A 72,089-nucleotide genomic window follows, 5' to 3' on the forward strand; every position below is an offset into this window, starting at 1 on the left:
CCAAATATTTAATGTATAGGTTTAATTTTCTTGTTTTTTGAAAATTAACATTTACTCACTAATAAAGTAATTGCATATCCTAATTGATGGGCAATCTTCTCAGCAGGCAGACTTTGCATGATGGGCTGAGAGTTTAGCTGGAGCTCTGACTGAATTTATGTTGAAGCGTTCGCTGAGAAACATTGAATCCTATATGTAGTTTGTGTCAAGGACTTCATGATAAAGAGAGGTTTGTCTTACAGTCCTCAAAATTTACAAAGTTCAAGACCGTGATCTACACAGGAAGTTTCCAACCTACTCAGTCTGCCAAATATCTTGTTTCCTTTTTGTATTTTTTTTGGTTAAGATATTAAACTATCTACCTCCTGTGTCTACAGAATTTAAAAAAATGACAGAATTGTCTTGAGTCTTCTTATCTACTAGAGGATCTCATTGTCTCCTTAGATGCTAAAATGATATCCATTTTGATTCTGCAGGTATCAAGGCTATGTTTGAATATTTGGTTACAGCTTCAAGGTTATACTACTAACATGCTTGTGTATATTTACATGGCTGAAAACATCCTGATGGTTTCACTTACCATTGTGCTGAGTATTTCTCATATCATTGAAATTATTCTTTAGTTGTTTTGAATATCTACATAAATTTCTACCTATTATCAGTTACACTCAGATTTTCTTGATTTTCAAAAATTATATATAATACCTTGATGAAATAAAATTACTAGGTCCAGTGATATGACTATGTTTAAAGATTTTTATAACCTCATGACAAATTGCTTTTCAAAATCCTGGCTCCCTAGAATTACTGCTGTTTATATTTTTTTCAGGTCTTTTTAAATAATCACATATTTTCTAACACAATTTGCTTCATAATGTATCTTTTGTTAGATATGCTGCTTCTACATTGAACATTTAATCTTGAGGACTTTTATGTTATTAATTCTCTTGAACAACATGATTTTTAATGGCTGTGTAATATTCCATTATAGGTTACATCATAAATTAATTAGCTTTTCCCTTATTATAATTGTATTTGTTTCTACAATAAGTGATGCTTTCATATACATTCATATAAATATGTGATTTCTAACATTTAATTTTTTAAATTTATTTTTAATTAACAATATGAACTCAGTGAAAAGATAATTCTACTTCTAGATATTATTCTAGAACCTACCCTACATAGTAGTCTTGAGGATCTACATATAAATACTAGAATTATTATTCAGTTTGTATTAGTACAATCCAACATAATGCCTGACATATAGTAAACTTTTTTTATGTGAGTGAATAAATGAACTAATTGCTATAATTGGGATAACATATTTAACATCTAGTAAACTGGTTGATCATTTAATGTATGAGACATTTTTTAAATGAATGTAAGGTGGAGGGTTCTGTTTTGTTTATTTTACCATCAGTTTAATTCAAAAAGGCAATAAAACTTCAGGTATATTTTTCAAGAATGAATGGTCATTGAGGGCTAATAACTAGCAACTTCCTCCTGTGCTTGCAATTATCTTCCTCAGATCACTAATCGTGCAGAGATTCTTTATGCCTTCATCATTATCACATGATGAAAGAAGCAAGTATTACAGAAGGAAGCATAAAAAATAAAAGATCACCTGACTTCAACATCTGAGATCCAAACCTCCACAAGACTCCATACTAACCAACTCTTGAGAGCAACATCTAAACTCAATGATGAGCAAAGGGGGAATGGTTGACTGATTAATTGAAACAATACTGTTTTGATAACCCCTTGATATTGATTTGACTTGTGCTCCTATCATCATAAAGCCCCCTATTATGTGAACTAATTGAAACCTTACAAAATGGTGTCACTTGAATAGCATTACTCCTGCCTGATTGCAAGCAACCCTAATTCCCAATGTCAAGATCACATTTTGCTTCACAGTTATATGGGTCACAACATGAAAAGAATTAATTTCTGGTTGATTACCCTCTGCTGCTATAACATGAAATGCACTTCATAGCAAGTGGGCTCTTTGCATGTTTGCTAATCTGCCACATTGACGATTGTTTTGAGGGTCCTCTGAGGCATTCTAATGAACATTCTAAAGAAATATTCATTTATGAAATATTAGTCAATGATGCAAATGATGTTAAAAGCCATATCTTTTGAGATAATGTATAGTTTGTGTGTGTGTCTGTGTGTGTGTGTGCAAGATTAATTCAGTCATTTCCTTTGCAGATTGCTTAACACAATGTTCAGTGATTAGTACATTCACAATAATTTTTGGGGGAGATGTAAACATTTAAGAAACAAAATTGTAGAGTCATATCCTAGTGTAATTAATAAGACATTGTACGACAAACTTCTTGAAAATATCCAAGGATCCCTGTAATAAGAGTTTACAGGGATTCCTGGATATCTTAGGGAGTGGATGCCATTTCTAGAACCTAATTACATTAAATAATTATGTTAAATAAAACCTAATAAATGTTAAAAACATGTGAAATAATAGTGTAAAAACTTACCAAGTTTGGATATTTGAAAGAACTTACAGGACTCTACTAAGCATATATATACAAAGCTTTAATTTAAAGGCAAAGGATATGTATAGTAAGAGAAGATAGTTCAGGTGAACATTATTGGTAGAGACACATCCAAGTTTAAGCTTCCAAGGATCCAGAATTCACACATGGAAACCCTTTGTCTCCAGACTGAACCACCAAAAACTGTGATGTGAACCTTGACTTCAAGAAAATTCAAGGAGAAATTTCCAGTGGGGTCTTTTTACCCCTCTGGTCACATAGCCAAGCCAGATTATCTAATCAATTTGCTAAGTGAAGCCATCAGTAAAGAAACTGACCCTGCTGGTCCCCAGGGGGGTTTCAAACTCTAACAAGCACATGATCAATCTCACTGCCCTTTATTTAGCCAATAGTCAAAACCAGACATGAGGAAGCAGAACAAAGACATCTCCAGAGATAATCATTTCATTTTCCCAGTCCAGCTGCAAAATAAGTGTTCTCTGCAGATAGTATCAGTAATGATGATAATAAGTAGCTGTATTAATATCCTATTGCTACTGTAACAAATTGCAATAAATTTAGTTGCTTAAACAACACACGTGTTATCTTATAATTCCAGAGATCAGATGTCCAAAGATGTTCCTAAGCAGTATATGTAAAAGACCCAGCAGAGTGTTTGTTCTATATTATAAAATAAACAAATGAGAATTTTTCATATCATTTTAGGGATCATCAACTATATAATATTCAACTATTTAAAACAATATTGTATCATGTTATATTACAAGGGGAAATACCATTTGCCAACAGATAAATTCTTTTTAAAAGATTTTTTTAGGATGTACTTAATGTGGATCTGTTTAGTCCTCCTCTCTGTTTTAACTATTTGAAAAGTCAACTATTCATATAAACTCATATATCACACAGCACATACACACACACACACACAACATATCTTTCCTCTTGGTTGATCCATTTCTATACAACACCAACACAGCTTCCTTAGCACTGAATGATTCAATAAGACAACTAGAGTTTTGGAGTCTAGAAAACATTCACACACCATATTGACTTAAGAATTGTTTTGATATTCACTGACTCTTTCTTAAGGAAACTCAATGCTAAGTCCTTCCAAGTAATTCCTCCCAGAATATAGTAGATATTCTGTTTCTCATTGAAGAGGATTTTTTCAAAGGTGAAAGGCACTGAACCAATGTTTTAGAAAAACTATGAAAATTTCCATAATTGTATAAATAGGGAAGGGAATATATTTTCTTTTTGGAGGTCCACACTGTTAATTTCCTCTTGTTCTAATGCCTTTATGATCCTAGAGACATTGTAATTAACATGCCTATACAAGCATTTCATCAGCTTTTTATGAATATGCCAATTTGTGCTTCTAATAAAACTATAGTAAGTATTTATGCAGCTATCTACTGCTATGTTGTGTCAATCACCAGATTCTTTATATTTTTTTTAAACTCATAAGAAATCTTGTTTATCATTTGCTTCAAAAATTTTAAAGGGCTCAGCAGGCAATTTGCATATGTCACTAGTTTAACTGAGCAAGGATTAGCAAATTAAATCTTAATTAGCTAATTTTTGCATAATTTTAGGGAAATTATATGCTTTGTGCAGATGGCAGGTGGGAGGTAAGGCATTTAACTAGTACTGAATTGAAGTTTTCCTGGACTTTATGAATTTTAATAGAAAAATAACATTTAACAGTTAAGATGTGTGTCAAACTGAATAGATCCTACCTGGAACCACTAAAATAAGAAATTATTTTATGAAAGAGAACCAGTGACAGACATTGAAGTATTTCTAATAATACGTACATAAGAATTACTGTGAAATTAAAAGAGAATTTTTTTCACACAGGTTTTATAATTCCTAGTCTATGTTCTGGTTTGTAATATAATGATAAATTAATGGAATGTGAATGTTAATTTGCAGTTCACACATATATTTACAATAAAAGTTGATATTAAGTATGGGAGGCTTGGTAATACTGTGCAACAGTAATTATAATTGTACTAACTCACAAGCCGGGGGAGGTAGCATGCAACAGCATAGATCCTTCAGCCTAATGCCCTCAGGCTGTTTCTCACCTTTGTTCTGCTTCCTCATTCTGGACTGTCTTGCTTCTACTACTTTTCACAGTTCATCTTGTTATGAAATCATCCTTCAAAACTTTGGTTATACATCTGTATAGGGGAGGTCTTTATTTGTCCTGCTCTATCTCACTTATGATTTACTTCTCCTCTTTATTCCCATATTTCCATGTGCATTAACTTTTATCATTTCACTAATCACACTGTACTATAATTGCTAATTTTCTTCTATACTCTCCTTATTGGCCCCTTAAAAGCAAGAACTATATTTTATCCATCTTTATATCCTTTCAGTAGAAGTTTGTTGAATAAATTAAGAAAGAAACCCTTACTATCATATTTTAGCCCCCTAAAAAGGATTTAGTTCAGTACAATTGAACTCAAAACACTTCTCAAAATTATTTGTGAATGAAAGCTATGGGTTTGATATTTTATTATTGAAGATAAGTTTTTGCTACTTAACACCGCATTTGTTTCCACTGGCTCACTCACATAAGCCATCAAATGTGCGATCTACTCAACATATAGTGAAGGCCACCATTATATTAGCGTTTAATGCCACATTTTTTCAGAACACATGAGGTCCTCAGAAATCAGACAAGAACAGTTATTATCACTAAGTCAAGCTGGAAAATTCTTCCTTATTTGGTCAACAAACTTTGCTTCTCCCTCAGGCAACTCCTTGACTGACCTATACACTGAATCTCACCTCCTCTTACCTCTTCTTATACTTTAGTTTCCTCTCTCTTCTGTATCATTAGTATTTCTGTCTTTATTGATCATTTATATCACAAACATGTGTTATCCTGTTTCCCATCTTTAAAAAATTCTCCTCAGATCTAAATTCTCTCTCCTATGACCTCACTTCTTTGCCCCACTTTACATATTCCTCAAAATAGCTGACTCCTGTTTTTCCCTATTGTCTCCCCGCCAGTTTCTCTTGAACCTATTCTAGTGAGACTTTCATACACATGACTCTACTGAAGTATCTTTGATTAACATTATCAATGACCTCTTTGATGTTAAATACAACGGACAGTTTTTGGTCCTTATCTTACTTTGCTTTTAGGTTTCATATAATTAACCAACTCTTCCTCATTAGATTCCTTCTTCACTTGGCTCTAAGTTACCATTTTCTATTGTTCCACATCCTGCCTTACTTGTAACTCCTTACAGTATACTTTGTGGGTTCCTCTTCATTGATTCCATATCTGAATGTTAGAAAACCATAGGAATTCATCCTGAATATGCCATCTTTTCCATCTACATCATTCCCCCAGGAATGACCCCCAGAAAGTCTTCATCTAACACCATGTTTGTTTTTGTAGCGGGTTTAAGTATTGTTATATGGTAATGATTTCCCATTTATCTCTACAGCCCAACCTCACCCTGCATTTCAGTATCCTATATCTAATGGATTACTCAGATATCTCTCTGTGAACATTTGCTAGGGATCTCCAACTGAAACTATCCAAAGCTCATCCCTTGATTCCCAACATAAGCCGCCTCTTCCCACAATATTCTCCGCTCAGAAAATGTCATCTTTTCTTGACCACACTTTCACTTTAGTTTTTTCAATTTGTTTGCAATTTTATTCTGATAGCTAATTCTGTAAAGGGTGCTATACATTCTATTTATGTAACAGATATTTGCATTGTATATGTTACTCAGTTTATTTATGTTTGTTAAACATTGCTTGCTCCTGTCATGTTTGTAGGTTTGCAGTTATTTCCACCACGTGCTTGCCTCTAACTGTGCATAAATACTTTTGTCTTTTTTTCCCCCAATAGAAGAAAACAAACCTTATTGCTTCTGGTATGGAGTATGAATTTAATTTAAATTATATGAGGAAATAGCCCCAATATGTTGGTTTTAAAATGAATGTTAACATTTGGCATTTGGATATTCTATGTAAATGCAAGCTTTTACCAGAATTCCAATTGAACAAATTATAGTTTTGACTATAATTTATGGGAACTATGTAAGTATCTACAAGTTTATAGCCAGCATTTCCTAAATTACTTATGAATTACTAATTGACTTTTTCAGCTAGCGGATATGCAAATATATTTTCACAGAGAGGAAATACTAAAATCTCCAAGGTCCATTTGGTTAAAAATAAATAAATAGTGACACTGAATACTTTACCAAGAGGAGAGGGCACTCTTTTTTTTTTTTTTTTTTTTACCTGCTACCTTGTTCCAAATCCATCTTAATTTGATGAAAACTGAAAATTCCAAGGAAATATCCTTGAACACAAACTTTAAACATAGGTAGAGTACATGCCACCTTTATGGAAAGCATCTCAACAGAAAGAACTTGAGTTTGAAGTTAAGCAGATCTGGATTTGACTTCTGCTTCTGCCCCAACCAATCCTAGGACCTTGGACAAGTTGCTAAAATTTTCTCAGCATCAGTTTCCTCATCTGTAAAAGCAATCTGATAATACCAATGTTGACAAGTTTAATGAAATCATGTTAAAATATTAATTCAAAGTCTGATGTATAATGCTTTGTTTCTATGATGATAATGATGATGATGATGTAATTTAGCCTTAGTAAGAAGATCAAATGGCCAAGCATATCTCTTTCCCTGGTGCCATAGCATGAAATGTCATCACTTAGAGATGTCTTTAGATTTCACATTATCACAACAATTTTGTGAGACAATGCTAATTTCTCTAAAGGTAGAAAGACATAAAATTGAAAAACCATAACATTTTAGCATGTAACTTTCATGTTAAATAGCATAGGGTATGGAAGAATATAGGATTTAAATCAGAGGGTCTTCATCTAAGAATAGGCTTCACTTAATAGCTTGGTAATTTTAGGATTATCCAAGTCACAAATCTCTAAATCTTACCTTAGAAAACTATTACATGGGAATAATGAGAAAGTCTACTTCATAGTTTTCTTCATTCCAACAGATACATATTGAGTTCCTCATATGAAATCCATGACTCCTTCTCGAATGGAAATTACTGTCAGAAAGGGATATAGTCATAAAAAGGAATAATTTGATCATAGCATGATACTTACAATGATAGAACATGCGGTAACATATAGATGAGATGAGAAAATGGAGAAATAACTATGTTGAGATTCAGTTGTATATTCTCAGAGGAACAATTGATGCTTGATGAAGAATTTGAAAAATACATAAAACAAATGGAAAGATATATCATGTTTTTAAATATAATGATTCAACAGAAATAGAAAAATTCTCCCAATGTTTATTTATAAATTTAATATAAAATGCTCCCTGAGTAACTTAATTTATCAATCAACCTATCCATCTATCTACAAATAGATTGCTTTCCCAAGGCAAGACTAATTCTACAGTTGATCTGAAAAAAATAACCAATCAAGAATATTGAGGAAAAGTCTAGAAAAGAAAAAAATAAAGGAGAATTGACCCTACCAGATATTAAAACATACTATATAAAATCTCAATTATATTAAATATCATATTGTATATATATGTATGCATATATATAAGAATTTAATATAAAAGTTATTAATTATAGGATTTTTTTAACCAGTGACTGGTGACATAATCACTCTATGAAATATTTTGCTAAATACAGAATAAGAAAGCTCTCTTTGAACTTATATGAAAAAAATGCATCAGAATTTATTATTAAACCAAGAATGAAGGAGAAAAAAAGAGGGAGAATGAAGGGGGGGAAGAGAGAGGAGGAATGAAGGAAGCACACAACAAAACTACTTGTTATGTTGTCTTTTATATAAGAAAGGGGAAAATAAGAATATTTATTCATATGTACTTGTATCTACATTAAAGTTTTTTCAAGTGATATGCAAGAAACTAATAAAAATAGTTATCTATGGAAGCAAATGGAATCAGGTCAACAGAGACTGGGATGGGAGTATATATCAATTATTATATCATTATGTTTTTCCTCCACTCTTTATTTTTGTTACATTTTAAATCTTCAGAATAGGTGAAAGAAAAGTAAAGTGAACACCTGCGTACCCATTATTTAAATTCACCAGTTCCTTTGTATCACATTTGCTTTACCTCTCACTCATGGAAGAGCTTGCCACTGTGACCATCCATGTAGCTGAGAGAAATTTTTCTTGAGGATTCTTCCTCATCCATTCATTTCGTTCTTTCAGCGAATATTTCTGGAACACCTACAAAGGGTGAGGAACTGTTCTAAGCATTGGGACACATTAATGAACAAAACCAATAAAAACCCATGCACTTGACATACTTTCTCTTTATACATATTTTAAGATGACAAGGCCTAGAATCACAGAAGATTCCATTTCCCCCCCATATATTTTGATACTTGAATTCCTCCCCGAACCAAACATCCCAAATGAAAAAAAAAATGTGAAAGGGAAACTTGCCTACTTTCCTTTTTCTTATTTATACCCATTCCCAAAAGATCCTTTAAATGGTTCTAATAAATGTCTCCAGCAAGAAATTCAATAGCCTTCTGAAAACCAATATGCAAATAGAGCCATTTTCTTCAAGGAAAATATAGAAGATTCCTTTGTAGAAACTTTCCGTGTGGATAAATTCAACTGTTGTTTCCTGCCTTTCAAACCTCCATAAGTCATAGGATCACTTAGATGTATGCAAATGAGGACTGTTCTAATAGTAAACTTTATGGAAGGCATCTCTCAAGGTGAGACCCAAATGTTAAATCTTAATAGGAATTTCCAGATAAGTCACAAGGAGGAGACCTGCCAGCCCAGGGAGTAAAACTATATTGAACTGGCCTGTCTTAGCTCAGGCTGCCATAACAAAATATCAGGCTGGGGGGCTTAAATAACAGGAATTCATTTCTTGTAGTTCTAGAAGCTAGGAAGTCGAAGATCAAGATGGAAGCAATGTAGGTTTCATTGTGAGTCTTCTTTTCTTGGCTTGAAGATAGTCACTAAGTTTTCCTGTGATCTTTTGGTGCACTCAATGGGAAAAAGAGGAAAAGGATGCTCTCTGGTGTTTCTTTCTTTCTTTTTTTTTTTTTTTTTTTTTTCTTTTTTTTTTTTTTTTTTTTTTAAAGATTTTATTTATTTATTCATAAGAGACAGAGAGAGAGAGAGGCAGAGGGAGAAGCAGGCTCCCAAGGAGCAGGGAGCCCGATGTGGGACTCGATCCCAGGACCCTGAGATCATGACCTGAGCCGAAGGCAGACGCTTAACCATCTGAGCCACCCAGGCGCCCCTCTTTTTTTTTTTTTTTTTAACATATAATGTATCATTTGTTTCAGGGGTAGAGGTCTGTGATTCATCAGTCTTACACAATACACAGTGCTTACCACAACACATACCCTCCCTAATGTCCATCACCCAGCCACCCCATCCCCCCAACCACCTCCCCTCCAGCAACCCTGTTTGTTTCCTGAGATTAAGAGTCTCTTATGGTTTGTCTCCCTCTCTGGTTTTGTCTTGTTTTATTTTTTCCTCTCTTCCCTTATGATTCTCTGCCTTGTTTCTTAAATTCTGCATATGAGTGAGATAATATAATTGTCTTTCTCTGATTGACTTATTTCACTTAGCATAATACCCTCTAGTTCCAACCACATTATTGCAAATGGCAAGATTTCATTTTATGATGGCTGAGTAATATTCCATATATATATATATATATATATATATATATATATATATATATATATATATATATACACACACCACATCTTCTTTATTCATTCATCTGTTGATGGACATCTGGGCTCTTTCTGTAGCTTGGCTATTGTGGACATTGCTACTATAAACATTGGGGTGCAGATGCCCCTTCTGGTCACTACATTTGTATCTTTGGGGTAAATACTCAGTAGTGCAATTGCTGGGTCATAGGGTAGCTCTATTTTCAACTTTTTAAGGAACCTCCATACTGTTTTCCAGAGTGGTTGCACCAGCTTGCATTCCCACCAACAGTGTAAGAGAGTTCCCCTTTCTCCACATCCTTTTCAACATTTGCCGTTTCCTTACATGTTAATTTTAGCCATGCTGACTGGTGTCAGATGGTATCTCATTGTGGTTTTGAATTGTATTTCCCTGATGCTGGAGTGATGTTGAGCATTTTTTCATGTGTCTGTTGGCCATTTGGATATCTTCTTTGCAGAAATATCTGTTCATGTCTTGTGCCCATTCCTTGATTTCTTGATTGGATTATTTGTTCTTTGGGTGTTGAGTTTGATAAGTTTTTTACAGATTTTGGATACTAGCCCTTTATTGGATACGTCATTTGCAAATATCTTCTCCCATTCTGTCAGTTGTCTTTTGGTTTTGTTGACTGTTTCTTTTGCTGTGCAAAAGCATTTTATCTTCATGAAGTCCCAATAGTTCATTTTTGCCCTTGCTTCCCTTACCTTCTTGGTAATGTTTCTAGGAAGAAGTTGATGTGGCTGAGGTCGAAGAGGATGCTACCTGTGTTCTCCTCTAGGATTTTGATGGACTCCTGTCTCACATTTAGGTCTTTCATACATTTTGAGGTCTATTTTTGTGTGTGGTGTAAGGAAATGGTCCAGTTTCAGTCCTCTGCATGTAGCTGTTCAATTTTCCCAACACCATTTGTTGAAGAGACTGTCCTTTTTCCATTCGATATTCTTCCTTGCTTTGTTGAAGATTAGTTGACCATAGAGTTGAGGGTCCATTTCTGGGTTCTCTATTCTCTTCCATTGATCTATCTGTCTGTTTTTGTGCCAGTACCATACTGTCTTGATGATTACAGCTTTGTAATAGAGCTTGAAGTCCAGAATTATGATGCCACCAGCTTTGGTTTTCTTTAACACTCCTCTGGCTATTTGGGGTCTTTTCTGGTTCCATACAAATTTCAGGATTATTTGTTCCAGTTCTGTGAAAAAAGTTGATGGTATTTTGATAGGGATTGCTTTGAATGTGTAGATTGCTCTAGGTAGCATAGACATTTTAACAATATTTGTTCTTCCAATCCATGAGCATGGAATATTTTTCCATTTCTTTGTGTCTTCTTCAATTTCTTTCATGAATATTCTATAGTTTTCTGAGTACAGGTCCTTTGCCTCTTTGGTAAGATTTATTCCTAAGTTATCTTATTCTTTGGTGTGCAATTGTAAATGGGATCAACTCCTTAATTTCTCTTTCTTCTGTCTCGTTCTTGGTGTATAGAAATGCAACTGATTTCTGTGCATTGATTTTATATCCTGCCATTTTACTGAATTCCTGTATGAGTTCAAGCAGTTTTGGGGTGGAGTCTTTTGGGTTTTCCACATAAAGTATCATATCATCTGCAAAGAGTGAGAGTTTGTCAGGTGTTTCTTTTTATACTGGCAGAATGCCATCAAGAGGGCCACACCCTCATGACCTCATCTAACCCTACTTATCTCCCAAAGGCTCCATCTCCAAATACTAAACCATTAGGGGTTAGAGTGTCAACTAATATGAATTTGGGGGGTGCAAACATTCAGTCCAGAATGTTAACTAAAAATAAAAGTATCTCCTTGGGAGTTTTTAACATACTAATTCTTAGGCTTCTCTTCAGCAAATTCTGGTTCAGTTGGTCTGGCAGTGGAGAAGCAATGGGATGGGCCTTTCAGAGTCACTGAAAAGGGAAGAGTTGACAGTAAGAAACTGTATCATCATTAGGATATAGGAAGATATATATGGGATATAGGAAGATAGAGCCTTGAGAAAGTTTAGTGGTCAGCTATGAGGAAGGAAACACAACGTTTAATAAAAGTCTGAGAAAGAAATAATCCTTATTCTATCCTACTTCTTCCCAGATGTCTCAGGATTACTTGAGGTGGCCTTGACCACTGTATACTCTGTGGATTAATAGTTAAAAACTTTAGGCTTTATTACCGGGTGGTGTGTCTTCCTCTGTTTCTCCCCCTATTTTTCTGTAACTTATTTTTCTTTCCTTTCCTCTGGTACTATCACAGAAATGTAGATATCATTTTTACCTGTACTATTCCATCACAAGGATTCAATTATCAAAAAAAAAAAAAAAAAAAAAGAAGGCTTCACAATTATCAGCAGGAAACAGTGGGTATTGAGGACATCTTTATAACCACATCTTGTATCACTGTGGGTGTGGAAAGGCAAAGTCTAGGCTTTGTGACATGATGCTCTGTTTTACCCTAGATTAGAAAGAAAGCTCTTGCAGACATCATAGTTGCTAGAGTAGAGCAGAGTTCTTCATTCTTTTGAAATTCTAGGAATAATAGTACTGGCCTCTGCTTGTAGCTGGACATCTTTCTTGTCTACACCAAGCATTTTCAAACTGATCTTTCCAATTTAATATTGTGATTGAACTATAAAAAGTGCATCACCTAACATCAGTGTTTTCTTGATCTTGTAAGTATTGAGTGAAATTCCCCTTAACTTAATCACAACATGTATTTAGAAATTTTCTGTACATGTTCTACTAGTGGTGTATGGCAACTGAGTTTGTAGATGAATGAATTAGTGAGTGTTGTTATTAGTCTGGGGATTGTGACCAAACTATTATGGAATGAATGTATTTCTTGAATTATTTTTAATCATTTATTTCCAAGCCAGTTCTTTATTTAACTGTAAAAGTTGTTTTTCTCCCCCCATTATTATGTAAACTAAAACCATTAACCAGTATTTGTATACTTACCATATATTCATCATGATCTACGAAGATGAAGAGACTCCCATTTATCTCTACTACAGAATTTGCCACACTGGAGTAGAGAGAGAGAGAGAGATGAGATGAGATCCTAACTTGTCAAGGGCAGAGATTTATTTTATTCATCTTCATATGCCTGGTGCCTAATACACTACCTGGCTTAAATAGCAGGTTCATTAAATATTTGGTGAAATGATTAATTTGTTTTCATCTCAATATATCTGAGGAGTTAATAACCTGAAGTGGTTAATAAGTAACTATAAATGATTTTCATTCTTGTTTCACTTGTTTCTCTATGGTTGACTGTGTATCCCATATTGCCCTGTGAGTTCAAATGCAGTCATACTTCCATTGTTTACCCCAATTTTCAATATGATACCATACTCATGTCTCATAGGCCATCTAACTCGTACAAACTTCCCTATTGCCATTTATTTCTGGAAGATTCTAGTAGTTTTCTCATCAGATACTACTGTATATTGTAGCCTTTTTGTGCTATATGTCTGCTATGCATTTGCCATTTTCACTCTTTCTCTTTGTTCTGGAGGTGGCTCAGGGGACAAACTCCATTCCCTTCATCTTTATTTTTAGATAGATAGATAGGTAGATGATAGGTAGATGATAGATAGATGATAGATAGATAGATAGATGATAGATAGATAGATAGAAGATAGATAGATGAGAGATAGATAGATGATAGATAGATAGATGATAGATAGATGATGATAGATAGATGATAGATAGATAGATAGATGATAGATAAATAGATGATAGATAGATGATAGATAGATAGATAGATAGATGATGATAGATAGATAGATGATAGATAGATGATGATAGATAGATGATAGATAGATGATAGATAGATGATAAATAGATGATAGATAGATAGATGATAGATGATAGATAGATGATAGATAGATGATGATATATAGATGATAGATAAATAGATGATAGATAGATAGATGATAGATAGATGATAGATAGATGATAGATGATAGATAGATGATAGATAGATAGATAGATGATAGATAGATGATAGATAGATGATAGATAGATGATGATAGATAGATAGATAGATAGATAGATAGATAGATAGATAGATGATAGATAGATAGATAGATAGATAGCTGATAGATGATAGATAGATGATAAATGATAGATAGATAGATGATAGATAGATAGATAGATAGATAGATAGATAGATAGATAGATGATAGATAGATAGATAGAAGATAGATGCAGTTTGACCCTCTGTCCTTCTGAGTTCACATTTTAAGATCTCAGTGCCCTGAGACTATAGTACTCTTCCACCTCTCTGAGACTCAGATTTCATTCATCTGCTGGAAAGGGCATCCAGATGCCATGCTCTCCCCTCTACCCTTACTCTTTCAAGTTTCTTCCAAGCACTGGGCTTCAAAAACCCCCTTCTTATAATTTCCCCAGCTTGTAAGGCGATTTTTGCCAATAATTACCCATGGATTGGAGGCATGTCTAGTACTATAACCTAAGTTTGGTAGGGTCCACATCATTCTTTTCACGTATTCAATTCAGTCAACAATTATTTATAGGCTGTTTACTATGTGCCAGACACTCTGATTCTTATGAGCAAAACAATGTCAAAAACCTTCTCTTGTGGAACTTGTATTCTCATGAAGGGAGGTAGATATTAGATGATAGATAATTATAGATAAGAAATCATAGCTAAAATAAATAGAAAAGAAATAATAGATAAGTAAAATATGTGATATATTTGTGGTGATAAGGGCTTTGATTAAAATAAATCAGAAAAGAGTGATATAGTGTATGGGAGTAAAAGTAATCAAGGACATTATCTTTCATCAGGGGATGTTTGAGTAGTTGACACCACTAAGGATGTGAGGATGGGAGCCAAAGGAGTATCTGAAGGGCAAACTTGACCAGGCAGTGACACAGGAACAAAGGCCTGACCATGTTTAGATTAATCCAACAAGATGTGGTTAGGACTATTTGATGTCCTTGAGCAGCCACTGCCCAACTGTATAGTTGACTATACATCTTTATTTATTTTTTTAATTTTATTTTATTATGTTATATTAATCACCATACATTGCATCATTAGTTTTTGATGTAGTGATCCACGATTCATTGTTTGCATATAACAACCAGTGCTCCATTCAATACGTGCCCTCCTTAATACATCTTTAAGTCTTAGTATCACAGACCCTCAGTTTAATTATAAAACTTCTCAACATGTTAAGTAATACTTTTATCTTTTTTTATTTTTTTATTTTTTAAAAGATTTTATTTATTTATTTAAGAAAGAGCACATGAGAGGGGGGAGGGTCAGAGGGAGAAGGAGACTCCCTGCCGAGCAGGGAGCCCGATGTGGGACTCGATCCCGGGACTCCAGGATCATGACCTGAGCCAAAGGCAGTCGCTTAACCAACTGAGCCACCCAGGCGCCCCGACTTTTATCTTTTTTTAAAGATTTTATTTATTTATTTGAGAGAGACAGAGTGAGAGAGAGAGAGAGCACGAGCGGGCAGAGCGGGAGAGGGAGAAACAGGCTCCCCAATGAGCAAGGAGCCTGATGCGGGGTTCAATCCCAGAACCCTGGGATCATGACCTGAGCCAAAGGCAGACACTTAAGGGACTGAGCCACCCCAGTGCCCCTTACCTCTTATCTTAACCATTAGGATTCACTTTCATATGACTAAGCTTGAAGGGATTCTTGCTAGATAGTAAAGAGAGGCCTCCATTCAGATTATAGGATCAAAATATTCTATGTCTACTTAGATGTAGGATAAGAATAATAGAATAGAAATAAATTTTGGACAAAGTTTCATATTCTCATTTTTGTTGAGATTTTTATGTATAATAAAAGATAAAACATTTTCTTAATATGAGATAATTCTTTCAAAAAAGAGTGTAAGAGGTCTTGGAAGTATAGCACATACTGAAGAAAAAGATATGATGACATTTTATAAAATTCTCAGAGCCCTGAAAGATAGTTAATATGAAAATGTATGTCTATTTTGAATCAGGCCACAGAGTGTTACTATGTGACTTTAACAAAGCATTTACATTATCTACTTCTCAGTTTAGAATGAGGAACATGGGTGAGGATTGGGAGGGTAATGTCACCAAATTCACTTGGTGGTAGAAAGAATTTAAGAGCATAATGACATGATAGATGCTTATGAAAGATATAAATGATTTTTACTTAGAAAATATAAAATAATTTATAAAGAAAGGAACTCATAGAGCCTGGCACATGGACATTTCTTTCTTATATCTAAAATTTAAAGAGGTTAAAAATTAACTTGATACATACTATCAAAATTCAAGTGGCATTTTGGCAATTTGTGAAGTCATTTTCTATTGTTTGTTGTCATTTCCCATACAGATCAAAATCCAAAGTAGGTTGCTTGTCTGAATTATCTAATGTAAATGTCCATAATTCTGTTACTGTGCCATAATTGATTCAATCATTCCAGGGAATTTTTACAAATGCATTTTCTTAACTTTATATTTTTTTTAGACAAACACTGAATAAGAAAGCAAGGGACTGATGCTGTTCATTCTTATTATTTCAGTTATTTAGCAACATAATCTATATATCAGTACAAACAAAACCAAACCATTAAGTATCCACCATCTAACCAGAGAGGTGGACACCAGCAGATAAAAGTAAGTTGCAGCCTGAGGTGTGGTATACCGGCTCTTCCTCCAGCTGGAGCCAACCTCCCAAGCAATGGAGAAGAGAGAGTCATGCAAACACTCCTTGTAGGCTAAATTAGGACAAAATCAGAACTTTTAAGTGAGAAAAAACTTTTAAAAATGCACATACATTCATATTAGGCCTCTGAGTAAAATATATCAATGTTTCCACACCACACACAAGCTGAAGACCAAACTCCTTAGCCCATAGGCTTCATTTCCTGCCCCACCCCAATACATTCACTCAGCTTGGGCCATACTCACATAACTGCCTTCCTCTGCACACATATTCCACACGTCAGCAAACAGCAGATCGTTCACTCAGATTAAAAGTCAAAAATAACAGAAAACAAAACAAAAACCCCATGAGATTATGCACAGTAAATTCTATTGTCCAAAAGTGTTTATTTAGAGGCCACTACTGCTTTAAATATTTTAAACATTTTTTGATGGAAATGTTTAAATAAAATAACTTGGGGAACTTCCAAATTATTTTATTTACATGAACTCCAATAAACTCCAAATGAATTTATTTATATATGTGTAAGTTTGCGTACCTACACCTATCGGACATTTATTCTCATGTTTCATAGCAAAACACTCTACTGCACATACCATTTAAAAATTAAGGTAATAATACAGAATAATTTAGAAAAGAAAGAAATGCCGAAAATAAAATATGCCTATATCACCATCTCAATTCAACCAATATTGTCTTTTAGAATCTTACTTTCCAATAGCTAGTTGATGCATATTTAATATAGTTGCAGAGTTTATGCTCTTTCTGCATTCTGACTTCCTTAACTTGGTATCATAGCTATTTTTTTTTTTTACTTTAGAATTTTTTTATTATGATTATGTTATGTTAATTACCATACATTGCATCATTAGTTTTTGATGTAGTGTTCCATGATTCATTGTTTGCATATAACACCCAGTGCTCCATGCAGAACGTGCCCTCTTCAATACCCATCACCAGGCTAACCCATCTCCCCAACCCCCTCCCCTCTAGAACCCTCAGTTTGTTTTTCAGAGTCCATCATCTCTCATGGTTCGTCTCCCCCTCCGATTTCCCCCCTTCATTCTTCCCCTCCTGCTATCTTCTTCTTTTTTTTTTTTAACATATACTGTATTATTTTTATGAAGTGGCATAGAACAATACTTTTAATGCATTCATTATATTCCACAAAGAGGATATACTATAATTTATTTAACTGTTGCCATATTGCTAAGCATTTAGGTAACATTACCATGTCAAACACTGTGATAAATAAGTCTATGATAATCATATATGTATATTCATATATATTTCTTCATATCTGAATTTCTTGGGCTTACTGTATAAAAAGGTTTAAAAAATTCTGCAGCTTATAATGAATGATGATACATTATTTCTCTCAAATAATGTTCACTGTACTTTACCACCAACATTACAAGGAAGTTTTAGTGTTTTCCTGTCCTGGCTGACATTTTAATTAAAAATTATATTTGTTTATTTAAATACTTTAATTAAATAGGTTAAGCACCTGATTTCTTAAGCAAAGGATATTGTACATAATATAACATTTTCATTATTACCTGAGTCATCATTTGGAATTTCAATATGATAGCAAGCTATAAAATAGCAATGCCTTCCAAAGGGTATATGGATGGGATCACCAATGTTGCATATTTCACATTTTGTCAGTTTTGCATAGTTATTCTGTCTTTTCCCAACGATCTGCTCTCACTTTTATATTGCTGTCACCTTTGATTTCACCTTCTATCTTCCAATCTACTACAGAGTGAAACCAGATCACTAAACTCCTTAAAATACCCAACATGTGCAATGTATACCAACTATATGCCAGACACTAGTAGTCTTTTCTCTATGTTTCTCAATTTAATCTTTATATGAGGAAAGTATTGTAATACTATATTTAAAGATGGTTTCAGTGAGAGGTGCCTGGGTGGCCTAGTCAGTTGAGCATCTAACATTTTGGCTCAGGTCATGATCTCATCGGTCATGAGATCAAGCCTTGCGTGGGCACCGCACTCAGCAGGGAATCTGCTTGAAGATTCTCTCCCTCTGCCCCTCCCCCTGCTTATGCTGTCTCTTTCTCTCTCTCTTAAATAAATAAATATTTTTAAAAAATGGTTTCAGTGAGACTATAAAGTATCATTTGTGGGAAGTATGAAGTACAGCATATGAGATTTAATAAATGAATTGTGTGATTTATTTTACATCTTTACATATTTCTTTTTTTTTCACCCTTTACTTTTCTTTGTTTCTCTCCCTTGCCTTTCCAGCTTTCCTTTCTTTCTTTTTCTTCTCTTCATCCATTTCCTACTCTTTACCTTGTTTTGGGTATTGCCTTGTTCTTAGACTGTGTACATTGTTGTGCTTTCTGGAGGGTCACTATATGGATGTAAAGCAGTATCACATCTGCTTGCTATGAATGACACTGTGCGTGACCCAGGACCCACAGCTCTGACCTCTGGCTTCCAGGAAATGTCCCATCATTCTTTGAAAAATTCTATCTAATTTATATTTGTTTTTTCTTCTTCTTTGCTTATTTGGTTTAATATAATGATTTTATTTTTTGCCAAAATGATATATGCTTATAGGAAAAAATGAAATTAGAGATAAGCTAAACAAGGGAATGACGAATGTCATCCATAACTTCATTCAAATTACTACCTTAAAAATACACATTTTCCACACATTTTTTTCTTGCTTGCTTGCTTTCTTGCACTTTTTTTTCATGGAATGATGATCAGTTAGCTTTCTAATTCGTGTCCTCACGAAATGATTTTTGATCACTTTTCTTTAACACTAATATCCACTGATGGATATTGATGCTAAAATACTCTAGTTTGTTAAAAAAAAAAAAAAAAAGTAGTATCTGGGTAGGCCTTAATTACCCACCTACACTGGGATTTGTAAAACCAATAGTAGCAGAGAGTGTGTTTGTGTGTGTATGTGTGTGTGTGTGTGTGTGTGGTTTCCCTTGACCCGCTCACACTAAGCTAGATTGGGAGGAATGCCTGTGCACTGTTCTTTCCTACTGTAAGCCCTTGCAGACATTATACTAGGAGATTCAGACACTCCTTTTCTCTTCACCCACTTTATGTTTCTAGACAATGGTCTTTCCAATTTTTTAAAAATTGATTTGAGGACTGATTCTTAAGCATGTTAATTTAACAAGTCCCTAAGCTGGGACAAATATTTTAGTTCTACTCAGTACATAGTTTTCTCATTTCCCTTTCAGGTCAGTAGATAAATCCTTCTCTTAATATTTCATAAATGCCAGGAGTTAGTTAACAGTGCTGAGATAGCATTAAACTAATCTCTTTGGTTCTTGACACAGCCTTTATTTTATCCTTTACCCCAGAAGATGTCATATTTGCAGACCATATTTATATTTCACCAGGAACACTGCAAATTGTGATTTCTTTAAAAATACAGTGTTCTGCAAAGAAGTCTTAACAGTGACTATAGGGCAACCTTCAGAAAGCCAAATCTTTCAAACTCATAAGATTCTCACTTAATAAATAGAGATGAGTACCAGGAAAGAAGCCAGTGAGCTAAGCTATGTATTTTTTGGCATTTGGGTCTATGTTTTGTTTTTTTTGTTTGTTTTTTTGTTTTTTGTTTTTTCTTGTATTGAAGGTTAGTACTCGGATCTCCTTCCTAATTAGGCAGCTGGCAGAGCAAAGCAACTTTTGGGAACTTTATTCTTAGCTGATTGTGCCAATTTTGAATGATGCATCAGGTGACCTGATTTTTGACATAGCAGATACTTGTTATTTGTTTGTTTTCATTTTGAGTTTAATAGTTGCTTTCTGGGGTATCCTATAAACCCAGCTGTGGCTTTAAGGGTCCCCCTTGCTTATTCTCTTCTTTATTCCACATCTGCCATGCTTTGTTTTTTGTCCCTTACCCTCTTTTAAAGCATGGTGCTAGGCACTCTCACCTTGGTTGTATCACTTCCATCATGGCAACCAGGATGACACAACTGAATTTACATAAATTCATTAAAGGAGAATGGGGCTAGTCATGATTTTTACTTTTGCACACTCTTGGGACAAATTTTTGATTCAGAGGATATGACTACATATTATCATGGAGGCATTTAAGGAAATGGTTCCTAGTTCTTTCTTTGCATTAGCTTTCACTTCTGGAAGGATAATTTTTCTCAGACAACTGGATACATTTGATACCTTAGTCTTGGGAAATAGTACATTAGCTTGACTTGCTCCTGTTTAGAAATAATGACCAGAAAACATAGTTCATGTTTTAAGATCATCCTAGACTTCAATTCAAATGAGGTGAATTCATTAATTTCTTAATTCCAAGATCTAAAAAGGGACAGAATGAATGGAGCTTTTGTTCTATATTTTTACCCAGGTGACAGATCCCGAACCACATAATAAGGAAATCAATTTTCACCCCAGTCTCTCTTGTTTTTGAGAAGGGGGGTTCCTAGTTCTCTAAATTTTTTAGAGATTGTTCTTTTTACCAATGGAAGGCTAGAAGGGCTACCAAAGCAGAATAGCAACTTGGAGGCTGGAAGCAACATGGGGAGCTGGGGTAGATAATCTCTAAAGCCCTTTCTCAGTTTGTTGGATCAGAGTGTTTATGATGTTCCTAGCATAACAAAAGTGAATAAGAAATATTTTCTTTCTTTACCTTCCATTTCAAAATGCTTTCCATTTCCCCACGACCAGAAAAAAATAGGAGTTGCATGAATTTTTGATTCAATTTTAGTAAACCAAACTTAATTTTGAAAGATAACTAAAGAATGCTTGTGTATTCTCAAGGTGGAGAACATATACTCTACCTCTTTTTGCATTCTATCCTGGCCAACTGAATGCTATGCATAGCAATTCTTTGTTAATGGAAAAGTCTGATTCAAAGTCTAATAAAAGGAGGCCTCCATTTATATTCTGTGAAAATACGTGATAACCAGCTTTCTAATACATGGATGAAAGGTCTGTCAAGCCCCTTATCTTGCATCGTTTGTTGCTGTACTACTATGTGCTGTTTACGCTGAACCTTCTTCTAAAAATTACTTCTGAAATGGAATGTGGTTTCATGACTTAAATTCAGTATAAAATTAGATAATATGGGAGAAGATGTCTTGGGTGACTTCTCTCAAATTAATATGTTTAAAAAAACAATTAAAATGATAATATTCTTCAAGTTAATTGTCCCTGACACCCATTAATAATAGTAGCCTACATTATTGCTATACCCATTCATTAACTGTGGGAATTTTAAAGCACTTAAATACCAAAACTGAACCATACTGTGACTATAAATTAATGCTAACTTAATATAGTATCTATACCTGGCTTTAATAAAACTAAAATTGATCACTTTCCTTCTGTCATCAAAAGTCAGTTTCTCTAAAATATGTGATATGTAAAAAAAAAAAAAAAAAAAAAAAGACCAAATCTAAAATCAGGAATCTTGGGTTTTGGTCCTAGCTGCACCACTCACTGATTGAGTGGCTTTAAACAAGTCAATTCGCTTCCCTAAAACTTCCAACTGCTTACCTCTGAAAACAGAAGTTTGGAGTAGATTGATATATATGCTTATTTTTAGCTTGAAAAATCTGTAATGTATAAACATACACTCTTGATTTCAAATTTCAGACACAAGGTGGCACTATTAGTAGTAATTTTAATTTAATTAACAGATAAAACCAGGAGAATTTCAAGATCTGTATATCCAAAGAAAATATTTAAATATGTAAGATACTGCAAAACACACACATGCACGCACATGCACGTGCACGCACACACATATATTCTGTGTTTGGTTGATTACTATACCTTAACATCTGGATGAAACCTGAATAGTTCAGTCAACCAACTGTTTGCTTGACCCCAAGATGATTAATTGATTTTTTTTCATTTTCATGAGAATATTTCAGTGTTGGGTAGGCAATCAAGACATATTTGCAAAAATGTGTGCAAGATAAAGATTGATAATGGTATGATTTCAATATAAATAGAAACTCTTGAACAAGATATATCAATTTTATAGGATGAGAGGAAAGGTGTTGAAACATGGGCAACTTGTATAAATAAGAGTTTGCCATTAAATTAAAAAGAATGCATGCTGGTGCACAATTTCCAAATAATAGGAAAGGCACAAATTTTAGAAAACTGAAAAGGGGTAATCTAATCTTTAGAACATTTTTGCTGAGATCTTCCAACTTCTTCCTGCTGCTTCCCCAAACACTCTCCATAGATGCTGAGGACTAAAGGATGTTTTGTGGTTAAACCAATGTCATGATTTAATAGAATATTCTAGTAGTAAACATGTTTTCCCTAAAAGCTGACTTATTCCCCCTTTGTCTGTTATGATGGTTTTCAAATTAAATCATTCATAATAGGTTCAGATGCATTTCCTCCTTTTTGATGTTTTTCCAAATCCAGGTAGAATTAGGCTCTCCTAAATAATTTATAAAATCCTTATACTCAAAAAATACTGGAGATTTTAGCAATCTCCTAGACTACTACTTTCTTTTACTGAAGAGAAAACTGAGCTCCAGAGAGGAAACATAAAGATGCAGTGGAGGAAAAGTTTTCCTTTCTTCCCTTCTAGTTTCTTTGGTTGCTCTAATAATTAAATTGACATTAAAAAGATTAACAAGAGAAAAACAAATTTTAAGTTCATATATATGGAAGCTCACAGAAATATGAGACTCCCCGAAGTGCCCAAAGAAGGCAGTTTTTTATGCCTTTGAGACAACGAAAGTATTTGTGAAGAATTGATGAAGGGGTTTGGGCTTAGGGCAGCAAATGAGTGGAAAAAGTAACAGAGTCTGCTTATACGGCCTCCTCAGCCCTGAATTACCTACCTATGAGTATTAGGATGCCTCCACCCTCCAGGGGCAGTCAGGGGAGCTATCACAGGGAAATTTATCTCCTGCTTTCAGAGGGACAGAAGAAGGTCAGAGTGTTCTTGCATTGGCTGTTTCCTAAGTAACTTTAATTCAAAATAATCAAAAATTGGTTAAGCATCTGACTCTTGATTTCGGGTCAGGTTATGTTCTCAGGGTACTGGGATCAAGCCCAGTGTTGGGTTCCGTGCTCAGTGGGGAACCTCCTTGAGGATTCTCTTTCCCTCTCCCTCCCCCGACTCCAGTTTTCTCTCTCCCTCAAATAAATAAATAAATCTTAAAAAAAATAATCTATCTGCCAAAATAGCTTATTTTGAGGCGGCCTACTCTGAACCCCATCAACAGCATGAAGATCCACATCTAATCTGTGATAGGGGCAGAAATTCACTTCTAGTGTTCTTTCTACTGTGTACTATTGTTTCAGATGACAGACAATCCTTTCTATCTGGAATACAAATCTCATCTACCTTCCTAAACTATAAATTCCTTTTAGAAAAAAAGTCCATATTTTTTCTCTCATACTGTCTAGCACAGTAGCCGGTAATGTGGAGATGTTCAAAGCATACATCCAAATAAATAAATGACTAAATCTAATGAACAATTATAATAAAACTAATACTTCTTCCCTATTTGTGCCCACTGCAATGCTTCACTTCAGAAAATTACATATTATAATGTCTTTTCCTACCTCTACAAAACTATCTGTGGTGAAAAGTGAAATTTTTAAAAAAATATTTTGTTATAAGTTACTCTAAAACAGGGAGTAATTACAAGTTCTTTTCTATCATTCAGTGGATATCACTCAATCAATCTCAATTTAAATTGTTGCAACTGAACAAGTCATAAAGCTGTGGCTCACACCACCCTTAGCTTAACAGAGGCTGACTGAGCAATTCTTAGGAATGACTTTACCTATGATCGTGATATGACTTCAGTCAGTGATTCAATCTTCTTCAGCCTATTTCTTACCCTGTAGCAGGGGTGATGATAATTACTACACACAGTTGTTCTACTCCAAAATACAGTGCTATCTATGTACGCAAGACCCAGAAATGTGGAAATCTGACACATATGCTTTTGGATACATTTGAAATCCTCTTGTTATATTGGAGAACACACTGGATAAGTCAGTGTACAATAGAAAAAAAGATGATGTCCCATCCTTTTCCTAATAGTTGGTCTAGTGTCAATAATAAGCAAATGTATCTGTAATAGCTTTGCCAGTCTTTGGAAACAATGCAGGGACACCAATTGTAATAGCCTCCATAATTCTAGATCTTGCTGCAACCTACGAATGTAGAACCCTCACAAATCCCACCAAGTTTTCACCCAAGTATTTGTGGAGGTTCTGGAAAGAAATTTAATGTGTTCTCATGTTTTTCTCTGTCCCTCTTTCCTATGGCCTTCTACTTCTGCAATCCCTTGGGGTGAAAGTGGCCTCAGATCCCCATGCTAACCTTCCACTGCCTTCAGCTACCAATATCCAGTATGACAGAGCAGTCGTCTATGCTGAGGATTCAGTCTACGATGTAGTCAACATTGTCCCTTGCTGCTTTTCCAGGATTGTGCACAGTACTTGGTGAAACGGGTGCTTAAGAACATTCATATAAAGGATAAATGAGAGGTACCAAAGCCTTTCCTGGAATTCTGAATGTTTTGAAGTCACATTATGGTCAATGTAGAAGCACAGAGATAGTTGTGTTCTCCCTTCACTGTCTTACTATCCAACTGGGTTTCAAAAGCTGGCTTGCTTTTGTTGTTATGTCTGGGAGAGAGCCCCTTGTGAAAACAGTGCCTTACGCTTCTTCAGGCAGATCTTTCTTCAAGAAAACTGAAGGCAAATATCTTATTCCTTTCACTGGGCTTTAGCCCAAGCTCTTAGGAAAACACTCATTCTTCCCTCCTACCTTCCTCTCTGGAACTGCTACTTCCCCTAACAACCCTGCTGAAATTCTTCACAGGTACAGGATAAAGAGAATGTAGTCATATAGCTCTTTCTAGCTTAGTAGATATGCCTAGATGTGTCTAATTTCCTAACTGAATTCAAATGTTCACAGCTGCTTCAAATAGATATTCCAAAAGGGAAATCAAAATGTTGAATATAAACTATTTGGAAAATTAACAGAAATGACAATTTGGTTTATAAAGTTACGGAATGCAATTGTAACTGAACTCAGAACAAAATTTATAATTTTATATGCCTTGATAAAGTTATTACAAATAAATAAACTAAAATCCAGCTTCAGAAACTAGGAAACGAAACAAAATGAACCAAGATAGGGAAGTAGAAGTGTTAGTAAAGATAAAAAAAATAATATTTTATAAAACTAAAATAAAAAGGATAATAAAAGTAAAATTTATTTTGGTAAAAAAATCTACAGAAAATAAGCACTTAGTAAGCCTGACTCGGAAAATCTTAAAAAGCAAAAATATACAGTATCAGGGGGAAAAAGTATGAGTTATAACTATAGGATACAAGTGAGATTAAACAAAACTATAAGAGAATTTTATTTCTATACATATGCAAGTAAATTTGAAGTATATAAAATGGATGATTTTCTAGCAAAAACATAAGTTATTGAAATTGGCCCAATTACATAAAAATAAACATCAAGAATATTACATTTAAAAATACATTGCTTTAAAAGTTTTTTGTTTTTTTTTTTAATCCACAAGGCTGCTTTTTAACTTTAAAGTGGAGAAGCATGTTTTAGTGTGGCCAAACACTGTGGTCATCAACAAATAGCAACATATTTAAGTGCATGTCTAATAATAAGCAAATTTAAATATAAGATACTTCTGTGGCTAAACATGAAACATGTTAAAAGACAGTGACTTGCTAAGGAAAGAATGGAGTACGTAGAATAGACACAGAAACTTTATCACGTGTTCTTTCTATAAATGAATTTTTAAAAAAGGTAAAGAGCCAAATAGAAAAATGGGCAGCATAGGTGAACTAGTAATTCAGGGAAGGGAAAAAAAATGAAATACACATGGCATGAAAAGATGCTTAAACTCACTGCAAAACTCAGGGAAAGACAAAAATAATAATGAGACAAGCATATTTTGTTCTTAAAATTTAACAAAAATTTTAAATGTTCATAATATCAGTGTTGACAAAGATCTGGGAAATGAGCACTCTCAGATATTAGTGAAAGCATAGATTGGTAAAAATATTTTGGAGGGTAATTTGAAGCCTCAATTAAAAATTGACACACCAATCTTAATTTTAAGGAATTTACCACAAAAATATCTTGGGCTTATAAATATATATGGGTAAGAGAGTCATTGTAGCACATAGTAATATTGAGAACAATGCAGAAATTAAATGTCATTCAATAGGTAAGTATCAGTTGAGTACATGTATATGTACTACACTCAAAAGATATATATTAGGTTTTGTTTTGAAAACTCAATTGGGAACTATATATGACAAAATTCCATTTAAAAGGACATATGTATATGTATGAAATTATCTCTATATAACATGCATAGGCTAATATATGCTTGAATAATCAAAGTTACAAGTTTATGTATCAAACTGTTAATAATTGTTTCTGAAAATTATAATGAGAAGGAAGGATGGGGGAAGGAAGCTTCACTTTAGAGTTTATGTACTTAAAAAATTAATAAGTGACAGTATAGCAGGTGATTTTTAAAATATTTCTTTTGTGAATTTCCAGTTTTCAAATAAAAAAATAGGCAAGTCATGGTGCTTAAGTGTTATAATAAAGAGATGAAAGCCAATATCTGAGGGTCACTTGGAGGAGATGTAGTGAATGCAGTCTCATCAAGGGAGAACTATATCTTCAAGTAGAGCCTTGGATATTATGATTCTTATGAGGAAAAATAAGTAAGATCCTTTAAATGGTGACCTCATAGGCTCTAAACTTCATTTGAGGGATGTAGTATGTCTCTTTTAAGCTTGATTTCCTATTGTCCAACTCACATCTGTGTCATTCCCATATATAAAGTTGTTGCCCTTGTATGAAGCATGAAGCATGAAAGGACATTGTCTAACGCATAGTCTTTCAAACTTTGTGACATATTCCTGGGCTGTAGAATCTTTTCAGTGGATCTTAACCAGCACATCTTAGAAAATAAAATTAGATTGGAACAGTGAGTGTAATATGTAATAAGATACCCTATTATTTCATGGATGTGTATACTAGGTTGGTATGTAACATGTATTTCTTATTTTGAGTCATGACAAAATACCTGAAAGTCATTGGTCTAAAGACAAATAGAAACAGAAATAACCAACGGTGTCATGTGCAGATGCCTCTGCAGCTCATATGATCTACAGATTTCTTTGAGAGGTGTCCAGGTCAGGACTTCATGTCAGCAAATAGCAGTTTCATTATTTGGATTTCCACTATTAAAACTAAACGCTTTTATATGTTGAAGGCTTTGTTTCTTTTTTTCCATCTTGTGATGACTACTTTCAAACTGCATACAATTTTTGAAAGGACTTACACTTTAATGTTCTGCCTTTCAAAATAATGTACATGGTACATTGTGAGGGGGTCCTCAAAACCATGAAATAAACAGTTTTTATAGTAAAACAAGCATGGTCATATCATGAAAGAATGACAAATGACAAAAGTCATTTGGATTTGTAAGATAATGTGCAAGACTGCAAAGTTCTTTTTCTCCTGCAGTGATTACTGCAGGTGCTGTGCCTTGAAATCCCAAGGGCACCCATTCAACTCTCCTGCCCCCAGCACACTTCAGTGGAGAAACCCTTCTATAAGCCATCTTAAACCAGACCTACAATTAGTAAGTAACACTTTCTTAGTAATTCATTGACATCTAATTGAGAGTGGAAAGAGGTCATTAAATGGGAATTGTGAAGGTAATAACTGCCTGCTATACTGGGAAATTTTGTTTGCAAGGAACAGAGATTCAGGCAGATAAACTCAAATACTGGCAATTTAGTATAAACACAGAGATTACAACAATAGTAACAACAGAAATAGGAATATCACGAGGAAACAAACAAACAAAAAAATAGCCCCATAGCTTGAAACTGACCCTTACTGACAAACTGTCATTTTAAATCCAAGGAAGCAAGTGATCAAGATATTTATTGTGGCCTCTAAAGCAAAGGTGACATCATTCTGTTTCTCTGCTTCTCCAAGCTACCAACCACCTGTCTGATCTCTAGTTATATTTTTGGGATTTTGATTGGTTGTGTCTTCTGTACAAAATGTCTCTCATAGTCTCTGCTGTTTCATGTCTCTGTTGCCTGCCTATTTCTCATAATGACTGGCTCTCTGTATCTCCTCAGTTCACTTTCCCAGAGAATGTTTCTGAGTGGTCTGGCTAATAAGGGTGTTTCCTGCCACCAGCCGAGCATAGCAGTTACAGTAGAGATCCTGGAGCTAGATCCTCGTTCAAAGTCCAGCTCTAAGTACTGGGATGAGACCTTAGGCAACTTATTTATTTACTCTTGTGTGCCTCGCTTTCTTCATCTATAAAACAGTATCTATCTTACAGAATGGTTGAGGAGTCGATGCATGCTAAGTACTTAGAAAAATGTCTCTAACTCATACTTAGCTCTTAGTAAATGTTACGTACTCAAGTAAAGTTTTTGCAGCATTTCCTCTCAGTTCACTAGATAACTTATGACTATGGCCAGCATGGTGGGCCACAATATCCAAAACATTATTTCCTAAATTTGTATGATTGAGTATCGGCAATATGCCAAATGCTATAAAAAAGCTTTCATACTTGTAGGGTAATAAAGAAAAAAAGCAAATGAATTTATAAATGAACAAAGTATTTTCAGAGTGGTAAGTACAATGAAGAAAAGAGGGAGGGAGATTGGTAATTGAGTTAGTAGATAGGATCTATTGAGGATGTAACATTTGAGCTTAGATCTAAATGACAGAAGGACTTGTTACCAGACTAATGGTGTGTGGGAGGAGACCATTTTAAGCAGGAGGAATAGTCTCTAAAATAGGAATAGAAAGAAAGTCATGTGCCCAAAGGAGGATTACTGAGAGTGAGAAATAGAGTTAAGGTTTCAACAATGTAGAGTTGTTTTAAGGAATTTGCTTTTGTTACAAATACAAATTGGATCCTATTGGAGGATGTTATGTCAAGGTCATGGGTGAGGAGATTGTATGATTCATGTTCTATTTTTAAAAGATCTAGTTGCTAGATTGTAGGTGGGTAGGAATGGAGTCAAGACACTATTGGACAGGTTTTACAGTAGTCTGGGAGAAAGATGATGGTGGCTTTGGGTAAGGTAGATGGAGAAAAGGAAAATTAAGAGAAGTGGTTGAATTTTCAATATATTTTGGACTGGGCAGGATTTGCTACTAGAGTAGGTAAAAATGTAAGGTAAAGAGAGAAAAGGGTAGGAGTTAAAGACAATTCCTAGATATTTGGCTTAAGTAACTGAGTATATGGTTGTGCCATTTAATTGAATGGAAACATCAGAGGAGAAAAGAATGGGGGTGGGTATTCCAGTGGGTAGAGATACAAAAATAATTTTTATTCGTGTTAAGTTTGAAATGGCTATTAGATACATAAGTGGAGATGTCAGAAAGGCTGTTGAACATGTGGGACTCGAGCTTAGCTGTAAAACCAGAACTAAATATATTATATTAATTATATTATACTATATTATACCTCCATTGGCTTTACATATGGCATCGGTAGTCACTGGAAGAAATAGCTTAGAGAGATGGTGGAATTGGGGTAAGAATGACACTTTCTTTTATGTGTATAATACACTCCCAAGGACCTCCACGGTTGTTATTTTGTTTGTTTTGTTTTGTTTTTAATGCGTTATGGTACAGGCAAGATTGATTGCTAGATTTTCATGAAACCTGCCAGTTAGTAGGAACTTCACCTTTTCTTTCCCATTGATAACAGCTATTTATAACCACTATTTTAAACAGCTCAATGAGTGAGCCTAACTAAGAAATTAATAAATATATCTGTTTCCAATCTCTACAATTAAGACTCCCAAAACTGACTTGGCAGATAAGGGAGGTTTCTGTTTTACCACTTATTAATCCTTTCAGTCATAAGCTGGTACAAATCAATTCTGTATATTATTACCTATGAAGGAGGTGAAGCCTTATAGCATAGAACATAAGAAGATGAGAACAAAGAGAGGACTAATGCTGAGGGCCTCAATATAAATTTTTTTATAAGCATTATCAGCTCTAATTCTCAAAACTACCTGAGAAATATGTGGTGTTATCCCTAATTTTACAGAGGAGGATAGAGCTATTTATAAATGGAGGCATAAAACTACAAGATGGTTAAATATCTTTTCCTTCCCATACTGAAGTAGGGACAAGTCTTGCTAATTGGAGAACCAGGCACATTTTAACTCTTTTCAAGGCAAACAAGAGTCTATTCTTAATAGTGTAGAGGGAGGTATACTCTTTTGTATGTTTGTCTTTTCCCTTTCATCTTTTAATTTAATTTTTTTAAACCAAACCTTCAACTTGGAAAGGAAAGAAAGTTTTCTTCCTGTTGAAATAAATAACATATCTGGGGTTTTAGCCACCTGATGTTCTTTGAAATGTCAATTTCAAGGGAGAAAATTAGCGTTGGAGAGCCTGGGACTAAATTTCAACTGTGCCTTTCTAAATTGTGCATGCAAATGGGCAATTAGACCTGCGATGGGTAATTGCATGCCTAAGTGAACCCTTCCACGAGTAGTTTAGAAACTGATTTTGAAGGTTGAATTTGTAGAAGTCCTTATAAATTTCCTCTTCTGCTGAAACAGCCTATGGGAAGCTCATCCTTAACTTCAATAAGACAACACCACTCTATTCCAGCTACTTCCTAGCAAAACTAAAATCATTTGAGGAGGTGAGAAAGGAACATATAAGAAAACAGAGTGCTAGATATTAACTAAAATTTGTTTTACATATATGATGTGATGACATTTAATCATTGTAGAAAAATTTAAAAATCATATAAGTATATAAAAAAAGAATATAAATATAAAATAGAATCATTAGTAAGCCATTTATCCATCTAGAAATAATAATGTTAGTATTTTGTCCTTATCTTTTTAAACTTATTAACGTATTCATGAGTATTCATTTGTATAATACTATAATATACTTTTCCATATTTATTTATTTATTTATTTATTTATTTATTTATTTATTTATTTATTTTTAAAAGATTTTATTTATTTATTTGAGACAGAGAGAATGAGAGACAGAGAGCATGAGAGGGAAGAGGGTCAGAGGGAGAAGCAGACTCTCTGCCGAGCAGGGAGCCCAATGCAGGGCTCGATCCTGGGACTCCAGGATTATGACCTGAGCGGAAGGCAGTCGCTTAACCAACTGAGCCACCCAGGCACCCCTATACTTTTCCATATTTAACAATGTATTTTATAATGACTGTCTTTCCATAATCATTTTATTTATTTTTATTTTTTTTTAAAGATTTTATTTATTTATTTGAGAGAGAGAGAATGAGAAAGAGAGCACATGAGAGGGGGGAGGGTCCGAGGGAGAAGCAGACTCCCTGCCGAGCAGGGAGCCCGATGCGGGACTCAATCCCGGGACTCCAGGATCATGACCTGAGCCGAAGGCAGTCGCTTAACCAACTGAGCCACCCAGGCGCCCCTCCATAATCATTTTATGACCCTCACATTTTTTCATTTTAATGTATCACAATGTATGGGATTGACATCCCATGCTTAATGTTTAGGTTATGTCTTAATTTGCAGTGTTATAAAATACATTATTTATAAAATGCAGTGGTCAACATAAAGGCCCATTTATTTTTGCTTGATTCCCTATTTCTAGAAATCAACTCCCCTACATGCAATTCTGAATAGTATCATTCTTTTTTATTTTTGTCATATAAATGAAAACCATCTCTCTTTTCCTTATTGTTTTCACTCATATTTCAGGTGTGATCAGCATCTTGTAAAGGTCAATCTTTCCTCTGCAGCTCAGCATGTCTCTGAAATGATCTTCTGATCCTATAAACAGGCCCTTCTTTCTTTTTTCAAGCAAGATCCATTAACTTCCCATAAAATTACTATGCCATGGAACACACAATAAAAAACACTAATCTTCCCTTGTACTCTGCCAAATAAAGCAGTATGATATACATTCAGAAATTAATTTAATCATGTGTGCTTTCTTTCATGTATTCCTATTTACTTAAATCACAAAACATGAGTTAAATTTCCTTGGAGACTCAGGAAAAATCAAGGACTAGTAGTCCTTGAATAAGTCTGTCTTCCTTCCTTCTTTCCTTCCTTCTCTCTATAGAGATGGAGATATATGGAGATATAGATATAAATATATAGATATAGATATATGGAGATGTATATATAGATACAGATATACAGATCTATATATCCTTTCAAAATAGATAACCATATGTCCATTTAAGTGGGCTACATGCTTCACTATTCTCAGTGGAATAACTGTAAGTATTTATTTATAGCAGGATTAATATCAGTGCTGACATTTTTTTTCTTTTTTTTTTTTAATATTTTATTTATTTATTTGAGAGAGAGAATGAGAGACAGAGAGCACGAGAGGGAAGCGGGTCAGAGGGAGAAGCAGACCCCCCGCTGAGCAGGGAGCCCGATGTGGGACTCGATCCCGGGACTCCAGGATCATGACCCGAGCCGAAGGCAGTCGCTTAACCAACTGAGCCACCCAGGCGCCCCCAGTGCTGACATTTTTAATAGTAATTTAATTTCACAAAGAACTGTGGTCACAGGCTGGGTGATTTGAGAGTCAACGGAAAAGTCTCTTGATCCACAAGGACTCCACAAAGTACAAATGCAAATAGTTAATATCCCACATGTTTACAAACAAGCCTGCATCTACTTTGAGAGATATTTAACCTAACTAGAAGTCATTAGTACATGAAAAACTTAAAATTTAAAAGAAATTTAAAAACTTAAGACTGCACTATTAACATTAAAATTAACAGGATAAAAACCTCTATTTTATGAGAATTTCAGGGAAAATAATTAGCCTATTGTTATTGTTTTGGTAGAAGCAGCAGGAATAAAAATTCATCAGGTGTGGAATTTTAAATGAGAATTTTTGTTTTATGATATGATAAACCTATATTAATGTTTTATAAACCCTAGTGGATTATGTGCTTTCAAAAGCCATATCAATAGTGAATTAATTTACCTGATTGATGGAAAATTAGTAAGTATTGGCAAGACACTCTTTAAATTGAATTGAGTTATTCTATTACACAAAATGTTTATAAATGTTTTATCAGTCTGTTGGGTTGCTTATTTGTTTGTTTTGTTTTGATTTTTAACCTTTCAAGAGTTTTAAGTTTACCATTTGAACATTTAATTTAATTAATGGCATATAAATATGTATCTTAAAATGTAACTGCTACTCATTTTGAATAAATCCATTTGAAAAATGTACCTTTTGTGTTGTTTATATAAAATTCAGTTTATTCATTCAGCCATCATGTATTGATTATTTTTATTATTCTTTTTGAAAATCACTTTTTTTTTAAAGATTTTATTTATTTGAGAGAGAGAGCACAAGCTGGGGAGAGGGAGAAGGCTCCTACCAAGCAAGGAGCCTGATTCGGGGCTTGATCCCAGGACCCTAGGATCATGACCTGAGCCAGAGGCAGACGCTTAACTGACTGAGCCACACAGGTGCCCCAACATTAGTTTTTAATGAGCATTTTCTATGCAGAGGAACAGCTTGTTACAAAAGTATACTAAATCCATTCCATCTGTATCTCTAGCTTTATCCCAAAGCACTCTCTCTTTCTGAATTGCCACCCTCCAGCTATACTAGAATTCTTTCAATTCTCTACTTGTGCCAAGTTCTCTCACACTTCAGGAACCACCTTTCCTTCTGCCAACATCCTTCACCCAGCTACTTTTTATTTATTATTTATTTCAGAAGCACCTGACATCCTACTCTAAGTTTGGTTTTCATCCTGTGAACTTTCATAAATGCTGTATCTGTTGCACTGTAGCATTTACCATTTCACATTATTCACTGCTAGACTGTGAGGTTCCTAAAAACAAGGATAACATTTCTCTTACTTGTCCTTGCATCTTCAGTCCCAAGTAGTGTCTGGCAAAAAGGATAAACAAATATTTAATGAACAGTCAGGTGGGTGAATGAATGGACAGATGAAGCAGTAATATGAGAAAACAGGGCACATTTGAGAGTTCTTAGGTGGCAGTGAAAAAAATGTACCAACTACAGCTGATTCTCATTATTTGCAGTAGCTATGTTCTATAAAGTTGCTGTGAACACTGAATTAGCAAATACTGAATCATTGTTCCTAAGAGAAATATAAAGTTAGGTTCCTGTGAGCATCCGTTCAAACATTTTTGTCAGTTAATCAATGCATATTCTTAGTTTATGTGTGTCTCTGTTTAAAGATACCTTATTTCGGGGGGGCGGAGCAAGATGGCGGAGGAGTAGGAGACCTGGATTTCATCTCCTCTCAGGAATTCAGCTGGATAGGGATAAAACCATTCTGAACAACGACGACCTCAACAGGAGATCAAAGAAAAGAATAGCAGCAACTCTCTAAACAGAAAAGCAACCACTTTCTGGAAAGTAGGACGTGCGGAGAAGTGAACCAGAGGTGATATTCGGGAGGATAGACAGCGGGGGAGGGGCCTCCGTCAGCCGCTTCTGGCAAGTGATAGAGCTACGGAGCACAAAATCGGAACTTTTAGAAGTCTGCTCCGCTGAGGGACGTCACTCCGGTGGCTGAGCGAGGGGTAGAAGCCTCGCGCAACAGTGTGGTCTCAGGACCCTCAGGGTCACAGAAAGACCGGGGGTGCCTGAGTGTGGCAGAGCTCCCAGGTAAGGGAGCAGGGAAGCCAGCTGCAGAGGCAGAGCCCGGGCGCGGGCTCTCAGCTCCGGGGAGCCATAAACCATGATCCGTGGCACAGTTGGGCCACTGCTCCTCCAGCAGGGACCCAACAAGCGGCAGATCTCGGGAGACTCAACTTCCTCCCCCAGAGGAGTCGCGTGGGAGTGCACCGCAGGGATCTGCTGGGTTTGGAGACTCCACCCGGGGTCAAGTGCCAGAGATAGAAATGCGCGGTCACAGGCCGGGTGAGGACGGAGTGCGGCCGGAGACCAGGGAGCTGGGAGTGACTAACTGCTTTTCTCTGGGGGCTCACTGAGGAGCAGGGCCCTGAGTTCTCGGCTCCTCCAGGGTGGAGACTGGGAGGCCGCCATATTCACTCTCCAACTCCAAAGCTGTATGGAAAGCTCACAGGGAACAAAAGCTCTGGACAACAACCCGAGCAGATTACTTATCCCGGATGGGGCAAGGGTGGGGGAATTCCACCTCTGGCAAAGACATTTGGAAACCACGGCAACAGGCCCCTGCCCCAGAAGATCAGCGAGAACAGCCAGCCAAGACCAAGTTTACCAATCAATGAGAACGGCAGAACTCCAGCGCTAGAGGAATACTACACATAGAATGCATAGCTTTTTTACCATGATTCTTTAGTCGTTCAAAGTTAATTTTTTTTAACTGTCTTTCTTTTTTTTTTTTTTGAATTTTTCTTTTTCCCTTTTTCAACCAACATCTTATCAATCCTTTTTTAAAAAAACATTTTTATTTTTCATTTTTAGAGTCATATTCTATCCCTTCATAGTAGTTACCCATATTTTTGGCATATATATATAAGTTGTTCTCTCTTTAAAATTTTGAGATACTTTCTTCTAACAGATCAAAATATACCCTAAAACTCTAGTATGTGTTTTTTTTCTACTCCCCTGCCTGATCACATTCTCTCCCTTTTTTTTCTGTTTTCTTCTTTTAAATCCTCTTCTTTCTATTTTCAAACAACTTCTTATCAATTCCTTTTATAAAATTTTTTATAATTTCCATTTTTACAGTCATATTCCATCCCTTCATCATATCAACCCTTATTTTTGTACATATATAAGTTTTTCTTCTTTAAAATTTTGGGAGGCACTTTCTTCTAAAAGACCAAAATACACCCAAAATCTAGTGTGTGGCACTGATCTATATACCAGCCCAATCATATTTGATCACATTCTGTTTTGTTGTTGTTGTTGTTGTTGTTGTTTTGTTTTGTTTGCTTTTGTTTGTTTTTATCTTTTCCTTTTTCCTTTTTTTCTTTTTCTTTTTTCTCTCTTTCCCTTTCTTTCCCACTGTTTCAGGTCTTTTCTGATTTGTTTAGAGTATATTTTCTGGGGACGTGGTTACTCTGCTAGCATTTTGTTCTCTCATTAATCTATTCTCCTCTGCACAAAATGACAAGATGGAAAAAAATCACCTCAACAAAAAGAACAAGAGGTAGTACCGACTGCCAGGGACCTACTCAGTACGGACATTAGTACGATGTCATATCTAGAGTTCAGAATTATCACTTTAAAGATACTAGCTGGGCTTGAGAAAAGCATGAAAGTTATTAGAGAAAACCTTTCTGGAGAAGTGAAAGAACTAAAATCTAACCAAGTCGAAATCAAAAAGGCTATTAATGAGGTGCAATCAAATATGGGGGGGGGGTAACTGCTAGAATAAATGAGGCAGAAGAGAGAATAAGTGATATAGAAGACCAAATGATGGAAAATAAAGAAGCTGAGAAGCAGAGAGATAAACAACTACTGGATCACGAGGGCAGGATTCGAGAGATAAGCGATACCATAAGACGAAACAACATTAGAATAATTGGGATCCCAGAAGAAGAAGAAAGAGAGAGAGGGGCAGAAGGAATAATGGAGCAAATTATAGCAGAGAACTTCCCTAATTTGGGGAAGGAAACAGGCATCAAAATCCAGGAAGCACAGAGAACCCCTCTCAAAATCAATAAAAATAGGTCAACACCCTGACATCTAATAGTAAAACTCACGAGTCTCATAGACAAAGAGAAAATCCTGAGAGCAGCTCGGGAGAAGAGATATGTAACCTACAAGGGTAGAAACATTAGACTGGCACCAGACCTATCCACAGAGACCTGGCAGGCCAGAAAGGCCTGGAATGATATATTCAGAGCACTAAATGAGAAAAATATGCAGCCAAGAATACTATATCCAGCTAGGCTATCATTGAAAATTGAAGGAGAGATAAAAAGCTTCCAGGACAAACAAAAACTAAAGGAATTTGCAAACACAAAACCAGCCCTACAGGAAATCTTGAAAGGGATCCTCTAAGCAAAGAGAGACCCTAAAAGCAACAGAGACCAGAGAGGAACACAGACAATATACAGTAACAGTCACCTTACAGGCAATACAATGGCACTTAATTCCTATCTTTCAATAGTTACCCTGATTGTAAATGGGTTAAATGCCCCAATCAAAAGACACAGGCTATCAGACTGGATAAAAAAAAAGACCCCCCCCCCCCCCAAAAAAAAAAAAAAAAAAACAAGACCCATCAATATGCTGTCTGTAAGAGACTCATTTTAGACCCAAAGACACCCCCAGATTGAAAGTAAGGGGGTGGAAAACCATTTACCATGCTAATGTACACCAAAAGAAAGCTGGGGGTGACAATCCTTATATCAGACAAATTAGATTTTAAACCAAAGACTGTAATAAGAGATGAGGAAGGACACTATATCCTACTTAAAGGATCTATCCAACAAGAAGATCTAACAATTGTAAATATCTATGCCCCTAACATGGGAGCAGCCAATTATATAAGGCAATTAATAACAAAAGCAAAGAAACACATTGACAACAATACAATAATAGTGGGGGACTTTAACAAACCCCTCACTGAAATAGACAGATCATCTAAGCCAAAGATCGACAAGGAAATAGAGACTTTAAATGACACACTGGACCAAATGGACTTCACAGACATATTCAGAACATTCCATCCCAAAGGAACGGAATACACATTCTTCTCTAGTGCCCATGGAACATTCTCCAGAATAGATCACATCCTAGGTCATAAATCAGGTCTCAACTGGTACCAAAAGATTGGGATCATTCCCTATTTTCAGACCACAATGCTTTGAAACTAGAACTCAATCACAAGAAGAAAATCAGAAAGAACTCAAATACATGGAGGCTAAAGAGCATCCTACTGAAGAATGAATGGGTCAACCAGGAAATAAGAAGAATTAAAAAAATTCAAGGAAACCAATGAAAATGAAAACACAACTATTCAAAATCTTTGGGATGCAGCAAAGGCAGTCCTAAGAGGAAAGTATATAGCAATACAAGCTTTTCTCAAGAAACAAGAAAGGTCTCAAGTACACAACCTAACCCTACCCTAACCCTAAAAAAATACATGGAAACCAATGAAAATGAAAACACAACTGTTCAAAATCTTTGGGATGCAGCAAAGGCAGTCCTAAGAGGAAAGTATATAGCAATACAAGCTTTTCTCAAGAAACAAGAAAGGTCTCAAGTACACAACCTAACCTTACACCTAAAGGAGCTGGAGAAAGAACAGCAAATAAAGCCTAAACCCAGCAGTGGAAGAGAAATAATAAAGATCAGAGCAGAAATCAATGAAATAGAAACTAAAAGAACAGTAGAACCGATCAATGAAACTAGGAGCTGGTTCTTTGAAAGAATTAAGAAGATTGATAAACCCCTGGCCAGACTTATCAAAAAGAAAAGAGAAAGGACCCAAATCAACAAAATCATGAATGAAAGAGGAGAGATCACAACCAACACCAAAGAAATACAAACAATTACAAGAACATATTATGAGCAACTCTATGCCAGCAAATTAGATAACCTGGAAGAAATGGATGCATTCCTAGAGATGTATCAATGACCAAAACTGAACCAGGAAGAAATAGAAAACCTGAACAGACCTATAACCACTAAGGAAATGGAAGCAGTCATCAAAAATCTCCCAAAAAACAAAAGCCCAGGGCCAGATGGCTTCCCAGGGGAATTCTACCAAACATTTTAAGAAGAATTAACACCTATTCTTCTGAAACTGTTCCAAAAAATAGAAATGGAAGGAAAACTTCCAAACTCATTTTATGAGGCCAGCATTACCTTGATCCCAAAACCAGACAAAGACCCCATCCAAAAGGAGAATTACAGACCAATATCCTTGATGAACATGGATGCAAACATTCTCACCAAAATACTAGCCAATAGGATCCAACAGTACATTAAAAGGATTATTCACCATGACCAAGGGGGATTTATCCCTGGACTGCAAAGTTGGTTCGACATCCACAAATCAATCAACATGATACAATACATTAACAAAAGAAAGAACAAGAATTATATGATACTCTCAATAGATGCAGAAAAAGCATTTGACAAAGTACAGCATCCTTTTTTTTATTCTTATGTTAATCCCCATACATTACATGATTAATTTTAGATGAAGTGTTCCATGATTCATTGTTTGTGCATAACACCCAGTGCTCCATTCAGAATGTGCCCTCCTCAATACCCACCACCAGGCTAACCCATCCTCCCACCCCCCTCCCCTCTAGAACCCTGTTTGTTTTTCAGAGTCCATCGTCTCTCATGGTTCGTCTACCCCTCCAATTTCCCCCGCTTCATTCTTCCTCTCCCGCTACCTTCTTCTTCTTCTTCTTTTTTTCTTAACATATATCGCATTATTTGTTTCAGAGGTACAGATCTGAGATTCAACAGTCTTGCACAATTCACAGCGCTTACCACAGCACTTACCCTCCCCAGTGTCTATCACCCAGTCACCCCATCCCTCCCACCCCACCCCCCACTCCAGCAACCCTCAGTTTGTTTCCTACGATTAAGAATTCCTCATATCAGTGAGATCATATGATACATGTCTTTCTCTGACTTATTTCACTCAACATAATACCCTCCAGTCCCATCCACGTCGTTGCAAATGGCAAGATCTCATTCCTTTTGATGGCTGCATAATATTCCATTGTATATATATACCACATCTTCTTTATCCATTCATCTGTCGATGGACATCTTGGCTCTTTCCACAGTTTGGCTATTGTGGACATTGCTGCTATAAACATTGGGGTGCACGTACCCCTTCGGACCCCTACTTTTGTATCTTTGGGGTAAATACCCAGTAGTACAGCATCCTTTCTTGATCAAAACTCTTCAGAGTATAGGCATAGAGGGTACATACCTCAATATCATAAAAGCCATCTATGAAAAACCCACAGCAAATATCATTCTCAATGGGGAAAAACTGAGAGCTTTCCCCCTAAGGTCAGGAAAACAGCAGGGATGTCCACTATCACCACTGCTTTTCAACATAGTATTAGAAGTCCTAGCCACAGCAATCAGACAACCAAAAGAAATCAAAGGCATCCAAATCGGCAAAGAAGAATCAAACTCTCACTCTTCGCAGATGATATAATACTTTATGTGGAAAACCCAAAAGACTCCACCCCCAAACTGCTAGAACTCATACAGGAATTTGGTAAAGTGGCAGGATAGAAAATCAATGCACAGAAGTCAGTGGCATTCCTATACACAAACAACAAGACAGAAGAAAGAGAAATTAAGGAGTCGATCCCATTTACAATTGCACCCAAAACCATAAGATAATTAGGAATAAATCTAACCAAAGAGGGAAAGGATCTGTACTCAGAAAACTATAAAATACTCATGAAAGAAATTGAGGAAGACACAAAGAAATGGAAAAACGTTCCATGCTCATGGATTGGACGAACAAATATTGTGAGGATGTCAATGCTACCTAGAGCAATCTACACATTCAATGCAATCCCCATCAAAATACCATCCACTTTTTTTAAAGAAATGGAACAAATAATCCTAAAATTTGTATGGAACCAGAAAAGACCCCGAATAGACAGAGGAATGTTGAAAAGAAAAGCAAAGCTGGCTGCATCAAAATTCTGGACTTTCAGATCTATTACAAAGCTGTCATCATCAAGACAGTATGGTACTAGCACAAAAACAGGCACATAGATCAATGGAACAGAATAGAGAGCCCAGAAATGGACCCTCAACTCTATGGTCAACTCATCTTTGACAAAGCAGGAAAGAATGTCCAATGGAAAAAAGACAGTCTCTTCAACAAATGGTGTTGGGAAAATTGGATAGCCACATGCAGAAGAATGAAACTGGACCATTTCCTTACACCACACACAAAAATAGACTCCAAATGGTTGAAAGATCTCAACATGAGACAGGAGTCCATCAAAATCCTCAAGGAGAACACAGGCAGCAACCTCTTCGACCTCAGCCGAAGCAACTTCTTCCTAGAAACATTGTCAAAGGCAAGGGAAGCAAGGGCAAAAATGAACTACTGGGACTTCATCAAGATAAAAAGCTTTTGCACAGCAAAGGAAACAGTCAACAAAACCAAAAGACAACCGACTGAATGGGAGAAGATATTTATAAATGACATATCAGATAAAGGGCTAGTATCCAAAATCTATAAAGAACTTACCAAACTCAACACCCAGAGAACAGAGAATCCAATCAAGAAATGGGCAGAAGACATGAACAGACATTTTTCCAAAGAAGACATCCAAATGGCCAACAGACACATGAAAAAGTGCTCGATATCGCTCAGCATCAGGGAAATCCAAATCAAAACCTCAATGAGATACCACTTCACACCAGTCAGAATAGCTAAAATTAACAAGTCAGGAAACAACAGATGTTGGCGGGGATGAGAAGAAAGGGGAACCCTCCTACACTGTTGGTGGGAATGCAAGCTGGTGCAGCCACTCTGGAAAATAGTATGGAGTTTCCTCAAAAAGTTGAAAATAGAGCTACCCTATAATCCAGCAATTGAACTCCTGGGTATTTACCCCAAAGATACAAAAGTAGGGATCTGAAACGGTACATGCACCCTGATGTTTATAGCAGCAATGTCCACAATAGCCAAACTGTGGAAAGAGCCAAGATGTCCATCGACAGATGAATGGATAAAGAAGAGGTGGTATATATATCAAATGGAATATTATGCAGCCATCAAAAGGAATGAGATCTTGCCATTTGCAATGTGGATGGAACTGGAGGGTATTATGTTGAGCGAAATAAGTCAAACAGAGAAAGACATGTATCATATGACCTCACTGATATGAGGAATTCTTAATCGTAGGAAACAAACTGAGGGTTGCTGGAGTGGGGGGTGGGGTGGGAGGGAGGGGGTGACTGGGTAATAGACACTGGGGAGGGTATGTGCTCTGGTAAGCACTGTGAATTGTGCAAGACTGTTGAATCTCAGATCTGTACCTCTGAAACAAATAATGCAATATATGTAAAAAAAAAAAAAAGAAGAAGAAGAAGAAGGTAGCAGGAGGGGAAGAACGAAGGGGGGGAAATCAGAGGGGTAGACGAACCATGAGAGACAATGGACTTTGAATAACAGAGGGTTCTAGAGGGGAAGGGGGTGGGAGGATGGGTTAGCCTGGTGATGGGTATTGAGGAGGGCACATTCTGCATGGAGCACTGGGTGTTATGCACATACAATGAATCATGGAACACTACATCTAAAACTAATGATGTAATGTATGGGGATTAACATAAGAATAAAAAAATTAAATAAAATAAATAAAATAAAGATACCTTATTTCGTATATATCATTAATTTATTAACATTGAACTCACAGTCAACAGCACTATATATCGATCTATAAATGTTATCCACAGACTGTATTAGTTTTCTATTGCTGCATTACAAACTACCATGAATTTAGCAGCTTAAAACAACATATAATTACTATTTCACAGTCTCCTGGGTCAGGAGTCTAGGTTCTAGAGACTGAGACTGAGTCCTCTGCATAAGGTCTCAGTGTGTTACAAACAAGGTGTTGACTGGGCTTCATTCCTGTCTGGAGCTTGGAGTTCTTCTCCAAGATTGTGTGGTTGTTGGAAGACTTTAGTTGCTTGAGTTTGTAGGACTGAGGATGCCACATACTTGATTGCTGGCCTCAGTCCCTAGATCCTGGCCACATGTTCCCATGGGCTGTCTTACAACACATCATCTCACTTCCTCAAGGCAAACAGGGAAAGCTCTCTTGCTTCAAATTTCTCTCTTCATGCATGGACTAAATTCTCTATTACAAGGTTCACCTGATTAGGTCAGGTCTACCCAGGATAATCTCCCTTTTGATTAACTCAATGCCAACTGGTTAGGAGTTTTAATTACATCTGCAAATCCCTTTACCTCATCATATAATGTATGCTATTCACAAGAGTGACATCCATCACAATCACAAGTTCCACACACACTCAAGGGAAAAGGGATTGTATAGGAGACATGAATCCTGAAGGTAATTTTATAATGCCACGTACAGTAAGGATCCATTAAGTTGATATGTATATGATTCCCTCTTACATTTTTTTTTAAATTGCTATTACTAGTTAATCACAATTTTCCCACTCCTAACAGTTAGATTTCTGCACTTACTAATCAGGGGAATCCCAAGGAAGAACTTTCGTGTCCCTGAGTTGAAACATGGCTGGAACTCAGTTTAGGATCTACTCCAGCTAAGACCTTCCAATGTTTTTGTTTTGTTTTATTGTCTTTTGTTTTTTTGTTTTGTTTTATTGATAACACGTAGAATGAAATCTAAACTCTTACCTTGGCTTAGAAACATCTATATTATAATGAATGGTATCTGCCCACCTCTCTGATTTTATCTGATACCACCATATTTCTGTCCACTCTGTTTGACCTCACTCTGTTTCTTGAATATGCTAAGCTTATTCCTACTCTACTGGTTCAATACTAGTTTCCTCTGCATGGCTAACTTCATCATGTAGTTCAGATCACAGATTAAATATTATCTCCCCAGTGAGGCCTTCCTTAAAAACCCTAACAGAGCCACCTTTCTATCAAAACATCCTATTCTCATTCTTTAATTAGCACTTATCACCATCTGATATATGTATTGTTTATGTGTTTATTTTCTGTCTTCTGCCCTCCCACATCTATCCCTGGACAGGTCATGGGCTCCTCAAGGTCAAACAATATGTCTCCACTGATTATCAGTCTGTGGCCAGTAATTAGAATAGTGTCCAACACATAGCAGAGGCCTTACAATTACTTGTTAATAAATGGATTTATAAGAGATTGGACTATAGGTATGTTGTAATCTTGTCTTTGCCACTAATTTGCTATTTGATCTTGGGCAAGGAAAAGGGAGTTCTTTCAGACCTTGGAGAACACAAGCAAGAATATTCATGAATATTTCAATATCCCAGATCTGTTCTATATTATTATCCATTTTGATGGAAGAGGAAACTGAGGGTCTGTGAGATCAAATAATCCATGATTGGTATGCAGTGGAGTTAGAATGTGAAACTACCTATGTTTGCCTTAAAGATCCCTCTGGCACTGCCATTCAGGAGTCTTGAAACACCATGATCTTCTACTTCCTTCTAGGATAGACTTTCCCCTAATCAGGCACCTATCATTTTTTATCCTGAACAGCTTTTCTAATTTGTAGAAAGAAGGAAAGAAGAACACACTGAGTGTATATTCTAAATAAAAAGGTTTTGGGGGGCACCTGGGTGGCTTATTCATTAAGCGTCTGCCTTTGGCTCAGGTCACGAGCCCCACATCAGGCTCCCTGCTCAGCGGAAAGCCTGCTTCTCCTTCTCCCACTCCCATAGCTTGTGTTCCTGCTCTCGCTGTCTCTCTCTCTCTGTCAAATAAATAAATAAATAAATAAATAAATAAATAAATAAATAAATAAATAAATAATTAATTAATAAATAAATAAATAAATAAATAAAATCTAAAAACATAAAAAGGGTTTGGGACTGCATAATTTACATTTTTCTTTTCTTTTCTTTTGAAGTAAAAGAAATGAAAGAGTTATAAGCAAAGGTAATATCTACAGAATTATCATTTCTATTATCCCTAATAATTTATACTCTTTAAAAACCACCTAGTTTGTCTTCATCTAAGTATTTTATTTTTCCAATCTCCAACTGTTTTGTGTGTTAAATGCTTTCTAAATGATTTGTAAGGTTGATATTCAAACAACTCTTGCACTGCCTAATCACACAGTTCACTCTTTTGAAACATCACCTTTTTTTTCCCACTTGCAATATCTTTATTTAGATGTCAAATTATGCTAACATTGCCAATGCTAATTCAGCTGTAAGCAGCGATTATGTCACATACACCTATTTTATTCTTCTCCTGTTCTGATTCAGTGACAAACTGCTTCTCATTTCATTTACTTGGGTTTCTATTTTTTCCCTTTTATTTTTCTTCTTCTCTTTCTTTCTTTCTTTTTTATTTATTTATTTATATTATTTTTTGGTGGTTGTTCTTTTGAGTTTCAGGCATGAGTTCAATTTGCTCAAAATTTCAAAAAGTTAAGATGTTTCCTGGATACCTGAGAGTCACTGTGACATTAACAATACTGTTTGGGGCTATGGATGAGTAATTGATTAGTAATGCCTGGTGTGTCTATGAATCTTGTTCTTGTAAAGCAACTAATATTCACTGTAAGAATCTGAGACAGATTCTATCACTCCAGGAGTTTTTGAAGAATGTGTGTTTTCTCTAGTGTCTTCACATACCTACAAATTCCCTTCCTAATGATAATAAAAATAATAACACAGTAACCATGGCTAATCCTATGAGTACTATTATTATTTTCAGTTTATAGATGAGGAAATTAAATCTGGTGAGGTCAAGTAACCTCAGCTAATAAGGTGTTTACTCAGGGTTCTGGCAACAAAATTCAGGCTTTCCTACTAAAGGAATCTGAGCTTTTAACCACTATGCTTTACATGTCCTGGTCTTAGCTGTACTTTCTTTTCTAGCCCTGGTCTGCCTAGATAATATTTTTCTTTCTTTCATTTGAGAAACATTTATTAAACATCTAGAACAATGTAACAGAGATAGGACAGTGAATAAAGCTATCAATTTTTAAGCAGCTCAAAGGTTACCAGCATGGTAGTGGGAAGCACGTAAATAAACAAGTGTTAGGTCAGAAACTTATTAGTTGGGCAGTATCAGAGATTATATCCAAAGTTTGTCCAGATTTTAGACTATGTATTGAATTAATATGTGCTGACCAGGGAAAATGAGAACAATTGTTGGATGCTTACTGTGTACTAAGTGTTATGCTAAGTACTTATACTGATTAAGGCAATATAGGCTTAATACAAAGGATGTCGGTTTCTTGCTCAGATAAGTCTGTATCTTGGTTGGGCAGCTGTCCTCCAAGCAATGCTCAAACTCCTAGTACCTTAGGCCTCTCCAATCTTCAATTTGGGATTCCTAAGATTTCCCATAGGCCTCCTCTATTTCAGCCAGCCGAAATGGGAAAGGAGAGAAGGGAGGAACACATATGAGACACTCTTATGGACCAGGCTTGAGAGGGACCTTCTATTTCACTGGCTAGAACTCCATCATATGGAAAATTCTGATTGCAAGGGAAGCTGGGAAATGTCTGACATTGAGCCCAGGTAAGTTTACAAACAAATACATACATTCAAAGTATGGATCTCAGCAAATGTCAACAAAATCACTCTCTCTAGAAGAAGGTTCTCTTTTTTTTTTTTTTAGATTTTATTTATTTGACAGAGAGAGACACAGCGAGAGAGGGAACACAAGCAGGGGGACCAAGCGAGGGAGAAGCAGGCTTCCCACGGAGCAGGGAGACTGATGCGGGGCTCAATCCCAGGACCCTGGGATTATGACCTGAGCTGAAGGCAGATGCTTAACGACTGAGCCACCCAGGCGCCCCTAGAAGAAGGTTCTAAAAAAATAAAATTTGATAATTTCGTGATGACCAATCTTCTCTTAGGCTATCTTCAGAGAGCCCTTGGAAAAACAAAAAGAAAGAAAAGAAAAAACAGAGAAGAGAGGGCTCTTGCAAAATATTTTTAAGATAGTAATCAACTTGCCTCCATAAGTCTTTGAGCTAAAAACCTGGGGCATGTGGATGTGTGTATGGATGTGTGTATACACTAGCAATATGCACTAGAAAAAAAAAATTGAGTGTTTATTCCCTAGGTGCGTTATATGGGTAATTTCATTTGGTAATCAAATATAATCATTATTATCATTTTACTGATGAGGCTCAGAGATGTAAGCAGGTTGCTCAAGTTCACAAAAATAGTAATTAATAAAGCCTGGATTCAAATCCAGATTATTCTGTGCAAAGTCGATACCCTTTATTAAACCAAGCAAATTCTATGAGAAGTTTTAAAGAAAATAAATTGCAGCAGAAGCAATACCAGGATGCTTTGGTATATGGATATTTAACCATTGTTTGACCTTAAAGTCTTAAACAAACTCTAACATCCTATATTAGACTCTCAAACAGTATGTAAACAAAAATCCCCACTTATTTAAAGTATGGTAGCACAAGGACCCATGGTGTAACTGTCCTTAGGGTCTCAACTTAGAATAAGAACCTTACATTTTCTGTAATTGAGTCCACTGTAATACTTCAGTAAAGATACTTCCTCCCTCTTGCCCTGTACCTCCATATCTATATTTGTCATTTGAAAAATGGAAAAATTATAGAACACCTAATAGTACATGTTAAGGGAAAGAGAATATCAACCTGAATATTCAAAGGTATCTTAAACTTCTATAAGCTATTTCTTTAGGTATTAAAAGACATAGACCACTGAATGCGGAGTTAGAGCTGATAATCATTACTAATTTCAAATAATGTCTTTCAAAATAAAGCATTCAGAAAAGTTTATCTAGAATAGGCCATCTACCAGAAATCTGTGATACAGCCACAAAATTAATAAATAGAAGTAATAGGCTATTACTTTTTTGTTTTGATTTGCCACTTGATAACAGAGTATAGTACAGTACTTTATTTGGCTCTGCTCCTTTACATCTGCAAACTGAGTGAGCACTCCTCAGATCTGAGAGGCAAGTTGATATACACAAGTAGCCCCATTTCCTGGGTTGAATAGGTCCTCTCTAGTGCAGTGGCTATTCTGAGACAGGTTGTTTTCCTCTCTTATTGCTGAATTTCCTGAGATTTGGTGGAAAGGACAAGAGGACGCAAATAAATAACTCTTAGGGCCAGAATGCATTTCTATGATCACCAGTCTTATTTCCAAGATCTTGTTTGAAGAACTACATATGAGAAATATGCCCCTTATGATCACACGGAATACCATCATTTTCCTCCAAATTACCTCCCTATCTCCTCACATAATTCCTCTTATGTTTTATCCATTATTTCTGAGATGATCTTTGCAAAGGCATATAGTGTTCATTTATCTGTTTGTTTGTTTGTTTTAAAGCTGGGGTCACTGTACTCCAGTATCAAATAAGAATGGAAGAGACAATGAACTTTCTCTCTACTTTCTGTTACGTGATGGCAAGTCTTAATAGGTTACCACTTAGATTTCATAATCTAAATCACTCAGCCAGGAAATTAGTGAAAATGCCTCCTAGATTTGTCTGTTTGAGTTTTCCATGTTACTGTAAACATTTTTTCTGCCAATTCGTAGATTAATAGTTTGATGAGAGAGGATGTTGCAAGGACTATTTTTTAGTATTTTAAACTGCATCGTTAGGGGTTGATAAATGAGTGTTTGAATAAATGAATGCACAAATGAGTGAATAAAGTAACTAGGGTCACCAAAAAACTAGAGAACCTTACCTCAGCTGGTGGTGACATGGAGGAAAGGTCCAATTCTGTGTACAATCACTGAGAAAATTACAGCAATTCTCCAATGGGCTGAGAAAGACAGGCTCATTCCTGAGCAGAATAGTAATATAAATGCCAACATCTTCCAAAACAAAAGACACCACTATAGTTCCTATTGTAAACACATTGTTTATCTCAAAATACTCCTGTTGATAGCTTGGCATTGGGGATAATCAGTGCATAATAATGCTCTCAAACTACAAGGGGATGAGTATGAAAAATGAACATAGATGATAAACATAAATGCAGGCAGCACTTAATATTTTAATTTAAAAAATCTTCTCTTTTGAATTCAAACCTCTAGAAGATTGCTCAGAGATACTCTCATCACTGGAAATACAAGACAAAAAAGTCACCAAGTAGCACTGCTATTTCAGTAACAGATGAAAAAGGAACTAATGTAATGAAAAAATCCAGCTAGCAACACAAGGACTGGGGACCATTTTAAAAACTAATAGAAGACAAAGGCATTTCACAGCAGATAAATGTAGCCTAATGATGGCTTTGATGAGCCTTTGTCTCTGGCTCTTTGTGCACACTAAAATATGAGGAATTAAAAAGAGAGAGAGAGAGAGCAAAATAGTCAAAGACTTATCTGTATGTGTCGCTAATGAGTGATGAGAACTGGAAAGACAAAGGATGAATTTCAGTGGTTTTGATGGGCCTTTATCAGATATGTCTGTGTGAATTACAAAATATGAGACATGACAGAGTAGGAGTGGAGAAAAAGGGAAGAGATAAGTTTGATATGTGAAGAGTAATACATTAAACTTTTTGTGAAAGGAGTGTGGGTTGGGAGGGGATGTCTCTCCTGTGGTTTTCACAATAATAATCAGCCATTTGATTATCTAGCGGGAACGTCCCAGAAGGATCTGCACACTGCTGAACATATGTTAAAGCACAGGCCAAAGTCTTCTATAGCAAGGAATCTTGACTATGGCTCCTCAGGGAAATACTCAAGTGATTTACTCAATAAGAGTAAAGGGAGTCACAGACTATCTAACATGGAGCCATTTCACTTAGTTTGACTAGACTGAATGGAGCCATCAGTCAAGTTATCTTCAATTTAGTTATTTTTCATTTCAATCTGACCAATTTTTAAACTAAACTGAAAGTTCAGTTCAGTAAAACTACCTGTATGTGTGGGCATAGCAAAATAGAAGTTATGTGCTTTTGACTATGAAAACACTAATCTGGGTTGAAACACTGGCTGCCCACCTCCTTGCTGTGTGTTCTTAAGCCACTTAACATTTGGAGTTCCATTTTCTTTAACTGTCAACTGAATATGATAACACCTGGAATGTAGGAGTTTATAAGAATGGAAAGAAAATAATGTATGTAATTCAGATCACTATGCTACTACTTGGAATAGAACTTGGGGGTAGTTTTGAATTGCTCTGCATACTAATGAGATAAAAATATGAAGTTGGGGAGTAGAAGAGGATCTTGGTTTGGAGAAAGGGCAAAGAAAATAAAATACCTACTAGTGCCAATAAAAGACTAGGGAAAAAATGCATCTATTAAGGACATTTAAGGTGTTTGCTTGAACAAGGGAAGTGAAGTGATACAGTTTTATGACTCACTGTATTAGTTTGCTAAGGCTACTGTAACAAAATGCCACAAACTGGGTGAGCAACACAAATTTACTGTTTCACTGTTCTGGAGACTAGAAGTCCTAGATCAAGGTGTCAGCACGGCCATGCTTTCTCTCAAGGTGCCAGGGAAAGGTCTTTTCCAGAGCTCCCTCCTAGTTTCCGGTAGTTCTTTGGTTTAGGGCAGCATAATTCCAGTCTTGACAAGGGTTCCCCATGTATGCATGTCTGTGTCCAAATTTACTCTTTTTCTTTTTTTTTTTTTTAAAGATTTTATTTATTTGACAGAGAGAGACACAGCGAGAGAGGGAACACAAGCAGGAGTGGGGGAGATAGAGAAGCAGGCTTCCCGCGGAGCAGGGAGCCCGATGCAGGGCTTGATCCCAGGACCCTGGGATCATGACCTGAGCCGAAGGCAGACGCTTAACGACTGAGCCACCCAGGCACCCCCAAATTTACTCTTTTTCTAAGGACACTAGTCATTTTGTCTAGTTAGGTCCCACCCTATTCCAGTATGACCGCATCTTAACTAATGATTTCTACAATTACTCTATTTCCAAAGAAGGTCACATTCTGAGATTAACATCTGAATTTGGACAGACACAATTCAATCCATATAATATTCAGTGATGCTTTATTGGTAGTGGAATATTTCTAGAAGAAATAATAAGGTATTCTGCCCTCCATGTTGATGGAGAGAAATGATGAGGAAGAAGATGGCTGGAGGAAGGGTTGAAATGTAGGTTATGAGTATGAAATGGCTTCAATGTGTTGATTATAGCACTAAACAGTCAGTGAGCTACTTTATGCAGGCAATAAAACAACTGCAATAAAAAAGGATCTGACCCTTTGAGGATCTCAGGGTGTAATGATGGAGATACACCAAGAGATAATGATAATGCACTGTAAGCTACAGGCCAAAATACAATGGGATCCCCGCAGAGTCATTCACGTATTTGCTTTCTTTGATTCTTAATGGTGTTTAACATCTCATTTTATTCCTTAGAACTTATGAAAGAATGGTTTATCACCATAGGCATTTCTTGTTGAGAATAGCTTCCTAAAATAATCTTTCTATTAAAAAATCTAGAAAATTGGCATAAATGCCTATGCCTGCACAGTCCCCAAGTGGTGTAACTAGGTGTGTTTTTAGGTGTCTTTCATTTTCTATTCTACCCCATTATCAAGCTTTCCACCCCCAAATAATATGAAGACTGAAGTTTTTATAAAATGTGAGTAAAATTCAGATTAGTTCCTCAAAATAACCTTTAATTTTAATGTTAGAATACTATTTGAATATGATGCCTCACAGTGAGTATCATCTCTAATGATTTTGATATATTGGTGGAAAGAATGTATTTTATAATATATTATATATAATTTTATTATATATACTATTTGTAGAAATAATATGTTTTATTTTATATATTATACATAACTTGATATTTTAGAGTAGTTTTAGGTTCACAGAAAAATTGAGATTAAAGTACAGAGATTTCCCATATAACCCTACCCCTACATAAGCATAACATCCACCATGATCAACATCCCCAACCACAGTGGTACATTTGTTACAAGTGATGAACCTACTTTGAAGCATCATTAAAACACAAAGTCCATACTTAACATTAAAGTTCACTTTTGATGTTGTATATTCTGTGAGTTTGGACAAATGCATAATTGTGTGTAGCCATCATTATAGTATTATACAGAGTGTTTTTATTGGGCTAAAAATCCTCTGTGCTCTTCTTATTCATTTTTTTTAATTTTTTTTAAATTTATTATGTTATGTTAGTCAGCATATGATACATCATTGGTTTTTGATGTGGTGATCCACGATCCATTGTTTTCTTAAAACACCCAGTGCTCCATGCAGTACGTGCCCTCCTTAATACCCATCACCGGGCTAACCAATCCCCCCCCCCCCAAAACCCTGTTTGTTTCTCAGGTCCATAGTCTCTCATAGTTCATCTCTCCCTCCAATTCCCCTTGCCCATTTTTCCCTTCCTTCTCTTAATGTCCTCCATGTTATTCCTTATGTTCCACAAATAAGTGAAACCATATGATAATTGACTTTCTCTGCTTGACTTATTTCACTTAGCATACTCTCCTCCAGTCCCATCCATGTTGATGTAAAAGTTGGGTATTCATCTTTTCTGATGGCTGAGTAATATTCCATTGTATATATGGACCACATCTTCTTTATCCATTCATCTGTTGAAGGGCATCTCAGCTCTTTCCACAGTTTGGCTATTGCGGACATTGCTGCTATGAACATTGGGGTGCATATGGCCCTTCTTTTCACTACATCTGTGTCTTTGGGGTAAATACCAAGTACTGCAATTGCTGGGTCATAGGGTAGCTCTATTTTTAAATTTTTGAGGAACCTCCACACTGTTTTCCAAAGTGGCTGTACCAACTTGCATTCCCACCAACAGTGTAAGAGGGTTCCCCTTTCTCCACAACCTCTCCAACATTTGTTGTTTCCTTCCCTGTCCATTTTTGCCATTCTAACTGGTGTAAGGTGGTATCTCAGTGTGGTTTTGATTTGGATTTCCCTGATGGCTAATGATGATGAACATTTTTTCATGTGTCTGTTAACCATTTGTATGTCTTCTTCAGAGAAGTGTCTGTTCATCTCTTCTGCCCACTTTTTGACTTGATTATTTGTTTTTTGGGTGTTGAGTTTGAGAAGTTCTTTATAGATTTTGGATACCAGCCCTTTATCTGTAGTGTCATTTGCAAATATCTTCTCCCATTCTGTGGGTTGCCTCTTTGTTTTGTTGACTGTTTCTTTGCTGTGCAGAAGCTTTTTATCTTGATGAAGTCCCAAAAGTTCATTTTTGCTTTTGTTTCACTAGCTTTTGGAGATGTATCTTGAAAGAAGTTGCTGTGGCTGATGTCAAAGAGGTTACTGCCTATGTTCTCCTCATGTTTTTGATGGATTCCTGTCTCACATTGAGGTCTTTCATCCACTTTGAGTTTATCTTTGTGAATGGTGTTAGAGAATGGTCGAGTTTCATTCTTCTGCATGTGGCTGTCCAATTTTCCCAGCACCATTTATTGAAGAGATTGTCTTTTTTCCATTGCATGTTTTTTCCTGCTTTGTCAAAGATTATTTGACCATAGAGTTGAGGATCCATATCTGGGTTCTCTATTCTGTTCCATTGGTCTGTATGTCTGTTTTTGTGCCAGTACCATGCTGTCTAGGTGATCACTGCTTTGTAATATAGCTTGAAATCAGGCAACGTGATGCCCCCAGCTTTGTTTTTCTTTTTCAACATCTCCTTGGCCATTCGGGGTCTTTTCTGATTCCATACAAATTTTAGGATTGTTTGTTCCAGCACTTTGAAAAATGTCATTGGAATTTTGATCAGGATGGCATTGAAAGTCTAGATTGCTCTGGGTAGCATAGACATTTTAACAATGTTTATTCTTCCGATCCATGAGCATGGAATATTTTTCCATCTTTTTGTGTCTTCTTCAATTTCTTTCATGACTGTTTTGTAGTTCCTAGAGTATAGATCCTTTACCTCTTTGGTTAGGTTTATTCCAAGGTATCTTATGGTTTTTGGTGCTATTGTCAATGGAATCATTTCTCTAATTTCTCTTTCTACAGTAGCATTGTAGTGTATAAGAAAGCAACTGATTTCTGTGCATTGATTTTGTATCCTGCCACATTACTGAATTGCTGGATGAGTTCTAGTAATTTGGGGGTGGAGTCTTTGGGTTTTCCACCTAAAGTATCATGCCGTCTGCGAAAAGAGAGAGTTTGACTTCTTCTTTGCCAATTTGAATACCTTTTATTTCTTTTTGTTGTCTGATTGTTGTGGCTAGGACTTCTAGTACTATGTTGAACAACAGTGGTGAGAGTGGGCACCTTTGACGTGTTCCTGATCTTAAGGGAAAGGCTCTCAGCTTTTCCCCATTGAGGATGATATTCGCTGTGGGTTTTTCATAGATGGATTTTATGAGCTTGAGGAATGTTCCCTCTATCCCTATACTCTGGAGAGTTTCAATCAGGAAAGGATGTTGTATTTTGTCAAATGCTTTTTCTGCATCAATTGAGAGGACCATATGGTTCTTCTCCCTCCTCTTATTAATGTGTTCTATCACATTGATTGATTTGTGAATGTTGAACCACCCTTGCATCCTGGGGATAAATCCCACTTGCTCGTGGTGGATGATCCTTTTAATGTATTGTTGGATCCTATTAGCTAGGATTTTGTTGAGGGTTTTGGAATCCATATTCATCAGGGAAATCGGTCTGAAATTCTCCTTTTTGATGGGGTCTTTGCCTGGTTTGGGGATTAAGGTAATGCTGGCCTCGTAGAATGAGTTTGGAAGTTTTCCTTCTGTTTCTATTTTTTGAAACAGCTTCAGTAGTATAGGTATTATTTCTTCTTTGCATGTTTGGTAGAATTCCCCAGGGAATCCATCAGGCCCTGGACTCTTGTTTTTTGGGAGGTTTTTGATCACTGCTTCAATCTCGTTACTGGTTATTGGCCTATTCAGGTTGTCAATTTCTTCCTGTTTCAGTCTTGGTAGCTTATAGGTTTCCAGGAAGGCCTCCATTTCATCCAGATTGCTCAGTTTATTGGCATATAGTTGTTGATAATAATTTCTAATAATTGTTTCTATTTCCTTGGTGTTGGTCATGACCTCTCCCCTTTCATTCATAATTTTATTAATTTGGGTCCTTTCTCTCTTCTTTTGGATAAGTCTGGCCAGTGGTTTATCAATCTTATTAATTCTTTCAAAGAACCAACTTCTAGTTTAATTGATCTGATCTACTGTGTTTCTGGTTTCTAATTCATTGATTTCTGCTCTAATTTTAATTATTTCTCTTCTAATGCATGGCTTAGGTGTTGTTTGTTGCTTTTTCTCTAGTTCTTTAAGGTGTAGAGTTAGTTGGTGAATTCGGGATTTTTCTATTTTTTTGAGTGAGGCTTGGATGGCTATGTATTTTCCCCTTAGGACCGCCTTTGCAGTATCCCATAGGTTTTGGACCGATGTGTCTTCGTTCTCATTGATTTCCATGAATTGTTTAAGTTCTTCTTTGATTTCTTGGTTGACCCAAACATTTTTGAGCAGAGTGGTCTTTAGCTTCCAAGTGTTTGAATTTCTGCCAAATTTTTTCTTGTGATTGAGTTCCAGTTTTAGAACATTGTGGTCTGAGAATATGCAGGGAATAATCTCAATCTTTTGGTATTGGTTGAGACCTGATTTGTGACCCAGTATATAGTCTATTCTGGAGAAAGTTCCATGTGCACTCGAGAAGAATGAGTATTCTGTTGTTTTAGGGTGGAATGTTATGTAAATATCTATGAGGTCCATCTGGTCCAATGTAACATCCAAAGCTCTTGTTTCCTTGTTGATTTTCTGCTAAGATGATCTGTCCATTGCTGAGAGTGGAGTATTGAAGTCTCCTACAATTAACGTATTGTTATCAATATGACTCTTTATTTTGGTTAACAGTTGGCTTATGTAGATGGCTGCTCCCATGTTGGGGGCATAGATATTTACAATTGTTAGATCTTCTTGTTGGATAGACCCTTTAAGAATGATATAGTGTCCTTCTGTGTCTCTTATTACAGACTTTAGTTTAAAATCTAATTTGTCTGATATAAGAGTTGCTACCCCAGCTTTCTTTTGAGGTCTGCTGGCATGGAAGATAGATCTCCATCCCTTCACTTTCAGTCTGGATGTCTCTTTAGGTTCAAAATGAGTCTCTTGTAGACAGCATATGGATGGATCCTGTCTTTTTATCCAATCTGCAACCCTGTACCATTTTATCGGAGCATTTAGGCCATTCACGTTGAGAGTGATTATTGAAAAATATGAATTAATTGTCATCATGTTGCCTGTGAAGACGTTGTTTTTATAGATTGTCCCTGTAAATTTCTGTTGTAGATCACTCTTGGGGTCTTTCTCCTTTTATAGAACCCCCCTTAATATTTCTTGCAGGGCCGGCTTACTGGTCACATATTCTTTTAACTTCTGCCAGTCGTGGAAGCTCTGCATCTCTCCATCCATTCTAAATGAAAGCCTTTCTGGATAAAGTATTCTTGGCTGCATGTTCTTCTCACTTAGCACCCTGAATATGTCTTGCCAGGCCTTTCTGGCTTGCCAGGTCTCTGTGGATAGGTCTGATGTTATTCTGATGTTTCTCCCTCTGTACATAAGGAATCTCTTCCCCCTAACTGCCCTTAAGATGGTTTCCTTGGTTCTAAGATTTGCAAGTTTTACTATTACATGCTGGGGTGTTGGCCTGTTTTCCTTGATCTTAGGAGGGGTCCTCTCTGCCTCTAGGACTCAAATGTTTGTTTCATTCCCCAGATTAGGGAAGTTCTCAGCTATGATTTGCTGAAATACATCTTCTAGCCCTCTCTCTCTCTCCACTCCCTCCGGGATTCCAATGATTCTGACATTGGAACGCCTCATGGTGTCACTTATTTCTCTGATTCTATTTTCATGGATTCTGAGTTGTTTTTCCCTGGCCTCCTCTTTTCCCTTTTTATCTATTATACTGTCTTCCAGATCGCTTATTCTCTCTTCTGTCTCAGTTACCCTAGCTGTTAGATTATCTAGATTGGATTGGATCTCATTGATAGCATTTTTAAGTTCTGCCAATTCCCTTTTTATTTCTGCCCTTAGAGACTATATTGCCATTAATTGATTTCTCCATTCTAGCCATTGTTTTCACAATTGCTAGCCTGAATTCCATCTCCGACATCTTGGTTATATCTGCATCCATTTGTAAATCTGCAGCATAAGTCATAATCTCTGAGTCTTTTCTCTTTTGGGGGCTCCTCCTCCTAGTCATTCTGTTGATGGGTGTTTGAGGGAATGTATAGAGTCCAAATTATTGACCAGAACCCAAGCAAGATGCACCTATTTTCTTGGGACCTTAGGGTTGCTGGCCTCTTGTTTCCCCAGCCTGTCTTCTGCGGGAGGGGCCTGCCGCGCTGTTACTCTGGCAACCCTGTTTGGGCAGAGTTGCCCTGCGCCCCTGTGGCGGGGGATGGGCTCAGTGGGAATCAGTCTTTGGGGCTTTTGTTCTCTGGCGCCTTTCCCTGGTGGCTTTCCGCATGTCTTCCGCGAGTCAGAGCAGAAGAGACCATTTCCAACCCTCTGCCTCAGAGCAGAGAGACCTCAGTCTGTTCTTCAGTGAGCTCTCCAGGCCACACCATCTCCATTTCTGTCCATGCTGCTATAAACTGCAGCATCCTGGGTTGTGCGCCCCTCCGCAGCACTCCCAGTCCTGCCTCCAGGTGGGGGCATGTCTCTGCCCTTCGTGCTTCTAAAACCACCAGTAGCTCCCAGTTCACGCATGCGCGCACGGCTCCGCCACTTGGGGTCCTGTCCTGGGGACTGCAGTTCGCGTGTGCGCGACTCCACCGCTCGGGGTTTCCACCCCGGAGGTTGCAGTTCACCGGCGGGACCCCGGCGCACCGGGTTTCCGTCTCGGAGGCTGCAGTTCACGTGCGCGCGACCATCGCTCCGGGTTTCTGTCCAGGCGGCTGCAGGTGGCGTGCGCGCTACCCCACCGGTCTGGTCCTCCACCCCGGGGGCTGCCCTAAAGTCCTTTCCCAACGCTACCGGTCTGCGAGTCTGTGCCTGTCTGCAGCGCGCGAGGCTGTCACTCACCGTCGGTGTAGGATCCCCACAGCCAGGCACCCTCCCACTGCCATTTATCCTCCGATATCTGCCCGCAGAATCACGGCTCTCCACTTCGGACCTCAAAACCAACCGCCTGCGATATTCTGTTTGTAGAGATCCAGATCTTCTTACACCTCAGGCTGGTTTCGTGGGTGCTCAGAGTGGTCTGGTAGATATCCAGCTCAATTCCGGAGACCAGTTGAAATAGGGTCCCCTACTCCTCCACCATCTCTCCCCCCTCCTCCTCTTCTTATTCATTCTTCTCCCTCATTTCCATGAATCCCTGACAACAGTTAATCTTTGTACTTTTTCTGTAGTATCTTTTACCTTTACCAGAATGTCATATGATTGGATTCATAGAGTATATAGCCTTTTCACAGTGGCTCCTTTCACTTACTATATGCATTTAAGTTTCTTTCAAGTCTTTTCATGGCTTGATAACTTTTACTTTCTTAGCATTAAATAATATTCCATTGTATGGATGACTGTAGTTTTTTAATCAGCTCATCAACCAAAGGACATCTTGGTTGATTGCATGTTTTGACAATTATAAATAAAGCTGGTATAGACATTTCTATGCAGGTTTTTATGTAGAAATAAGTTTTAAACTTTTGGGGTAAGTGCTAGGAAGTGTGATCCCTGGTTTGTTTGGTAAGAGTATGTTTTGTTTTATATGAAACTGTGGAACTGTTTTCCAAAGTGGCTATGGCATTTTGCATTTTGTACCAATGAATGTGCCATTTTGCAGCAATTAGTGAGAGTTCCTGTCGCTCACATCCTCAGGGGCATTTGGTATTTGTGGGTGTCACAGTTTGGCAGTTCAAATGTAGTGGTATCTCATAGTTGTGATGTGGAACATCTTTTCATTTTTTGCCACCTGTGTGGTTTTTGTTGTTTTTTTGTTTTGTTTTGTTTTTTGTTTTGTTTTGTTTTGTTTTTTTTTTAATTTTTTTATTCTTATGTTAATCCCCTTACATTACAACATTAGTTTTAGATGAAGTGTTCCATGATTCATTGTTTGTGCACAACACCCAGTGCTCCATGCAGAATGTGCCCTCCTAAATACCCACCACCAGGCTAACCCATCCTCCCACCCCCCTCCCCTCTAGAACCCTGTTTGTTTTTCAGAGTCCATCGTCTCTCATGGTTCGTCTACCCCTCCGATTTCCCCCGCTTCATTCTTCCCCTCCTGCTACCTTCTTCTTCTTCTTCTTCTTTTTTTTTTTTTCTTAACATATATTGCATTATTTGTTTCAGAGGTACAGATCTGAGATTCAACAGTCTTGCACAATTCACAGCGCTTACCAGAGCACATACACTCCCCAGTGTCTATCACCCAGTCACCCCATCCCTCCCACCCCACCCCCCACTCCAACAACACTCAGTTTGTTTCCTGCGATTAAGAATTCCTCATATCAGTGAGATCATATGATACATGTCTTTCTCTGTTTGACTTATTTCACTCAACATAATACCCTCCAGTTCCATCCACGTTGTTGCAAATGGCAATATCTCATGTTTTGTTTTTGGTGAGATGCTTGTTAAGGTCTTTGGCCCATTTTGAAACCAGAATATTTTCTTATTGTTGACTTTTAAGAGTCTGTGTGTTTGGGATAACAGTACTTTATAAGATGGTCTTTAGTAAATATCTTCTTCCAGTCTGTGGGTTGGCTTCTCATTCTCTTGACTTTGTCTTTCACAGAGCAGTTTTTAATTTTAATGAAGTCCGGTTTACCAGTGATTTCTTTCATAAATTATATCTTTGGTATTGTATCTAAAAAGGCATTATTAGGGGCACCTGGGGGGCTCAGTTGGTTAAGCGTCTGCCTTTGGCTCATGTCATGATCCCAGGGTCATAGGATCAAGCCCCACATCAGGCTCTCTGTTCAGCGGGAAGTCTGCTTCCCCCTTTACCTCTCCTACCCACCCAGCTTGTGCTTTCTCTCTCACCCATTCTCTCTCTCTCTCTCTCAAATAAATAAATAAATAAATAAATAAATAAATAATCTTTGGGGAAAAAAGGCATTACTATTCCCAAGATCATATAGGTTTTCTCCTATATTATCTTTTAAGAATTTTATAGTTTTGCATTTTACATTTAGGTCTGTGATTCATTTTGAAGTAGTATTTGTGAAGGTTGTAAAGTCTGTATCCATATTGTTATTATTATTTATTCAATTTTGCATGTAGCTGTTCAGCTGTTCCAACACCATTTGTTGAAAAACTATCTTCACTCCATTGTATTGCCTTTGTTCCTTTGTCAATAATCAGTTGACTATGTTTATGTGGGTCTATTTCAGGGTTCTCTGTTCTATTGATTTGTCTACTCATTTGCCAATAACCTAGTGTCTTGATTATTATAGTTTATAGTAAGTCTTGGTGTCAAGTAGTCTTAGTCCCCCAACTTTATTTTTTTCCTTCAATATTCTCTCTTGGATATTCTAGATCCAGTGCCTCTCCATGGAAACTTTTAGATTCTGTTAATATCTATAAAATAATTCATTGGGATTTTGATTGGGATTACACTGAATCTATACATCAAGTTAGGAACAACCAATATCTGATAATTACAGTCTTTCTATACATGAACATGAAATATAGATATATTTATTTAGTATTTCTTTGATTTTATCAGTTTTGTAATTTTTCTCATATAGATCATGTACATATTTTGTTAGATTTATACCTATATATTTCATTTTGGGGTGCTAATGTAAATAGTATTGTGCTTTTATTTTCAAATTCAATTTATTCACTTCTGATATGTAAGAAACTATTGACTGTTGTATATTGACATTGTATCTTTCAGTATTTCTCTACTGACTTATTAGTTCCAGGAGGGTTTTTTTTTTTTTTGTCATTTTTTTTCATAATTTCTACATAGACCATCATGTCATTTATGAACAAGACAGTTTTATTTCTTTCTCCTCAAACTGTATATATTTTATTTATTTTATTTCTCTTATTGAATTAGCTAATACTTCCAGTACAGTTTTGAAAATGAGTGACAAGAGGGGACATCTTACCTTGTTCCTGATCCTAGTAGGAATTCTTCTAATTTCTCACCATTAAATGTGATATTAGCTGTACATTTTTGTAGATATTCTTTATGAAGTTGAGGAAGTTCCCGTCTAGTCCTAGTTTTCTGAGAGTTTTTTTTTTTTTCATGAATAAGTGTTGGATTTTGTAAAATGGTTTTCTGCATCTACTGATATGATTGTGTGATTTTTTTCTTTCTTAGCTTGTTGATGTGATGGATTACTTTGATTGATTTTCAGGTATTGAAACTGCCTTGCATACCTGGGATGAATTCTGTAGGGTTGTGCTATATTATTATTTCTGTCCATTATTGGATTTGATTTGCTGTTATTTTGTTGAGGATTTTTGCATGTACGTTCATGAGAGATATTGGTCTGTAGATCTTGTTTCTGGTAATGTCTTCCTGGTTTTGCCATTAGGGTAACTTTTTTTTTTAGGATTTTATTTATTTGAGAGAGAAAAAACACACAAGATGGAGGAGGGAGGACTAGAGGGGGATGGAGAGAGAGAATTTCAAGCAGACCCTGTGCTGAGCATGGAACCTGACATGGGACTTGATTTCATGACCCTGAGATCATGACCCAAGTTGAAATCAAGAGTCAGACGCTCAAATGACTGAGTCACCCAGGCACCCTGGCATTAGGGTAATTCTTGCTTCACAGAATGAATTAGGAAGTACTCCCTCTGCTTCTGTGCTCCAATTCTATAAAATTAGAATCTCTTCCTTAATATTTGGTAGAATTCACCAGTGAACTCATCTAGGTCTGGTCCTTTCTGTTTTAGAAAGTTATTAATTATTGATTCAATTTTTATATAGATATAGGCTTTTTCAAGTTGACTGTTCTTTCATGTATAAGATCTAGCAAATTGTGTCTTTCAAGGGATTGTTCTATTTCATCTAGGTTATCAAGTTTGTGGGCATAGAGTTCTTCATAGTATTTTTTAATTATCATTTTATTGTCTTTTTGATCTGTAGTGATGTCTCCTACTTTATTTCTGATATTATTTTTTGGAGAACCAGCTTTTTAAAAGAAAAAAAACAATGTATTTCTTGTTTTCAATTTCATTGTTTTTTGCTCTAATTCCTATATTTATTCTGCTTACTTTGGATTTAATTTGCTCTTCTTTTTCTAGTTACTTAAGTTACAAACTTAGATGACTGATTTTAGATATTTCTTCTTTTCTAACATATGCTTTCAATACTATAAATTTCCCTCTAAGCATTGCTCTTACTGCATCCAACCCATTTTGGCAAATTGTCTGGGGGTCTTTTTGTTGTTGTTAAGTTCAAAATATCTTAAAATTTCTCTTAAGATTTCTTCTTTGACTCGTGTTGTTTAATCATTCATTTTGGAATTTTTCTGTTATCTTTTTGTTATTGATTTTTTGGTTAATTCCATGTTGTCTGGGAGCAGACATTATATGATTTCTATTCTTTTAAATTTGTCAAGGTGTGTTTTATTAGCCAGAATAAGATGTATGCTGGTGAATGTTCCATGTGAGCTTGAGAAGAATATGTATTCTTGGATAATGTCATCCATAGATGTCAATTATACCCAGGTGACTGATAGTGATGTTGAATCCAACTATGTCCTTACTGATATTTAGCCTGCTGGATCTGTCCATTTCTGATACAGGAATGCTCAAGTCTCCAACTACGATAGTAGATTATCTATTTCTTCTTGAAAATCTACCAGTTCTTGCCTTGTGTAGTTTTATGCTGATTTTAGGTGCATACACATTAAATTGTGAATTTTTCTTGGAGAATTTACTCCTTTATCATTTTGTAATGCCCTCCTTTATCACAAATAACTTCCCTGCTGTTTTGGCTGAAATTTATGTAGCTTCTGCCGCTTTCTTCTTATTAGTGTTAGCATGGTATATTTCCCCCATCTATTTGTTTTTAATCTATATCTGTCTTTATATTTAAAGTGTTTTTGGTTTTTGTAGACAACACATAATTGTGTCTTTTTTTTATCTACTCTGATAATCTCTGTCTTTTAATTAGTGTTTTTAGACCATCAATGTTCAAAGTGGTTATTTATATAGTTGAATCAATAGCTACTATATTTGTTCTGTTTTCTCTTTGTTTCTAATTTTTGTTCTTATTTTTATCTTCACACTTTTTCTGCTTTTTGTGATTTTAATTGAGCATTATATTTGATTTCATGTTCTCTCCTTTCTTAACATATCAGATACTTTTTTTTTAAACTTCTGTTATTGGGTAAAGTTTGTAATGTACACTTATAACTAATCCAAGTTCACTTTCAAATAACACTGTAACTGGTGGACATTAGCAGATGGTGAAGTAGGAGTTTAATACTGTATTTTCCTCAAAGAACACTGATTTTTGACACTCAGCCATGGACAAATGTGCCTTTGTGGAATTCTGGGAGTCCAGCAAAGAAGTTCCAACACACAATCCGAGAAAAAAAATCTGAGTTTTGGGGGCTCCTGGGTGGCTCAGTCAGTTAAGCATCTGACTCTTGGTTTTAGCTCAGGTCCTGATCTCATTGTTTGTGGGATCCAACATCTCATTGGGCCCTGCACTCAGCGGGAGTCTGCTTGGATCTTCTCTGTCTCTGCCCCTCCTCCCATGCTCTCTCTCTCAAATAAATAACTAAATCTTTAAAAAAAAAATCTGAGTTTGGACCCAATGAAGAAGGTAGGAGGAACAGTTTCACTTTACCCACATCACCCTACCCCCAAGTCAACATATTTTAGCACCCAAAGAGAACTTCTAAGCCTATAATTTCCCCCATAAGGAAAAGTGAGAGTTTATGAGTGAGTGCCTGCCATTCCCAGCTGTGTGGGACCCTGCCAAAGAGGTCTACTTCTTTCTTATCCCATCTAGAATACTGAGGTGTGCTGCATACCTGGAGTGTAGTAAAGAGCTGGGAAAACAGCAGCCAGGATTCCAAGGATATCAAAGGGATTTGGATCTTACTAATTGCTTTGTGGAACTTATCAGGAAGCACACCCACAAGCCTCTAGGGTCATCTCACTGGCAAATCTGCCCAACAACCCCACAGACACCACCAATACTCTTCATGCCTTACCCTCACACACACACACCAACCCCATGGCCAGCTCACTGCACACACCTGATGGTAGTAAGTAGGAGACTTTGCAGCTAGGTAGTTAGGACACTCAGAAAGTTGGCCGAAGTCTGCAGGATTGGGAGAGAGCACACAAACTTGAACTTTCAGAACCACCCTGGGGGAAAGCAAACAGGAGACTGTCGGCACCCAGCCAGGCTTTGCAGGATCCAGAGAAGACATACAATAATATTTAGAATTTCCCCCAAAGAGGAAATAAGAAATATAGAGTAGGCATATCCATAGAAAAGATCTGACAACACCTCAAAATCCCTGGCAGGGCTGACAGAATGAACTTTTCTCCTAAAGCCAATCAGTAAAGACTGGTGGAGGTGGTTCCTTCTTCAATTGCAAAGAAAACAACAGAAGACTTCAAGGAACATAAAAATCAAGGAAACATGTCACCACCAAAGGAATGAAATAATTTCCCAATAATGACCCCAAAGAAATGAAGACCTTTGATTTACCTGATGAGGAATTCAAAGTAGTTGTTTTAAAGAAGCTCAGTTGTACAGAGACAAACAGAATTTAATGAAATCAGGAAACTAATACATGAACATAACAAGAAGTTTAACAGAGAAATAGACATTATAATAGGGAACCAAAGAAAATTCTAGAGCAAAAGAATACAACAAATCTAATTAAAAAAATGCAATAGATAACATCAATAGCAGACTTGATCCAGCGGAAGAAAACAATCTGTAGTCAAAGATAGTTTGAAATAATTCAGAGAACAACAACAACAAAAAAGTTAAGGAAGCCTATAGGAATTATAGGATACCATAAAATGAAGCTATCTACATATTAGTGGAGTCTCAGAAAGAGAATAGAAGAAGAAAGGGGTAGAAAGCTTATTTAAAGAAATAATGGCTGAGAATAGCACAAATCTGGGAGAACATATGGATATCTAAATTCATAAAGTTTGGGCACCTGGGTGGCTCATTTGGTTAAGCGACTGCCTTCGGCTCAGGTCATGATCCTGGAGTCCCGGGATCGAGTCCCGCATCGGGCTCCCTGCTCGGCAGAGTCTGCTTCTCCCTCTGACCCTCCTCCCTCTCATGCTCTCTGTCTCTCATTCTCTCTGTCTCAAATAAATAAATAAAATCTTTAAATTCATAAAGTTCATAGATCCCCTAAAAGATTCAAACCAAAGAGATCTTCTCCAAAATGTTTTATAATAGAACTATCTAAAATCAAAGACAAAGAGAAAACATTAAAAGCAGCAATATTTAAAACAAACAAAAAACAAAACAAACAAAAACAAAACAAAAAAACACTTTTTTACATACAAAGGGATCCTCTTAAATCTATCAGCAGAAACCCGGCAGAATAGGAGAGAGTAAGATGATATATTCAGAGCACTGAAAGAAAAAAATCCAACCAAAAATACTTTGGCAAAACTATCCTTCAGTAATGAAGGAGAGATACTGCCTTTCCCAGACCAAAAAAAAAAAAAAAAAAAAAAAGCTGCCTTACAATAAATGCTGAAATTGCTAATTACTGACATAAATATATAAAACATATTGGCAAGTATGTGGTCAAAAAAAAAATCTAGACTGTAATATGGTGGCATGTTAATCACTTTAGTATAAAGGTTAAAAAACAAAAGCATTAGAAATAACTATAGCTACAGGGGTGCCTGGGTGGCTCAGTTGTTAAGCATCTGCCTTCGGCTCAGGTCGTGAGCCCAGGGTCCTGGGATAGAGCCCCACGTTGGCTCCCTGCTCTGCGGGAGGCCTGCTTCTCCCTCTCCCACTCCCCCTGCTTGTGTTCCCTCTCACCCTCTCTCTCTGTCAAATAAATAAATAAAATCTTTAAAAAAAAAAAAAACTATAGCTACAATAATTTTTAATGGATACACAATATAAAAAAACATAAATTATAACATAAAACATAAAATGTGTATGTGATCAAAGTTGTTTATTATCAGTTTAAAATAGACTATTATAACAATAAGATGTCTTATGTAAGCCTCAGGGTAGCCACATAACAAAAACCTACAGTGGATCTACAAAATATAAAGAGAAGGAAATCAAAGGAAACCACTATGGAAAATCATCAATTCACAAAGAAAGAAAGTGAGAAAGGAATAAAGGAACAAATAAGTAACTAAACAGCCAGAAAACATTTAATAAGATGACTTAAGAGAATCCTTACCTATTAGTAATTACTTTAAGTGTAAATGGATTAAATTCTCCATCACAAGGCATACAGTGACTGAATGCATAAAGATAAATTCAACTATATACTGTCTATAAGAGATACACAGTTTCCAGGACACACATAGGTTCAAAGTGAAGGGATAGAAGGAAATATTCCTGGCAAGTAGAAACCAAAATATAGCAAAGAGAGCTATATTACATCAGACAAAATGAAATTTAAGTCAAAAACTTTGATAAGAGACAAAAAGATCATTATATAATGATAAAGGAGTAACTAACTCATCAAGTGGATATAACACTTCTAAAAATTTATAGACCCAACATTGATCACCTAAAAATATTAAGTAAATATTGTCATGAAAGGAGAAATAGACATCAATAATAATAGGGAACATTAATACCTCACTTTCAACAATGAATACATTATTCAGACAAAAAAAAATCAATAAAGGTAAACTGGACATGAACCATACTATAGACTGAATGGACCTAATAGACATATACAGAACATTTATGCAATGGCAGCAGAATATACATTCTTCTCAACTGCACACAAAACATTCTCCAGGATAGATCATATGTTAGTTCACAAAACATTGTATCAAAGAAAAAATCCAAAGGGAATAAAAATATGAAACAAATAAAAATGAAGTACAGCATATCAAAACTGATGAGATGTAGCAAAAGTGGTTCTAAGAAGGTAGTTCACAGTGATAAATGCCTACATTAAGTAAAAAAAGAAAGATCCCAAATAAAGAAGTTTACATCTCAAAGAACTAGAAAAAGAAGAAAAAAATCCTAAAATTAGCAGAAGGAAGGCACTAACAATGACCAGAACAGAAATAAATGAAAAAGAGAACAGAAAAATAATAGAAAATATCAATGAAAATAAGAGCATTTTGTAACATAAACAAAGTTAACAAATCTTTAGCTGACCTAAGAAAATTGAGAGAACATAAATGAATAAAATAAAAAATGAAAGAAGGGGGGTGCCTGGGTGGCTCAGTCATTAAGCGTCTGCCTTCGGCTCAGGTCATGATCCCAGGGTCCTGGGATCGAGTCCCACATCGGCCTCCTTGCTCCGTGGGAAGTCTGCTTCTCCCTCTCCCACTCCCCCTGCTTGTGTTCCCTCTCAAGCTGTGTCTCTCTCTGTCAAATAAATAAATAAATTCTTTAAAAAAAAAATGAAAGAAGGGACATTACAATGGATACTACAGAAATACAAAATATCCTGATATCTATGAACAATTATATGCCAACAAATTGGATAATCTAAATAAATGGATAAATTCCTAGAAACATATAACCTAATAAGAGTGAATCAATCATGAAGAAACAAAAATTCTGAATGCCCAGTAATGTGTCAAGAATTTGGATCAGTAATCAAAAACCTCTCAACAAAGAAAAGCTCAGATTATAATGGTTTTACCGGGGAATTCTACCAAATGTTTGAAGAATACCAATCCTTCTCAAACTCTTGCAAAAAATTGAAGAAGGAACATTTCCAAATTCATTTTATGAGATCAGCATTACCCTGATACCAAAGCCAGAGAAGGACACAATAGGAAAAAGAGAATATAGGCTGATATCCCTGAAGGACATAGATGAAAAAAATAAACCCTCAACAAATTATTAGCAAACCAGATTAAATAGCACATTAGGAGCATTACACATCATGACCAATTTAGACTTATTGCTAGGATGCAAGAATGGCTCAATATAAATAAATCAATGTGATACACCAGCATTAATAAAAGGAAGGATAGAAATTATATGATCATCTTAATGGATATAGAAATAGCATTTGACAAAATTCTCCATCTTTTATGATAAAAACTCTCAACAAATTGGGCATCAAAGGAATGTACCCCAACATAATAGGGCTATATATTTTAATCCCACAGCTAACATCAAACTCATTGGTGAACAGCTGAAAACATTTCCTCTAAAACCAGGACAAGACAAGGATGCCCACTCTTGCCACTTCTATTCAACATCATAGTAGAAGTCCTAGCCAATGCAATTAAGCAAAAGGAAAAAGAAATAAATGGTTTTTGAATAAGAAAGGAAGAAGTAAAATTGTATGTCTTATGTTTAAAAAAAAATTCTAAAATTTAGCTGAAATCAGAAAAAACACTGACTAGCCAAAGCAATCTTGAGAAAGAAAGACAAAAGTGAAAGCATCACATATCTTGATTTTGAAATATATTACAAAGGTATAGAAAACAAAACAGTATGATACCAGCATAGTAACAGACACATAAACCAATGGAACAGAAGAGAGACGCCAGATATAATTCCATGCATTTGTGTTCAACTAATCTTTGATAAAGGCACTAAGAACACACAATGGGAAAAGCATAGTCTCTTTAATTAAAGGTATTGGCCAACGTGGATATCCACATGCTAATGAATGAAATTGGATACCTATCTTCCACCACTCACAAAAATTAATATTGGTAGAAATGTAAATTGGTACAACCATTATGGAAAACAATATGGAGGATCCTAAAAAAATTAAAAATATAACTGTGATATGATCTACCAATCCAATATCTGAACATACATCTCAAGGAAATGAAATCTGTATCTTGAAGAGATATCTGCATTTCCATTTTCTCTGCAGTATTATTTGGAATAGCTGAAATAAAAAAACCTAAGTGTCGACAGATGAATGGATAAAGATGATGTGGTTTGTGTGTGTATGTGATATATAAAATATACATGTGTACATAGGTTTATATATATATAATATACATACACGTATATAATAGCATAATATTCAGCCATGAGAAAGAAAAAAATTGCCATTTGCAACAGTAAGGATGGACCTAGAGAACATTAGATCTATGTGAAATTAGTCAGATGAAGACAAATACTCTCTGATCTCATTTATCACTTACAAGTAGAATTAAAGCAAAAAAAAAGTCAAACTCATAGAAACAGAAAATTATACAGTGGTTACCAGGGGCTGGATGTTTCAGGAGATGGGGAGATGCTATTTAAAGAGTATAAGCCTTTAGTGATAAAATGCATAAGCTCTGAGGATCTAATGTACATCATGGCAATTATAGTTACTAATACTACCTTAGGTACTACAAATTTGCTGAGTGGGCTTTAAGCATTATCACCACAAAACAAACAAAAAAGTAACTTTGTAAGATGATGTTTGTGTTAATTAACCCAATTATGGTAATCATCTCATAAAATATATGTATGTCAAACCATCACCTCTTATACTTTTTATATATATACAATTTCATTTGTCTATTATATCCTTAAAATAATGAAAATAAAAAGTATGATTGGGATTGGCTGAATGGGGGTGAGTTGCTACTTTGAAACAGGTGGTCAGAAAAAGCTTTATTAACAAGGTGATATTTTAACAGGTCTTGGAAGGAAATGAGGAAGTTAGCTATGAAACAGATCTGAGAGAGGAACATTTCAGGCAAAGGGAATAGGCAGCAAAGTGCTTGGCATGGTCAAAGAACAGTGAAGAGGGCAGTGTGGCTGGACTGGAGCAAATGGTGTGTCTGGGGAGGAGAGAGAAACAAAATATGAAATTAGGGAGCTAAGGCAGATTGGTCACGCAAGATCTTTGTGGCCGCTGAAGGATTTCTCAGTGAGATCGAGACTCAGTGGAGAGACTTTTTAAATATTTTATTTATTTATTTGAGACAGAGAGAGAGCACAAGCAAGGGGAACTGCAGGCAGAGGGAGAGGGAGAAGCAGGCTCCCAGCTGAGCAAGGACCCGATGCAGGGCTCGATCCCAGGACCCTGGGATCATGACTGAGCAGAAGGCTCAACTGAGCCAGCCAGGAGCCCCAGGGGTCAGTTTTGAGCAGAGAAATGGCACGATCTGTCTTATGTTTTAAAAGAATCACCCTTCTGAAGAAAGTTGGGATTAAAAGCAGGGAGAATGCAGGCAAAACCTGATGATGGTTTGGATGGAGTGATAGCATTAGAGGAGTTAAAAACTGGTTTAATTATGAGTATATTTTAAAGGCAGCATCAAGAGGATTTTCTCTTAGAGTGGATATTGGGTAAATAGTGATTATTTTATTTTATTTAAGGAAATCAAAAAAATGTTTTATATATCTAAGGTTATATGACTATATTGTTATCATAGGGGAGAGACTTCTGTAACCTTCACAGTATAATTACCTAAAAGGTAAAGTGAAAAAAGAAACCACATGTAGTATTTGCATTTCCCACAGTGCCTACATCATAACGTTAACATTTTATATGCTTAATAAATATATATTTTTAAAAATAACACCACACTACTTCACAGGTAGTGTGAGTACTTTACAATAACAAAATTCATAATTCCTCCCTCTTGTCCCTTATGTCCTTGCTGTCATCCATTTCACACTTATATAAATATACATATAAACATATACACATATATTATTAAATACATTCTTGCTATTGTTATTTTGAACAAACTGTTATCTGTTAGATTTAATCAAGAATAAGAAAAAAATTAAATTTATTTTACTTTCATTTACTTCTCTCTCTCTCTCTCTCTCTTTTTTTTTTTTTTTTTTTTTGTAGATCCAAGTTTCTAACCTGTGTTAGTTTCCTTCTTTCTAAAGAATTTTTTTTAACATTTCTTGCAAGGCAAGTCTACTGGCAACAAAATCTTTCAATTTTTGCTTTTCAAAGAAAGTCTATTTTCCTTCACCTTTGAAAGATAATTTGCTGGTACTAAAGTCTAGGTTGGTGATTTTGTTTTGTTTTTTTTTTTTTTGTCATTGAACACTTTAAATATTTTATTCCACTGTCTTCTTGCTTCTGTAGTTTCTGAGGCAAAGTTGGATGTAATTCTTACCTTCGTTCCTTTATAAGTAAAGTGTTACCCACATCTCTGGATTCTTTCAGGATTTTTTTCTTTATCTTTCATTTTCTGTAGTTTGAAATGATATGCCTAGGTATAGTTTTGGGGGGTCATTTTGTTTTGCTGTTGTTATGTTTTGTTTTGTTTGCATTTATCCTGCTTGGTGTTTTCTGAGTTTTGGGATCTGTGGCCTTGTGTTTGACATTAATTTAGGAGAAATTTTCATTCATTATTGTTTCAAATATTTATTCTGCTCCTTTCTCTCTTTCTGGTATTCTATGCATATTTTATATCTTTTGTTGTTATCCCATCAAA

The sequence above is a fragment of the Mirounga angustirostris genome, unplaced genomic scaffold, assembly GCF_029215605.1.
Source record: "Mirounga angustirostris isolate CCGP_5_RB_7025 unplaced genomic scaffold, mMirAng1.0.hap1 SCAF_13, whole genome shotgun sequence".
In the NCBI taxonomy this organism is placed as follows: Eukaryota; Metazoa; Chordata; class Mammalia; order Carnivora; family Phocidae; genus Mirounga; species Mirounga angustirostris.